At 39.5% G+C, this 64,798-nt stretch overlaps 4 protein-coding genes across 6 annotated transcripts; 2 read left to right on the top strand and 2 right to left on the bottom strand.

Moving 5' to 3' along the window:
* Positions 1–9,914: 9,914 nt before the first annotated feature.
* On the bottom strand, positions 9,915–13,713 carry mibp (muscle-specific beta 1 integrin binding protein). 2 transcript variants are annotated; one of them, XM_083940740.1, is made up of 8 exons: positions 13,585–13,713; positions 12,425–12,515; positions 11,777–11,825; positions 11,361–11,535; positions 10,956–11,027; positions 10,679–10,785; positions 10,438–10,523; positions 9,915–10,194 (listed from the first exon to the last, which is right to left on the bottom strand). In XM_083940740.1, the coding sequence occupies exons 1-7, from the start codon at positions 13,608–13,610 to the stop codon at positions 10,438–10,440; spliced, it is 606 nt and encodes a 201-aa protein (XP_083796866.1). In that variant the 5' UTR covers positions 13,611–13,713; the 3' UTR covers positions 9,915–10,194. The 2 variants fall into 2 exon arrangements, with proteins under 2 accessions (XP_083796866.1, XP_083796867.1); XM_083940741.1 differs by lacking the exons at positions 11,777–11,825; positions 13,585–13,713 and having other exon boundaries at positions 12,425–12,501.
* A 6,490-nt stretch (positions 13,714–20,203) lies between these two features.
* atcaya (ATCAY kinesin light chain interacting caytaxin a) lies at positions 20,204–29,142 on the bottom strand. The gene is made up of 13 exons (XM_083911218.1): positions 29,004–29,142; positions 27,017–27,116; positions 24,523–24,581; positions 24,155–24,415; positions 23,686–23,859; positions 23,447–23,549; positions 23,116–23,247; positions 22,672–22,758; positions 21,767–21,865; positions 21,579–21,614; positions 21,252–21,320; positions 21,062–21,120; positions 20,204–20,310 (listed from the first exon to the last, which is right to left on the bottom strand). Exons 2-12 carry the CDS (start codon positions 27,091–27,093, stop codon positions 21,087–21,089), a joined length of 1,131 nt encoding a protein of 376 aa, XP_083767344.1. The 5' UTR covers positions 27,094–27,116; positions 29,004–29,142; the 3' UTR covers positions 20,204–20,310; positions 21,062–21,086.
* Positions 29,143–31,343: 2,201 nt separating this feature from the next.
* Positions 31,344–52,361, top strand: zfr2 (zinc finger RNA binding protein 2). Of its 2 annotated transcripts, none has more exons than XM_083939775.1 (19): positions 31,344–31,476; positions 34,110–34,365; positions 34,688–34,802; positions 35,937–36,158; positions 36,830–37,146; positions 37,681–37,869; positions 38,173–38,413; positions 39,238–39,419; positions 39,864–39,983; positions 40,998–41,143; positions 41,753–41,879; positions 41,990–42,195; positions 43,001–43,169; positions 44,317–44,491; positions 48,546–48,634; positions 49,046–49,141; positions 49,546–49,657; positions 49,827–49,924; positions 50,778–52,361. In XM_083939775.1, the coding sequence occupies exons 1-19, from the start codon at positions 31,424–31,426 to the stop codon at positions 50,949–50,951; spliced, it is 3,087 nt and encodes a 1,028-aa protein (XP_083795901.1). In that variant the 5' UTR covers positions 31,344–31,423; the 3' UTR covers positions 50,952–52,361. The 2 variants fall into 2 exon arrangements, with proteins under 2 accessions (XP_083795901.1, XP_083795900.1); XM_083939774.1 differs by having other exon boundaries at positions 40,998–41,161.
* A 2,973-nt stretch (positions 52,362–55,334) lies between these two features.
* matk (megakaryocyte-associated tyrosine kinase) lies at positions 55,335–63,612 on the top strand (the record flags this gene model as incomplete). The annotated part of the gene is made up of 11 exons (XM_083910995.1): positions 55,335–55,448; positions 55,545–55,660; positions 56,002–56,221; positions 57,585–57,678; positions 57,784–57,849; positions 58,316–58,415; positions 58,600–58,684; positions 59,492–59,565; positions 59,698–59,893; positions 60,448–60,534; positions 63,385–63,612. The coding sequence occupies 11 exons, from the start codon at positions 55,335–55,337 to the stop codon at positions 63,610–63,612; spliced, it is 1,380 nt and encodes a 459-aa protein (XP_083767121.1).
* Between the last annotated feature and the right edge of the window lie 1,186 nt (positions 63,613–64,798).

The raw sequence follows: 64,798 nt of genomic DNA, 5'->3' as shown, positions 1-64,798 counted from the left end.
CCTTCCAGCAGTAAGAAAGGATATGGGCTACAGGCGATTTGCAGACACCAGCGACGGAGTCTTGTGGTCTGTTTTAAGCAGCCGAAAACCACAGGGGCCAAGGTTGGGTACTGCAGCTGCTCCTCCTCCGTGGAGACGCATTGTGGGTTGTGATCTCCTCCTTCTGGTATCCTGAGGACCACCTCCCGCCGCTGCTCCACCTTCTGTCCCTCAAAGTCCGTCATGCTGAAGTTCAAGCACCACAGTGTACTGTAGATACGCTGGAGGGAGATCAAAAGGAAAGCGGTGAAGAGAGGAGGCACAAAGGCACAAATAAAACATACAATATAAGAGACAGCACAAAAGACAGTTATCTGCATGGCTAGACATCAGGGTTAGCTTATGTGAGAAAAATATTTCATTTTATTTTAATATCTATTTATTGACATGTGGAGGAAGCATTCCGGTCCAATATAAGAACTTAATTACAAGTATGAACCATGCATTGATTGTCACATAATGCCCTTTATAAATTAGATATTTAGATTATAATTATTTGTGTATTAATGTGTAAATAGTTCATTACATGTTTTGCAAGCAAATCTCAATCTGTAAGGGGATGTTACGTATAATTTGAACAAAAATGTCACAAAAATGTAGTGAAGTAAAAAGTACAGTATTTCCTACTGCAATGTAGCCTGCCAGCAAATTTCTACAGAGGAACATACTTCGAACGGCCCTGTGTTTTGGAGAAAAGTAAGTTAGCTGCTGTAATGCTAGTTAAAGCGCTAACGCTACTCAAAACATATAGGCTAACATTAGACTACTGTAAGCTATCCTGTTTGATGGTAACGTCATGCTAATACTTCAGGGGGAAGTCACAGGTTCAAATATTTATCTCCTTAAGTAAGTTTGTTCAGGTTCATCTGTAAGTTAGTTAACTGAACATGTTGAAATGAGTTTAGCATCAGCTAGCTAAGTAGCAGTTTAAAGCATAATGTAATAACTGTAACCAGAGATGCTGCTTGCCAGCAGGCGAGGCAGGGTTGGGGCCCCAGGCCTGTAGGGGCCCCGAGTACTGACTATGTTCAAAGTTTGTAATGACAGTAGGAGACCTGACCTCCCTAAGGGGGCCCCCCTGACTCCACCCACTCCCATTGCAAGTTATTTTTCTTCTCTTATTCATATAAATATGTTTGAATTGTTTTTAATGTTTATATATTAAAAATATTTAAAGGGTGAATATGGAGAATGAGCACAACACCACCATCTCGTGTCTCAAGATCGTAGTCGCAACAACAGAAAATAATTCCACCTCTCAGGTTGCCATGTTCATCAGACCCGGTCCAGCAGCCTACAGGAGACCGGAGTCTGTTTGAGCCTGTTTAAACCCATCCCCTCCGGCAAATCGCACCATAAAAAACAGGTATTAGAGGAGTTTGACTGAAAGTTACCTTTAGCCGTTACAGCTAAGAAAACATGAAAGTTAGCTTACCGATCATGGAGAAACGTAGCCATTTCGGCGTGCGTTTTAATGCCGTTGAACTCCTTTATCTCAGTCCATGGAGTGAATGCTTGTCCACTATTGACTTTGGTTTTTGCCCGTCTCCGGTCACTCAGCTGCTGGGACAAATAAGCAGCAGAAATGCCCAACTCTTAATGACTGGTACAATGTAAAAAGATGATAATTCAGACTAAATATATTTTTTATGGAAAAGCAATGCTTTCATTCTGAAACCCTCAAAACACCCCCGTGGGTGTATTATTATTATTATTTAAGTATAGCTTTTAATGAAGATTCTACCTATTCAACCTTTAACTTTGAAAATAATTAAAATATGGACCTTTGAAATAAAATACGTTTACATTACGCAATTTTTTTGTTGGTGTACTGATCATTTCTAACATAATGGTGATGAACGCTGGTAAACTGACTCTTGAATCGCCTCAGCTTTAGAATGTGGGATTCATATTTGACAGTACACAGCTGCTTGCATGGAAAGTTGTTTATATAATAACAAAAGTGTACAAGCAAAGTTTCACGCTAAAGTTTAAGGGTTGAATATGTAGAATCTTTATTAAAAGCTATATATTTTTTAAGATAATACACGCACAGGGCGTTTTGAGGGGTACAGAATGAAAGTATTGCTTTTGCATAAAATATATATATTTAGTCTTAATTAATATTTTATACGTTTTTGGACGGGTTTGACAATGACTTTCTGTCACCTTCTGTTTACATTGTACCAGCCAATAATGGCCACATTGCGGGTTGCCATGGTTATCTGTTGTTGCTACAGAAACAAGGAATCATTTTGAGTTGAGAGCTAGCTAGCTAATCGATTAAACACCTTTTAAAGAAAGACTTCCAGTTGAAGACTGGCTAATGTTAAATACTGTTATTAGTCGAATCACTTGACATGGCGCAGGTTGATCGCTGACACGGACCACGGACCTGGCAACCTGACTGCTGGAATTATTTTTTGTTGTTGTGACTACAATCTTGAAACACTAGATGGCGGTGTTCTGCTCATTCTACATAGTCAACCTATAAGTTAATGGTTCAGTAAAACTCACTGTAACTTTAATTAGCACTCGAGTAAGTTCAGTGAGTATAGGTCAGTCTATTTGCTGATGGTGATGGGATTTTAAGGTTACTTGCATGCTTATACTTGCATTATTGGGGTTGTAAACTTCCCACATGCACTTATTGTAAGGTGCTTTCGATAAAACAACCAGTTAGCGTCAATAGACTGGATGATTGTAATTCTAACGTTAGCTAGAGGATTAACGTTAGGTCAACGTAAGCTTACCAACACGGAAAAGACCAAAGGCTCGACCACATATTGACAGTTACCGTGTTAATGACTCTGTTAAGTTAACGTCAGGGCTCTCAACACAACAGTTTCACGGACAAAATGTCAATTGCGTGACAAAAGCACTTACCAGAGAAAAAAGTCGCCTCGGTTCAGTCGTTTAACGTACGCTGTAACGTTAATGTTTTTATACGGTTATTGGGTAGTTGCCAAGGTAACGAGTGAGTCGTATTCCATTTGACAGTTGTAAACATAAACTTTCTAAAAATGTCCCAGTTTCACAAACAGGCTCTTTTAACCTGGACATTAGTATATAAACACAACTTCAGTCCTCACAGACACGTTACAAATGATAATTTATGCTAAAATAAAGTACTGTATTATGATTTATGGTTTGACAGGGGCATTTTGTCAGTTGGTCAGTTGTTGTACAAAAATGGTGTCTATCATATTCAGAATTTCTTATGCCAAATGCATACAATGCTGTAATGTTTTAATATGCAATAGACAGACAGACAGATGTATAAAGGTGTGTATAAATAGTGATAAGGTATCTGCACAAGCTCAATCAAGTTTGTATTATTGTTATGATTTCTACACATTTATATTCTTACCAGGTGTCACACAAGGGATGCATATTATTTTTGATGCATATCCCACTGGTTCTCTTCGGTTTCTAAAGAACTGTAATCTCACAGCAATGAATATCATTAGCTAGAAGAATATTTCCATTGGAGATATTGCTATTGTGAATAAACCATCAGAAATGCTCCAGATTGCTCCATACCAAATTACATTTTCACTTTTAAATCATCATCTCTCTCCCTGCACCAAATACTGTTCTACAAATGCAATTTACTCAAGTTACTCAAGGTTGCGTACCTGATTTGAACGTGACATTTGTTTTGTTTCAGTTTGAAAAGAAATCAGGGGCACTAGTGAAATTTTATGCTTTCCATGGCTACACAATCATTTAAATGAATTAATTTTCAGGTTTTTTGATCGTGTGCACCTTTGATAATGGTTCAGTTATCTCTACAAATAAGTGAAATAATTATCAAGTCTATTAAAATTCCTCTAAATTTAGTAGAGAAATTAGTTTCTTTTTGTTGTTTTTACTGTCAATCTAGTGTTCCCCATCCAATCCAGTAGGTGGCGATAATAGTGCACCTTAGAAAACTGGCTCTCCAACCATGAGGAGGGGAAAAGGCTATTTTAATGATTTCTAATGAAAAAAATCATGATATATTTTTTTACAGCTTCCATGTAATGTAACCCAAGCCTCGTCTCAACGCTAACGTGCTCTTGACACTGTGTATCATGGAGCTCTGAGGTTCACCACTTTAAAGCACTTACTCATCACTGTTCACTGTAGGAACAGGTTGGATGGTGCTCCTTATCAACACGCAGACTGAGACACCTGCATATTCTCGTTTATCTCAGGTTTACTTCCTTCCTACCTTGTGTCTTACATCAACCAAAACAATTTTGGGACTTAAAATCTCCGGTCTCAGGATTTGTTCTTGCTGTTCCAAAAGTCAAAACTGAACTGGGAAAGAAAGGTTTTCTGCTCGCTCAGCCTGGAACAGTTTACAGAAAACTTTATAATAAAATGAGTTGATCTCATTGAACACTTTTAAGGGGAACTTGAATGACCTGGAGGCAGAAACACCCCGCTGTAGATGTTTTGCCTGAGGCTTTTATTATTGTAACTGAACTTGAATTGTTTTCTGTTTTGGATGCTTTGTGTTTTACTGTTTGTGTCCACTTTGTGTTTTGGGGTATGTAAGACTATGCTGCTGCCTGTCTTGGCCAGGACACCTTTGTAAAAGAGTTTAATCTCAATTAGTCTTTTTCCTGGTTAAAAAAAAAGGTTAAATAAAAATAAAATAAAAAATTCAAATATGCTGTGTGACACAATTCAAAGTCAGGTCTGTCTGTATTTACAGTCCTTAATCACTGTAGTGTTTTAAAGGGCTTGACATCCTAAATATATTAGGCAACCGACCATTTATAAAAATATATCACCAACTGTATAATTTGTGATAAATGAGGTATGTAAGGGAGCTCTGTACATTTGATTTTCCATGTGCTTCATAGTGTTTTTTTTTTTTTTGTTTTTTTGTCAGGAAGTAGGTGAGAGGCCCTCACCTTTGTCTTTATTTAGTCTCATTCATCTCCTGGCATAGCTATTTTGGCTGCTTGGATGTGTGGACAGACAGGTAGTCAGTAGCGTGGTGTCAGTCCCGAGTGCACAGTGACGAAAATCAGTCAGCACACTCGGGATTAGAGGAGGTCAGGATCTATAAAACCTCCTGTGTCTGCTCCTGCACCAGCACCACATGAACCCCCCTCTAAATATACCCACACACCCTGTCAAGCACTCAGTGTGACTATAAATCCATGTGTGAGTGTGAGAAACAAGAGCTGTGTGTGTGTGCGTGTGTGTGTGTGTGTGTGTGTGTGTGTGTGTGTGTGTGTGTGTGTGTGTGTGTGTGTGTGTGTGTGTGTGTGTGTGTGTGTGTGTGTGAGGAGGACGCGATCACAGGTCCAGGTCTAGTCAGGCTGTAACTGGATGAGTGTCATTCCTCGAGCATGTCGGGTGGTCTCTCACAGTGTAAGCTCTTAAGATCTCTCAACCATTGACACTCCTCCTCCGGGCTCTCCTGACGTCCAGCACGTGTGATCCGACACCATCAATGAGCTTCCGTTTCCGTCAAAGTTGCTTTGGAGGTTTAGGTTGCAGGATTTTTATTTTTGTTTGAAAAGTTCAGATATAACCTGGAAATCTGGTGAGGCAAGTGAAGAAAAGTCACTGTACTTACTTCAGAAGGACATTTTAAGAGCCAGGGTTACCATGAAAGATGTGAATATCTTAAACAGGCTCTTTCTCAAGGATACTTCAACAAGTGGAAAGGGGAAAACAAACCAACAGCAACTGTGCTAAAGTAAAAGTACAGAAGTATTAGTAACAAAATGCACTTGAAGTAAAAGTATCATAATGCAGCCCAATGGCACCTGTCAGGGCTAAATTACCATATGTCATATTATGTGATGGTTATCAATGATGCTTTAAGAGGAGCAGCACTTTTAGCTCAGTTAAACTTTATAAAAATGTATATAATTTAATATATATGATGCATATGCGTGGGTTTCCTCCCACAATCCAAAGACATGCACGTGTTAGGTTAATTGATGACTCTAAATTGCCCGTTGGTGTGAATGGTAGTCTGTCTCTGTCCAGGGTGTACCCCGCCTCACGCCCGATGTCAGCTGGGATCGGCTCCAGCCCCTCACGACCCCGACAGGGACAAGCGGTTAAAGATGAACGAATGAATATTTAATACATCATATTTCACATGACCTGACATACACTAGAGTAGAAGTATAAAGTAACATAAAATGGATAGTGCAACCTCAAAATTGTACTTAACCTTGAGAAAATGTACTTGTTGTTCTCTACAACAGGTTGACAGAACTAAAGGTTACATGCTACAACAACCAAGTGACAGTTTTTCCATGCAGGTGATAAACCTCCGTGTCCTATGACGCACATTGAGGATTGTGAATCCAAACAAAGGCCAGATTTATTCATTTGTCAGCCCTCTATTTCCAAAATTTTAAGCATTTAAGAGATATAAAAGGACGAATGGGATGAATTCTACACTGCAATGTTCTGTATGTGCGCACATGAGGTTTAGCTAAGAACTAACATCATAAAAACAGAAAATATTAATACAACCAGTGTGATATTATTGACACACAGGCCCACACTGCTAATGGATCCGTCACATGATTCAGACAGGCTGTGAGTATGAGGTCAGGTTTGTCTCAGGAAAATGTCTAGACTGGAATTGTTTCCACCGTAAAGCAGTTCGGCATAAACGTAGCCACTGTTTCACACTGAAATTTGCATTAGTCGCCCATGCAGCTGGCCCACGTATACTTTTGTAAACCTTTAGAGTATATATGTACAAGAATATTTGTAGAAAGGTATCCAGAACATGTGATCTTGTTGTCTGTTTTCTTAGGTCTATGTTTTGTACTTGATGAACAGATCCACCTGTGTGCATGCTTTTGACAGACATCACACACACACTGCTGTCATTTTTAGCACCGGGAGTCCAGGCCTGTGTGGTTTACTCCACGTCCTCCTGCGAGACCGTCACATTAAACACCTTGTAACTCCATTTCGCCAAACAAACACATGACAGATTAGAGGTCCGTACAGCTGATGTCATTAGGAACTGAAAGAATGGGCGTTACTGTAATAGTTGTCAATAAAATGAAGGGGACAAGAGCTCTGCAGCTTTATAACAAAGAGTTTCCTACGACTGGAACTCAAAATGACCCTAATCTTAGGCTACTCAACCAAGATTTCTAAAACATGGGGGCCCCTGCTCTCCTATGTAAATATAACTTGACTGAGACTATGTGCTCATATTTGTTGATTAAAGCCAACTTCACACGACTAATCAGTGTCTGGTATCTGTTCTGGGCGAATATTCTGCCATAGGTTATTTCTAATCTGCACCACTGCGTTCATTGTATTTTGTGTTCTATTTAAAGTTATTATCTATTTATATTTGTCTATGTCCTTATTGTACCCTTTATGTTGCAATATGTCCCTGTTTATTTTTAACATCCACAATGTTCTTGACTCTCCTTTTGTTCTGTTGGTTCAGGTAGATGTTTGTTACTCTACACTGTGTTATATACCATATGTTTTATGCTACCTTATTATATTACGCTCTCTATATATATTGTTATTCTATGTTATATTTCTGTACAATATGACATATTACATATATCTCACAATAAGTTATAGAATAAACTATGTTATACTGCTGCACAATACTCTACTAAGTATATACTGCTGTGCTATACTATATGTTATGTTATTGTTTACTATATTGCTACACTTCTGCACCTTGTATATCATAATGTGCCATATTACTGTGTAAATAAGTCACACAGACTCCTGCACTATATTCTATTATATTAATACAGACTAACACTGAGTTTAATTTTGAATCACATCATATATTAGTCTGCTGTGTACACTGTTTATATAGACCCTAAACACTGTCACTCTACCACTTTAACATGTAATTTTACCTGTCATTAGTAATGTCTGTTACTTCTTTACTTAATTGTAGCTTGTCAAGCTTTTCCAGCACTTTCAGCTTTGGTAATTTACATATTTCTACGAATACATAGATATTAAAATGTATTATTTGACTTTTTTTCAAAATAATTTCCCTTCAGGGATGAATAAAGTAATCATCTATCTCTTACCTATCTATCTATCTATCTTTCTATCTATCTATCTATCTTCATTAAAATCACATTAAAAGTTTTATGTTGTAAACAACTAAAATTGTTCCGTAATACCAAAAGGATACGAAATTAAATTATATTTCTATTCTATAGCTATTTGTTGTGAAAGAAATGTGGATACAATTTCAAGCATTTTCAAGGATTTCAAGCACCCGTACGAACCCTAATTATTTGTTTTTATTGCACTGCTGCTGTGTATCTTCTCTTACACCTTAACCATCTAACTGCAACTGAAACAGGTGTATCCAAGTGGATTTTCTGATTACCGGTATGTACATGCATTAAAACAAATAAACATATATGGAAGGAAAAATTCAAACTGACCCACATCATTTGTGCTTTCTGACTTATTTTGGCGCTCAAATGTTCCTTTATTCCTGTAAAGAAAGAAGCGTTGTTTTAGGTGTTTTCAGAATACATGCATCTACCTGACCTTCATTTAACTGATCACTGTGACAGGATAAGGTATTCCCTCAGGGGAAATGAGAAATTATTCTGGCCTATTTATGTGTGGGAACATATCGGCACGTGCCTCGGGCCTCGTGTGCTGTAAATCTGGTGTTAATAGTGTAAATCTTGTGGTTAGTCGGTGACCTACTCAGGCATCTACTTCCAGAGCTACAGTGGTGAAAAATGGACAGAAATAGAAGTTCAACAGAGCCTTTCCCGTTTCCAAAATAGATGCAAGCAAAATTAGCTTAACCTGGATGTACTTCATAAGGAGCCTTTGTATACTATAATTCAGGTATTCTGATAATTACATTAAAGCTATTAAATGTCTTACCAGATCATGTTTACTATGTTCAGCTGAAACTGAGCTACTGGAATCCTGAGTGGCCCACTTTCTTGATCAGTATGATAAGTCTTTCACAGAACCATCCTCCTCATCAGAGGTACCCAACAGTTTTGGCTTGTGGCCCTTTGAAGTTAGCAATGTTAATCTATGATCTCGCTTCAAAAGTTGAATACACCTGTGAGTTACGGTTTGACCAAATATTGATTATTTCTTTTTTAGGGCTTTATTCAAATAGCTTTCAGAGTCAGAGAACAGAAGATGATAAACTGTAGTATTTTGAAAAAAAAAAAAAATATATATATATATATATATATACAAAAACAAACAATTTGGGCTTCTTTTCGGATTTCATGTTCTCCTTATATCCTGTTCATTACCTTGAGGAGCAGGAACCATTGCTCCTGATCCCAGGGATCTAATGAGAATTAACAACGCACATTCAGGTCAACAGGTAGGTAGCCAGTTGTTACTCGTTTGAGGGAAGAATGGTAAATAAGGAAAGTCTCAAAGCTATATATTCTTTGAAAATGGTAATATAGTAATTTCTGCATATTATTTCTATACCTTAAATATACAAAAACACACCCCGTAAACAACAGACCCACAGCCAAGGAAAAGAGAAGGGAAAAAAAGCAAAAAGGTTACCAGAGTAGGAAATAAATGTCCATGCTTGCTGAAATTGTCCCTACGCCTACTGGGGATGAGTGAATTTACCTTCTGAGATCAATAAAATGACCCCAAAAACAAACTTTACAATAAGAGTCAGACGAGGAATACATGAGCTCTAAATTGGAGAATGGTGGAAAATTATTTGAATTTCATGACACAACTGCATCAGTCATGTTTATCAGTATTTACAATTTAAAGCCAATATGTAGTAGTTAGGTGAAATAAGGATTGGGTAGCTCATGAAGAAACAACACAAAGATAGAGATTTATATCAACTGCAAAATTTAATTGTGATGACAAGAAAATATACAAAGATTGTTGATGTAATGTTTATCAACAGAAACTAACATTTATTAGCAGAATGCCACAAATGGTCAAGTACAAGTCAGTAGTTAACATAACAGTAACAGAAATCTTCAACGATCAATTTAAAAAAGGAAAAAACGAAACGACCATCTAAAGATGATAAAAAAAAGATAAGTTAAACATTGCTTTGTTTTTACAGACAAAGAATAAAATTAGAAAAACTTCATACAAAAAAATTCCTTGGGTCTATTTACAAGATTTATACAGGGATGGAGAGGAGTCCTCCTGCTGCAATGAAGACAAAGAACTATTGTTAGATGAGATTGAACACTAAACATTCTTTTTATAAATTGTACCAATAGGGTTACCATGATATTATATTGTAAAATATGCACTTTCATAAACAAATGTTTTCTTCAAATATTTTGGCTGCAGAAAAGAAAACTGAATGAGGCAGATTTTACACGTAGAAGCCCCTTAATTAAGTCATTTCCATCCAATTGGAAACAGGGGCCCACTTTTTCTTTTTACCTATAAACGATTGAGCAGATTGTTCTGGATGCTCTCGTACACCTGGTTGTAGATCTCCTCTTTGGACTTCAAACCATCCAGGCACTCTGCAACAGATTAAAAGTCGACCAGTTAAAAAGATTTAATTGTCTATAATTGTCCTTAAAAAAATGTATTACATCAAAAACAGCTTGATTAGATTGCACTGAATTTCCCAAAGAAATAGCAAAAGTTAAAAAAACAGACACACGGTGCAACATACCGATATTCAAGCTGCTGCTCTCCATTTCTCTCCTGTGCTTCAGGTACATCGGCCACACATGGCCGTCAAACAGGCCGGGGGGGTCGGGGACAGTGTACTGTCTTGTACTGAAAGTAATGACACATCTTAAGAAAACGGGCTCTTGCCATGGTAAGATTTTGAGGAGAAACAGCTGAAGTTAATGACTTTAAAAGAGGTAAACTGTTAGAATGTGTTCATTTAATTGAAAATGGGAAACACACTAACTGGCCAACTATTAATATTTGTGTATGCTCACCTTCTCCTTCTCTTGCACTCCTCATAGGGGATCGTGATGTAAAAGCTCTTGTCGAAAGCATCCAGCAGCGGCCTGGAGAGGAGATGAACAAAGCCATTGATGAAGATGCATGGTTTAAACCAAACTAGAGGAAATGAACATAGTTATTCAACTCGTCATACCGTGTCTTATCTATACTGTATATCTGCAACGTGCCCTAGTACACAGAGGAACGACCACCCAGCTGACACCCTTATCTTTCGCTGCAGGACCTGCCCCCCAAGGGGCCCGTGTACATGCACAAATGGTACATGTGTACAGTACATCCAATCTGAGTTTAAAGGTGGTGCAGCCAAGATTGTAACTACCATGTGAGCACTTCCTCAAAGAGGGCACATAAATAATAAATAAGAAAAATCAACTCACGGATAGTTGTAAAGCAGGAAGCCCTCCACGATCAGAATGTGGATCTGCTCCTCTGGGTTGGCCACGTCAGATGCAGAAGACAGAGTGACGCCGTGGGAACGGGCAAACTTCACTGGGTTCTCCATCCAGCCCTTTACTGTGTTGGTCATGGCCTCCATATCCAAAGCTGTGATCACTGTAGAACAAGATCGACAGAAAAGAAAGACGAAGGAAGGGATAGATCGTGAACTAAATTAGACATTTAGAATATAAAAAAATAGAAATGTGTTTTTTGCATTTTGCTCCAAGTTACTGGAGGTAAACATCAGTAATGAGGTTGTGCATGTTAAATGGCTATAATGTATGTAATGTTGGAGGGTAGTGACGTGAAAAAAGGGTAAACAATGAGTCATTGGCAGTCTTCAGTGAAGTCTTACCATCCCATTGTCTAAAGCCGTCCTTCCCGACTTCTATCTGATCAGGTTTCTGAAATAACAGTCACCAATAAAACATTGCTGCAACCTCACAGCTCTGAACACTTGCAGATCCCACTCACATGCCAGAGTACTAAAGAGTGCACGCACAAACACACGGGAAGGGTAGATGGCAGAGGGCATGCACAAAGTTAAGCAAGTAATTTACAAAATAACACAGCTTTAATGAAATTGGAAAAAGATGGAAATGCTTCACACTATATAATAAAAAAGGTGCTAATGGAGAAGGAGAAAATGGATGCATTTGGCCATGTTAGAAAAGTTTTTATAAAAGTGAAGTAAAGAAAGTTGATTGATTAAAGGTGTGTTATATGGCAGGAATCTGAAGAAATACCAAGAGAATAAAAGGACACAAGGGAGGAAAATCGAAGCACTAAGAAGAGACAAAGGGGTAAAGAAACTAGGCTGCATAGACATCAAGGCCATTTCCATATCCATCCATGTGGGGAACAAAGCACGGGGGGGGGGATTACTTGGCAGCACCTTAGTACTTAGTAGCACTACTTTGCTTACATGCAATGCTCATGCAGAGTTCAGAAAAGTAAGCCAACAATAACAAAACACTCGTATTATACATCCGCTCAAACTCACCTTGAAAAAGTCATCCTGGTGCACAACACAGCAGTTAGGCAACGTCTTTATCAACTTATTCGTCAGGGTGGTTTTTCCACCATTAGTGACTCTGTAAACAAAAAAGGAATAAAAAGGTATATAATAAGAGACATTAACGAATGTGTTCCCATATTTACCGTTATTGTTTAAAATCTAATAATTTTTATTAGAAAAAAAGCAGCCATAGCTTTCTGCCGGAAGACACGTGGGGTGTCCTTGTGTTTACATTGTATAGTCACTTAGAAAGTAAAGTAAATTTGATTGGTGCACAGGACAAAAAGCCACATTTAACTAAAACACAGGTCGATGAACGTAGAGCTGGGTCTGTTTGACCTTCCTGTCTGTTAATAGGGAAGTTTTTGTTGCAACTGTGTGCACATGATTGCTGGATAAATACTGTATATAGATATTATTGTTCTAATAGACATTGCGATTTGCTGCTGCTCATGCCGCATAAATCATAAATCAGTCATAGCCCTACTCTATGTGTAAAATGTCTGGAGATACCTTTTGTAATGTTTTTTTTGGTATTTATAAAATTAAACTTAAAGATTTAATAAAAGTTATGTGTGATTTAAAGGTGCCCTGCTTTAGTAAACACATGGAGCTGGAAAGAAGCAGTTTATACAAAGTGGCTGAGATAACTACATTTAAATAGTGCCATTACCTAATTAAAGTGGATGAGTGGTGAACATTACATTAAGCTATCGTTGGTTTGGGACAATACTGATGTAAATCTCCCTCCACTTCTGATCTGAAGTCTCGCGGTGAATTTTCAAATGTCCCGCTCGATTTTATGACAACAAACCGGCAGCCTCACCGGACGTGACTTTAGACCGGCTTAACCGTGCCACTTTCTGGCGGGCTGCTGATAAAACATGTGGTCAAAAGGATAATGTCTACCACCAAGAAGCTAGCGCCATTCATGACAAATAAATACAACACACAACCACTTGTTTAACTTCAGATACCTCCGAGAACAATAACATAATTACACAAGATCGTTTTAGTCATTTTACTCCACTCAACTGACAGTTATTGCTAAGTTAACATTAGAATATTTTAGATATAAATACATGGTAACTACGTGCAAATTGAGAGCAAATAAAAGGCTGTTTGATACAAATATAAAAACTTACCCGCCAATTCCTATGATGTATTTCATATTTTCGTCTCTTCTCGGCAGTCCTGCTCAACGTCAGCTGAAGAAACACTCAAGAGTAGTTTTTACTAAAGTCGAGGATGAAAATCTGACAAATTAAACGCTTCAAAAAGTCGTAAATTTAAAGTTGTAGCTCAGATAACGTTTCTCTCTACTGTTCAGTTGACGCTGCTCGCGAGGCACTGCCATTTATATCTAGCTCTCGGCCTATTGCGTCATCACGCACGCCGGCATGGACGTGCTCCGTGCCTCTTCGCGGCAGCCAATCAGAGAGCAAAGAGTTCCTGCCACCAGCCAATCACAGCCCGCGAACTTTCACACATTTACATATTTCCCAGCACCTGTTCTTTTCCAGCACAGTGCGTCCACCTGATGATGACCAGCTGTGGAAAACTACCATTAATGGTGTTATTGATACATTAATATAACAGCTATCTGGTTTGTACTGCTTTTTACCTGTCAACTGATTAAATAAAAAATAAATATCTCACAGTGTCAAGAGTCAAGAGTCAAGACAAGAGGTTTTTATGGTCCCTGAGGGGCAATTTGCAGTACAGCCAGCAGCAACAAACAGTACATGCACAATAATGACACACACGATGACCTGAAGCCAATAATTAAAAAAGATGGAATACACAACAACATGGATGACATGGGACAACAATAAACAATCAACAATCCAACAAACAAAGTGCAACAGTGCCACACTGGATAAAAACAAAGAGTTAAAGTGACCACAGTGTTATCAAATGTTGAGAAGGCCAATAGTCACTGGAACCCCATTTTTTAAATGTGTGAGTATTGCATCTCGGCACATGAACTCTGCGTCCAGATTGAAGCAGTTTAAAATCAGGTGCCAGAGGGTGGCTGGGGTCAGACATGACACGTTTGTTCAGGGCCCTAGTTTTGTACACGAGAGAAATGTCTGTCAGAGGAGTGCCAACAATTTTACTGCACACTAACTGTTTCTGTCTTTTGCGTTTTTTTCAGGTTAATTGACCCAAACCAGCAGATAAAAGCAAATGTCAGGAGAGATTCAGTAAAACATGGGCTGTATTAGTCAGTAAAATATAAATGCAATTGTAATTGCCAGCTGTTATATAAGCCAACTATGCATTAATAAAGTTATTAAGGTAATAAAATACTTTAAGTCAATAAATAAATACATGTATGAATGTATAAATAAATAGATAAATACAGGAATGAATAAAGAAATGCATAAATAAATAAATACACGAGTAAATGAATAAATTAATGCAGAAAAAAAATGACACAGAAATACAGAAATAAATACATTTAGGTGAACAAAAATGTAGACATGAATGTAAAACATTGATTTATTCATTTATACAATTATGTCAGCACTTATTAAGTGAAACACTCCTAAAAGTAAAATTAGTGATAGCTTACCACACTATAGAAATATATAAACAAGTAAAAGCCCTTATTTAAAAAGTAAAATCACAAACTATTATCAGCCAAATGCAACCTACTCAAAGTACCAAACGTAAAAGTATTTGTCAAAATAGGCCCTATTAGTGTTATATAATTCTATAACCACAATCAACAGTGGTATTCGATTGTAAATTAAGTCATACATTATACACAATGTTAAATGTTGTCAAAATACTACATTGAAAGTACATATTATCTGCATATCTGCATATTATTCTGTATAAAAAGAAGATATACACAATTCCCCATTTTAAGGAGTTATACTATATACTATAAATATATACTATAAATTTGATGTAGTTGAATTTATATCATATATTCAGTTTCAGTTTTATTGAAATTGTTAGACATGGAGCTAATTTTGATTTTTTTAAACAGTATAATGCTCTTGTAATCTATACCAATATTTTATAAACTGATCATATATTTTGAGAGAAAATGTTCATCTACAAAGTAACTTGTATCTATAGCTGTCAAATAAATACGAAGACGAATAGATACAGGTACAATATTTCCCTCTGAAATGTAGTGAAGCAAAAGTATACCATTAATGTAATGTACTTTGTTACTTTTCAGCACATGAGATCGTTTTCACATTAATATACAGAGGATCACTTTTAGAGAAACCCGCCACATGTTATGAAACAAAATACAGAAACCAAACATGGACGACTGCTATATCCTAACACAAGCTGATGCAACTGAACAGCCCCATGTCCATCTTTCCATCAAAGTGGCTCCATTACACTGGGAGCAAAGTTGGCTTTAACAAGATTATATTTGAGTCCTTCCTGAAGATACTCCTTTAAAACGTCATACTGACAAGCAAACTGTATGTGAATACACTCACATCCCAGATAAACTTTCATGTTTTACCTGAAGTGTGTCAGTTGTGTGAGGGTAGTGTGAGCCAGCCAGCAAGCGCCTACCATTAAAGGGAAACTACCTAATGAGATGTGCACCAGAGCAAACAGAATGACTATAACAAAGCATTCATTTTTGGGTTATATAATATGAGTTATATTACTGCCTCGATGTAAATCACCTCCTGTTTAGTGTCTTGCCCCCTTTACCCTGCAGTGTGTGTGACATTCATGTCTATTTGTGTGCATGTGTGCGTGTGTGTGTGTGTGTGTGTGTGTTTGTGTGTGTGTGTGTGTGTGTACGTCAATGCTGTCACAGCCGGGGGGGGGGGGGGGGGGGGGGGGGGGTCAGCAGTCAAGGGTTAACAGCCGGGGTCTCTCACTGTCAGTATTAGTGTGTAAGGGAGAAGGGTGTGAAGGGTGACTCATGTGATTATCTTATGGTTACTGTGACGTCGCAGGACTACTTTGATCCAAAAAAAGACAGAAGGGACAATTCTCCGGAGTCTAAAGTCAAACCTGATCACAGTCCCGTCCAGACATGTAGGACATTAACCTGAAGCCTTAACCTTTCTGACAACTGAACCAAAGATCCCATTCAGGCATAAAAGGATATGTTAGAAACGTGAAAACAGAATTGACCAGCTCCTATAGTTCAGGATAGCTGTACACAGTTTAGATATACTGTATGTGGGAAAACAACATTATTTGATTACGAATGACTGTACTCATAACGGTCACTTTATAAGGTGCACCGGTACAATCTAATACAGCATCTCTGCCATATATTCTGCCTTCACAAAGATTGCAATGCTCAGTTTTTGTTGACACTGACGATGTGTGAAGTCGATTATGTATTTGTCATTGAGGTACTATGGTAAAATGCATTGCAACTACGCCCCTTAGCTGTGATATAATCCCAACATACCACTGCCTGTCGTGAGCTACCTCTTAAATATACCACACCAGTTCACTCGAGAGTAATGTACAAAATGTTTCATTGGTATTGTCTATGTGTTTTTATATTATATATTATATATTTTATTTTACATGTACTGAAGTACTTTATGCACTGAACTGATTTAGCTCCAGCTTTGAGGCACTTTAAGTTATGTTAGCCTAGTATTCAAGTCACTTTTCTAAAGTTGTTGAGGCACTTCATGTTATTAACCGAGAGTTGGATAAAAATCAGATGTTTGCACAGTTAAATTGAAGTGAGACTGTGTCTGAAGTTTAAGTTCATTGTGTCTTTGTTAAATCAAACCCAAACTGAATATTCCAAATTAATTTAATACAGCTCTCCGCTTTAAAGAGTTGTTAGAAAGATCCCTAAATATACTTTTGTGTCTGGTGTCATTCAAATTTCATATGCCTACAATTATTTTAACGCATACGTTTTTTTTTGTGCACTGCCAGAGAGACACAGGACTCACCTGCCGCCCTGACCTTCAACAATATCAAATTTGCTACTTAAACCTTAAGCAATTACTTTTTTTTGGGGCTCTTGGGTGCAGCAGAAACAAGATGGAAACCCAGCACTGACTTAAGAACTGCTTTTGAATTTATGTGACAAACTTATCAGCAAACCGTTGCCCATTTACACATCCAGGTAAAATGCAATATGAGGCTCTAAACCTAGACTTTGTTTCTATAATATAGACCCTTTCAATGGAATTGTATTGCTAGGCAACAGCCTTGGTCCTTGTTAACTTCCTGTCAGCTTTGAAAAGGTCGACACAATGATCTAACATGGAGGAAAAAAGTAATCTCAAGAGTTTTTACAGGCCAAACTCTGTATCTGGAGACTCCCCTGTATGAGTAGAGAGAAAGTATGAAAACAGAAGACAAAACAGATTTTGGGAGGAACAGTTTATTCAGTTATATTTACAAGGAAGACCCGATCATATCTTCTTCAGAACCATGAGTAACGGAGCATCTTTCCCCTTTAAATCTGAGCAAATATTTGACAGCAGACAAATGAAAGGCAAATCATTTGTAACAATATGAATATTGTGCTTTTATAGTCAAAATGAACATCAGGATTTTTGGAAATGTCATTTTAATGCCAACCTTATTGGGTGTTACTTCATATAGTAAACATAGAAACCACAATAACTAAGGGAACAGCAACTTTTCCGGGATTTCTTTTAATCATTTGGTTCAAAAGTAGGCACACAAACAAACTTCAAACACAAAGAATGATGAGCTGTGGTAACTGAGCTGTGACCATAACTATTTGATGAAAATACCTAGGTTTTGTTTATGATATAATCGGCATAAAAAGGACTAAATTCCTGTAATAATAATAATAATAATAATAATAATATTCCTGTACCAGAAAGGTAAAAGAACAGAATTGAAATGGCACTTTAAAAACAGACTATTCTTGAGTCCTACGTTTCTGTATTGAAGAAGCATAAACATGTACATGCTTTACTAACAGCTACACAACTGCATGATATCAGTAACGCTAACACAAAAAAATGCTCTAGGAGAACTTTTCTCCTCCTAAACATAACAAAATCAAATAGTGCAAAAAGAGAAAAAGACAGGCAGGCACTACAAGTATATAGTTCTTTACAAAAATAAAAAATCTTACTCGTCTGCCCTCCTGCTACAATAAGCTGAACCGATGGAAGACACGAGAGAGAATCAGTGTAAACCCAGAAAATGCCCAATTCATAATGCATTAGGATGTTCTATGTTTAAGCTTCGGTTAATATGAGAATGTGCTGACATTGTCCTAAACGTTCATCAGAAACGACACTTTACTAGTATGAAGGCAGCTATATGTCAATAGCATTTGCACAAATTTCCCTACGGGGATAAAAAGTTTATCGTACGGCATCGCATCAGATGCTAGGGTATGGTATTGTACTGTATCGCATTGCATAATATTGTACAGTAAAAAACATAAGGTGTGTCGTTCTGCTAAACGTCTGACATTACAAACTAAATCTCCACATAAGCTACAAACACTATAAACTTCATGATTCTGAAATAAGAACAACATTTCCTTTCAGAGGCTGCACTATACTTCATAAAGTTAGTGGTCAGAACATGTTTTTACAATCTGAGCTGGCAGAAAATGTTCCCATATGATGCAGATCAATAGGAATTATAGATATGCACAATTTATAAAAAGTTTATAAGCAATCATATGTGCAACATTTGTGTATTTTGTCTTGATTATGGCCACTTTGATACAAAACAAAACGATTGCAGATGTTTGGCATTTGCTGGGTTCGTAGTATATTTATTTTATACTTGACACAGTATGTATTATGTGCAATACAGAGTCTAAAAATGAATATAAAGCATATTTGTTGAATGTTGTATGACATCTGTTGTTGTGGCCATAACGACGTTTCACAAAATAAACAAGCATTGTATTTCACAACATATATAGGATTCTTAAAGATTTTCTCATATGGGATTTCTAGGCCACAAAATGCAGAAGATCGTTGTTTGTGTATTTTTTAAGATGACTGAGGCACATTATAAACACAAGGTACGTTTGGACATTTTAAAAATGTCCCTACAGCAAAGGAGAGAGCTTGAAAAGGCCTTTCATGATACAGCAAAAAAACAAAGATGAAGGCATCTGATGCATTGTTATTTACATCTAACACACATTTTATTCACACAAACCAGCATGAATATAAATGTGTGTTTTGTCTGGTGGCCATACACCAACCCGAGTTCAGCATATGTTACATATCTGGTCTTTCCGAGTGTTAAATCTTTCATGGCACCATTGACTACATACCACTAGTGTTGGGCAAAAAGCTTATATCTCCACATTTCAGCAAAATTCAGCCTTTAGCAGTTAATTTAGTAGATTTAATATTAACAAAAAAGTAGAATTGTAACATTGTAAAGGTGTAATCCTTCAAATGAAGTTACAACATGAGTATCCACAATTGGAGTTACAATTGTTTCAACAGACATTGCCAAAGTCAGTTGTCTTTCTTTAGTGTCCCAGTTACTTTTGTGCTGCATTATAGAGCGTGTATTTCTGCAACAATATGCTCTTCCAGAGCCTCACGATGATTTAATATTACAATGTGAGCTACACAACAGGTCTGACCACACAGCAGGCTAGTGAATCGATTAACCCAACAGTAGTTTCCAATGTTAAACACTTACTGTTACAAAGCTGCGACTTCCTTCGTACATTTTTTATGGTACAATACGAAACCCTCTTGCAGAGAGGAAGAAGGAGTTTGATACAGAGGGTTAATGAGACGGAGCGTTCACCATTTTGAGAGAACAAATCATCAGCTGGATGTTGGTGAAACAAGGAAGCATATATAGACTTGTTGGACCCCCTGCTTCATACGGGTCTAAATCGAAAGGTGCATGCTCCATACGTCTGTCACCCACTGCATAAAGAGGAGGAAATGTTTGTGGAAGATGAAAGCATAACAGGACAATAAAGACATTTTGCTGCTTGTATCATGACATTAAAACATATAATTCAAAGAAATGTGCATGTACTTTGTCTCTGTTTGATCCCTTTAAAAGATAAAATCAGAGATAGAATGAGAGCAGAATGGAAATTCCCATCAACCTCAAATCAACCTAACAGGATGGTCACAGCCTTTTTTATGTGTATTGTTGCCATTGCAAGACCGTTGTAGAGGACTAAAAGCTGCATAAACTTCTGTATAAAGTGGCAAGTTGTGGACTCACTGAGGTGAGAATTTATGACAAACAAGCAATGGAGAACTACGAAGCATTAAGAGGCATCTTTCCTGTCCATTGCCTTGCTGCTGGAGAAGAATTGAAGATTTCTGGATTGAACTGCTTCATATTTTTATTGTTTAGTCAGTATTTATTTCTGTTTAAGAAAGAGTTCACACAATATACTGTTTGGAAATAGCTAAACACCGGATTGCTTAAAAATGCATGTAATGAATACAATCCGACATAATAAAGAACCTATTTTGTTTTCTTGTTAGACAGTAAAAAGTACTGAAATATTTGAAACTATTCTTAATCTGATCTTTGCACTGAAATCTATCAAAACAGTGAACTGGAAGATGCAATTATTGATCACTGATTAGACATCGGTGTGGTGAATCTATTACGCATCGGGGCTCCGACAATAAATACAACAGTGGTTTCTATTACCTTCACCTGCGGAGCTCTGTCCTTTTCACAATCCTTGACCTACAATCATCGACTTCGGCCTGAAAAGTCGGAGAAAAAATGCAGTAAGAACTTTGAGAAAGTTGGAGGGATGGCAACATACTAAAGGGAATGAGTGTCTCTTCTAGATATATGTGAAAATATGATTTTAAAATCCAGGGTGGACCAGTACCTCTCAGACTTTTTAACTGTCTCCTGTGGGACTGGCTTCTGCTCCTGTTGTCTGTGATCCTGCTCCATCCTACACACACACACACACACACACACACACACACACACACACACACACACACACACACACACACACACACACACACACACACACACACACACACACACACACACACACACACACACACACACACACACACACACACACACACACACACACACACACACACACACACACGCCAAAAAAATTCAGGTTAAGTGCTTAAACTGTGTTAATTTCGAGTGCAATATATATGTATGAGTCGATATCTCATCAAATGTATTTTACCTTTCCCTCCGTGCTTTAATCCTCTCCTCATCAAATCTGAAAATAAATAATAGTTATATCCAACTTCTTTTATTCAAACACATTAGACTTTATCTCTGTCAGTTTTACATGAATGAACGTTTTAATGAAGGACAGCAGGAGAAGCTGTTACGGCTCTTTTTCTCTATCTAGTGGTCAGAGATACTTACTGCACCACACACTCTGGAACGTGGACATGCTCCATGGGGACGATCTCAGCCAGTTCATCCAGGCTGTGGACATACTGGATCTTATTCATGAACTTCACACTGCAGAGGGCCACAGGACAACAACAACAACAACAACAACATGAGCACCATTACAGTTGACGTATCACTGATGTCACAGTTACAAAATATTTAAATGTAGGGCTGCCTCTCCTAAGTTGATTAGTCAACTAATCAATCGTTTTGGTCTTAATGGATTAGGAATTGTAGTGGTTGGCACTGTCGCCTCACAGCGAGAAGGTTCCAGGTTCGCATCCCGGCTGGGGCCTTTCTGTGTGGAGTTTGCATGTTCTCCCCGTGTCTGCGTGGGTTTTCCTCCCACAATCCAAAGACATGCACATGTTAGGTTAATTGATGTCTCTAAAATCGCCGGTAGGTGTGAATGGTTATCTGTCTCTGTTCGTCTCTATGTGCCCTGCGATAGACTGGCGTCCTGTCCAGGGTGTACCTCGCCTCACGCCTGATGTCAGCTGGGATCGGCTCCAGCCCCCCGCGACACCGACAGGGACAAGCGGTTGAAGATGAATGAATGAATAAATGAAGGATTAAGGATTTTTTAATCATTTTTTAAAAATTAATATCAAAGAAACTTGCTTTTGCATGATTCTTTGTGGATAAACTTGGTTTTACATATCTGCCAATTAAATCTAAACAAATCAATTAGAAAACAAATTGGATGCAAATGTTTTCTTTGATCGGGCCCTAATTAAAAGCATGGTCGTATCCTCACTGGTTCACTGTGATCGGTACTACAAAAAGTATTTTAACTTATGCACCAAGTTTTGTGCATTCCCAGTTGTGTGTGTGTTTGTGCGTGTGTGTGTGTGTGTGTGTGTGTGTGGTATTACCTGATAAAGGGCCTGGATATAGCCAGAACGGTGCGTATGAACCAGGTGGGATGAGCAATGACCAAAGACTTCAGGTTCTTCCTCAGTCTTCCATCACAAGACAAATAAACCCCCCCAAAACATAAATAACAAGTCAATTCAGTTGGGTTAGTGGTTACAAAAATATAGAAATCATTCAGCTGAGAATCAGAAGTCCAGCTGTAAATGTAGCTTGTGAGTCAACAAGTGACAACTTCCATTAACCTCCCATCTGTATCTGTCAGTGTCAGTGTGTCATGCATTTCTGTATACTGACATGAACAGTCAGTGGCTAAATATAGCAGGGTGGGCCCAACTCACATTTCAGTGTAGAACAGTACTCTTTTAAATAGTATAAAGTATTAAACATGTTTAATACAATGCATATCACAAATATGCTGGAGTAGTTTCTCCATAGTTTCCCACCTTCTGTCAATCATTTGGTAACACTTCTTGAGCCAACTGATCCCAGGCATCTTATTCCGAGGAGTGGCTCCATTCATGTAGATGATCAGGTAATCTTCAGCCACAAGCATCTCCAGACTGCTCACCACATACCTGGAGGAGAGGGAGGATGTTTTGTGTTAATGCGTTGCTATAGGCAACACTGGATAACCTAAAAACAGTTGTATGAAAGGGTACAGCATCATGGATGGATTCATTCCTAAAGTCACGATCAAGACAGGCCTACTTCCGACCAAGCCCTTCAGTAATCCCTCCATGACCAGCCTGAAGTTGAAAAGTAAAAGTCACTCACAGGAAGAGGTTCTCCATGATGTAGTGGTAGTCTGGACAGCTGCTGTCAGGCAGGTAACAGGCAGAGAAAACAATGATGGCGTTCAGGCCCTCGCCGTAATAACCTGATGAGAGAGAGTTTCAGTTAATAGTGAATAATGCTTCTCTGAATAAAGGTTGCAGATTGTGTATAATAATGGAAACCATCTTTCAAAGTCTTTCATGACATTTATTTGATTGATTGATTGTCCTTCCACTGACCTCCGTGTGTGATGACCCGAAGGTAGGGCCTGATGACCTGCATGTCAATACGATGCTCCTGTTCTCCGATGATCACCGTCCTCCAGAGGCGTCCGTTGTTGGCGTTCCCCTGCTCGTCCACTTCTCCTGAACCGCCAGCAGGACCTGCTTTGGCCGAGGCCACCGGCGTGTCATCTGGAAAGACACAGAGGCAGATTTTTCTTCTTAATTGAGTGAGGTTTAGGTTGAACATTTGAATCAGGATTATTTTTACTCTACCAAAACTGCAGTTACTTTTGTTGGATTCCAACACGATGAGGACACGGTTATCCTCGATTAGGATTAGGTTTGTGGTGAAATTTTGAATTAGGATTAGGTTGAAGAAGAGTGACTCTTCAGTTGTGGACAGTGGTGGATTTAGTGTTGTAGTTTGTCAATGAGGAGACAATTTTAGACACTTTGTACACTGCTGGGTAGATTAATCGCTGACCTTCCCACTCCAGCTCGTTGCCATTGGTGATGAACTCCAGTGAGTCTGTCTCGTCCGGCGTATCGATGTCATCAATGTTGATGTCCAGGTCGTCCGGTGTATCCAGGAAGTCATCTGACAGCAAAGAGCCTTCACTTTGGTCCAGTGAAAGGTTCATCTCCGGGGCAACCAACGTACGCCGTTTACGGTGGGACGAGGACACACCGCCTCCGCTGCCTCCTCCTCCTCTGGGTGGGCTCACATTCAAGGAGTTAGGGGGAGCTGCAGCAAGAGAGGAGAAGAGAGGCAGATCAAGAAACCGCTGTCATAAAGCAAGGTTATTATTGACTTTACATTATTGATCAATCAGTGTCCCCAGTTTTACTTACAGGCTCTGTCGTCTGTGAGACCACAAGAGGGATCCATGTCTCCGTACTCTGGTAGTGGTCTGGAGGGAAACAGACACAGGTGAGCAACCAGTACTGAGCTTGTTGAGTATGAACTAAAATATAACGCCAGTCATGATGCTACAGAGATCTGAGCTTCAGCAGTGCAAATGTAACATGGTGATTAGGACGGTGTTCAAAGGACCAGTCAAGGATTGGGTGTTGTCACTGATCTTGCTAAGAGGAGCAAGCAGAAGAGGACAGAGATGGTAATTAACTTCTCTCTGGGGAGAGCTGAAGATTACAGGATTGCCAGGCAGGGCATGAGTGGGGAGGAGACAGGGATGGGATGAGAAATGGGGAGGGATAAAATATACAGGATGGGTGGAAGAGAGAGAGTTGTGTCTCTGCATACGGGCAAAGTGGTGCAGCCCCCCCCCCCCCCCCCCCCAACACTGTTATTTACTGTTGACACCCTGTGCAGGAGGAGGAGCAGACAGGGGGTTAAAATCCTGCTCCGCATAGGTTTGTTTGTGTGTGTTTGTGTAGCATTTGCCATCCGTGTGTTCATTTGAGAGTAAGCAAAACTATTCACATTAGGGCAGGAGGGATTTTGCAAGCAGTACAAAAACTGGAAACAGGGTTGAAGGAGAAGTACGTAGAAGAGAAAAGAGATGCAGTGTCCTTCAGCAAACAATTCCTGTTAAAAACCAACTGCTTCCTCCTCCTATCTAGTGGAGGACTGTGTGCGACACACTGGCTTCAGCCCAGAGAAACAGGCACTGATGAACGGTCCGACCCTTTCCCCCCGGAGACCCCTGCAGTGATTAACTAGTCCAACGCTTCCTTTGTCAGAAATGAAGCCATTTCTATAAACACATTTTGGGGGATTTCTTCTTTTAACAAAAGCAAGATAATCTCTTTTGTTCCCGACTGCAGTGTCCTTCAGCCACAAACAAATAATCAGGGTGAATCGATGATGCTTACCGTCTGGAAATAGCACAGGGCTGCTGTTGTCAAAGCCAATTCAAATGAGCTTTTTCAACCTCACACAGCTTTAGATTTGGTTTGCTCACTCATCCCCTGTCTTCTCAGATGATAACAGACAGCGTAGAGCAGAGCATCTCTCAGAGGCTGCCTCAATAATCCATGTGCTGCCGGCTATTCCTGCGTCTGGCTGCCTGTCTTTAACCAAAACCTGCCACCATTTTCCTGGCGATGCTGTGTTGTTGATCTGTGACTGCTGTTGCGTCACATGACGTAGCCTGAGACAGAGCTGCACCTGCTCCCTGGCTTCCTGCCTCCCAATCTGACGGAGGAGGAAGGAGGAGGGAGGAGGGAGGAAGCCTAGCAATGAGTGTCTTCTTTTTCCTTCATTCATCTTTCTCTCTGTTTTCTTACCGTGAACATTAAATTAAAGGCCACACTGGGGTCAAACCTTGTTGTATGTTTAACTTCAACACAATAATTATGAAACCCTACAGTTACATTAGTGCCTTAATTAGGGATGCATAATATATATCAATACCAATAAATGATCTTCCAATAATGGGAAACGTATGTGAATAAATGTATTAGTCTGATAAAGAAAATATAGACAATGAATGAAGCCAAACTGCTTTGATTGACTTAACAAGTGCAGCATCTACACACTCATACTCATACTTGATACACAGGTGGTGGTATGCACATTTAACGATTGACATTGACTGATTATGTCAAAGCATGCGCGTTGAATTCTTAGACAAACTGCTTCATAAAAGTCAAAGCACGTTTGTAAAGTTTTTTTTTAAAGTATTTTATGAGAAAAAAATAATTTGAAGAGTCTTGTCTTAACAATAGCGATGTCAAATTCGTTTTGGTGAGAGCTTAAATCATTTATCTTCATCACTCCATCTTAGCCTTTCACATCATCAGGGGTGCATAAACCTCGGGTTATGAACTCCTTTTTGAAACACAAAAATGTAAAAGTATCAGAGGAAGCAAAAGGTAATTATCGGTTATCAGTATCGATTGAAAAATGTCCATATCGTGCATCCATAACATAAATAGCTCCAGTGGAACCCAAACATGATAAGGCTATCATTAAGAGAAGTGAGCTTTTATAAAATAAACAAATAATAATATTACAAAAGGCAGATTATTACAAACAGCACTTAAAGTCACCTAGACTAAACTGAAATGGAAATAATACGGTGCAGCTGGCCCATAAAGAAACACTGTTTGGCAATTAAGCCATAATTAACTGCATGATTAATCCTTTCATGAGCTATTCATCCATAAATTAAAATGTGCTGCATATTCATCAACACACACAAACACAAGAATTTGCCATAGAGCTAAAGGCAAACACGCAAAACCACACACAGCTTTTTTTTGCTCAGCTGTCTCATCATTTTCAGCCTTTAACTTCGATCTATGGGCTGCATAGCCATGCACTGACATGCATTTGACATCAGTTTAATAGATGACAAACAGATGAAATCAAAAGGATCACCTGGGGAAGTCTTCATCCTGCCACTCGTCTTTCACTTCCAAGTTCTCCATGCGTAGAGTTGCCTCTGTGGTGCCCATCCCTCAGAGAGGAGAGCAGGGGCCTGGAGGTGTGAAAAAAGTGTTTATCAGTGAACCTCATCTATAATAACGAGAGAAAACTGTCACATTAAATTAGTGTGCAAACTACAGTCAGCTTCTGCACTGCAGGAACACGTGTTTGACACACAACAAAGGGAAAAGTCAGCATTGTTGAAGGATTTCATCCGAATCATTTTTCATTACACTTTGGGGGCTGTAGTCACATGTTTTTTTATCCCCCTGCCCAGAGGAGCACATGTGAGAGGCATGTGACAGAGCCCACTTTCTGAGCTCAGCTCTCCTCAAAGTCAAATATCACGTACAAATTTCTTCCTGGTTGGAATTTAAGAGGCCATTGAAGAGTACGACAAGTGCACCTAATCCTCCCTCCCTGCTCCTGCCGCACTGATGTGACTGCTCAGGCTTTGTGTCACTTCTCTTCAGATCTAATATTCATTTGTTTGCGCTCAAGAGAAGAGAATTCACATCTTGATGAATACAGTGATTGCACTGACTGCAAATGTAATGGTGGCACTCGAGTGCACTTCACTCTTCTATATTAAAGGATCGAAATGCTGCAATCCAGACGCATCACCACAACAGTGACAGATTAATAACAGAAGCACAGATCTGCTCTGGCTGGTAAACTGCATGAGAGGAGACCTGTGGATATTTAATTGTGTTTTCTTTGTAGTTCTCCACTCAAGTATGAAATCCACAATGTCTGAGCAGGTTCTGCTGAGTGAGGGAGGATTTCTGGGTTTGTGTTAGAGTTTATACTTTCACATTTTAATGCAGTTCAGAGCGTGTTAGGTGACTACAGCACGACAAAAATGCATTCATGGGAAAATAAAATACAACAAACCTTGTGTGCTCATGACATTCTCAGCAGTGCATAGTGTTAATAATGCAACATGGTAACTGTGATAATTACTAGAAGGAGCGGAGTGGTTTTGGTGGTTTTGGCAGCAACACTCGTGGTTAAACTGGAAGACATCCAAGACTCACAGAGAGGAAATAATTCATTTCTACAGGCTTTACATTACACATGAGGAGCAAAGCAAAGATAGATTACACCATGAAGCAAAACTCACTAACACTTTATCCACTGTGACAACACCCCAAAAAAGAGAGCGGGAGTGAGGCAATGAGGTTTAATCTTTTCCACACCACATTTGACAGGTTAAAAAAATCATGAATGTAATAAGATAAGATATTCTTTTATTAGTCCCACAAAGGGGAAATTCCTTATTACAGCAGCAAAGTGGAGCAAACATAGAAGAAGCATCAATAAGAAACAATAAATTGTAACAATCAATAGAAACAAGTAAATATTGAAAACTATAAACAATATAAACACAGGGAAATATAAATATAAGAATAATAGAAACAATGTATACATTATTTTTAAATTTACACCATGGCACAGAGATAAATATTGGTATTGCACTGAGATTGAAATTTGCCTGGGCTAAATATTTCACAGTATGAAGTGAACACAGTAAACATTATAGTGCAGTTATTGTAAGTTTTGGTGTGTGTGGTTTACTGGGATGGGTCTAATATAACTGTAATTGCAAATGTTTCAATAGCCTTTTCTGCAAAATTGTGTATGGAGATGTAACCCATTAAAATACCCTGTTTCTGCAAGTGTTGTGCTGCCCATACAGGCTGCAAAAATACATGTCTATCCTAAATGAATAACCACCAACTGTGCGGCACATAACAGAGTAAAATGGCCCCACAGATTTTCTAGGTCATCCAGAATCAGCAGCCAAACGGGGGGGAAACTAAATTAATTGCATGTGTTAGTGGACACATGAATGCGCATGCAGTCACTCTCAAGGTGTCTCCCGTGTGCAGCGAGCAGAACAGAGAAGCAGGCACGTTGAGTCTGTGATTATACTCACATGAGCGGTGTAAGATCCCCTCAAAACCTCTCGCTGGTCTGTGTCCTTCCTCCTCCTCAGTAACAGATAAAAAGATCCGAGGGGAGAAAATCCTGATCCTCCAACCTCACAGAGAAGCAGGGGAAAGGCAAAAATTTCTCCTCTCACGCTCAGTGTCTTCTTCACTCATTCACAGGCACAAACACACACACACATACACATTCTCATGCACACACAGTCATACAGTGTCCTCGATGTCAGCCACTAGCCAGCAGCAGGTGTCTGAAGACAGGGGGCACCTCTGTGCTGGACTACCCCCCTCTTCTCCTCCGCCTCTGGCCACCTTTGTCGGGGAAAGGCTGGTTGTGAAGAAAGGAGCCGACAGCCAGCCTCTCAGCTCCTAAGTCCACACCACCAAGACACAAAATTCCTTTAACCAGAATGCATCTGCTCTGGCATCATGATCTCTCTCTCTATCTCCCTTTTTTCTCTGCTTCTAACTCTAAATACCATCAGAGTATCTTTTTTTCCACCCCTAAATATCAATTCTAACCCTTCTGTGGGGAAAATTGAGCACCAGTCTATACATGCCCCTTCACTCCATCAGATAATCCTCCTGTTGTTTCCATTGGTCCTCTGCTGTTCCCTGGCAACAGCATCTCTCTCTCTCTCTCCATCCATAGCTTCTCCCCTCCTTTCTGTCTCCTCATCCCTCTGGTTCATACTATACCCCAACTCTGCCCACACATGAATTATTCAGTCTCTTACTTCACTTGGACCCAACCAATCACATCACCCCTGCCCAGTTTCCCTGCAAAGTAGTATTTGCTGCTGGCTGCACATTCCTGTAACTGGCCTCTTTCTATAATCTGTGCTTCTCTGTTTTTAAAACTAATCATGCGTATATGCTAGGTTTTTAATCTGACATTTGCATCCCTATACTCAGTTTTGTGGCGCTCCTGAGGTGATGCCTTTAAAACCCAAGGTCGGAAATACCGTTTTAGCTGGAAGATTATGATTTCAGTGCTGTTAAATCAAAATCTAAATATGATATTCTGTTGCTTTTTTGTCTGGTAGTTAGATGTAGAGCATCGTTATCATCGGAGAATGAATGACTGACACGCGACATTCAGCAGAATCGGTTACAGGTGAATTAACGTGCAAAGCAGGATGAGTCACTTCAACGTACTTCCGGCTTCGTGTGAACCCGTTCAGACAGTCAAGGGGGGAACATCTGCCTTTTAGCGTTGAAGTTTTTATTTTTTTTTATTATTTAAACCAGGCCCAAATAATTGATTAGAGTATTTTTGTTGTTATTAACCATTTAGTTTTATGAAAGCCTTTTCTTTACAACAGGAATGACATAGACTACAATAACAAAGACTGATGATACATTTTTATCTTTCTTTTTTCTATTATTCGTTCCTTCGTTCTTCAAATCATATTTCTATATCGGCTCACAAACAAAAAAAACTTCCATTCCAAAAGATCATTGGTAGAATTTTTGGTGTACATGTGACAAGAACATATTGTGAATATCAATCGATTCTCAAAATGTTATTATATTTTATAAAAATTATATATTTAGAGACATTTCTCCCTGGGTTTTCATTTTAAAAATGTATTTATTTTTATTGAACAATATCATGGCATAGAAAACATGACAATAATACCTCTCAACCTATATACAAGGTACACTGGATACAAAGGATAACTTATATAAAAAAATGTAACAAATGGAAGTGAATAGAAAAAATATATCTATAAATAAATAATATTAGTGATACAAATAATAGTGAATCTTAATTATTTTGTAGTAGCTAGGGGTTCCTCAAACACCTTCATCTCCTTATGAGCATCATGGAAAGATCTCGCATGTTTCCCTATCATTAGTTTTAAAGCATCTAGACGATTGGCCACAATGTCCCGCTTAAAAACAGAAAAAAGAGGCATGGCTGAGAAACCCTGCCACCAGTATCATAGTGTCCAAAACAAAGTCACCGTTAATGTCGTTATAAGTCTTCGTAATAACACCAAACACAATATTTTCTCTTGTGAGAGGAGTGAGCAGTTGGATTGTGGTTGAAACACCGTCCTGTAAATCTACCCAAGAGGCTTCATAATAATAATAATAATAATAATAATAATAATGATAATAATGATAATAATGATAGTAGATCAATCGTATATTATGTACAATTTTTCATATATCCAATGGAAAAACAGGTGATCAGTAGTTTCAGTTTCGCAAAAATTGCAATTGTCATGATCAGCGCCCAATCTCTCACTCGCAGTGACGTGGGACGTGTACTTCCGTCGCAGTTCCGTGTGGCAGTGACGTGTTTCCCGTCGGCTGCGGGAGAGGGGGTGAACTATCTTGACGCTCAGTTTTTAGGTTTCCTCTGCTGCCTGTCTGCCAGAACTGTACTGGAGATGGCAAGATGGCTGCAAGCAATTATTTCGGCTTCACACATGCTGCCGCTCCGCAATACAGGTAATTCAAGTGATCCAGGTCGGTGTCAGCGTGTGTTTTGGGGCCGCATGTATCGGCCGTTGGTGTCTAACGGTCGGCGGTGTTGTTTCGGTGCGCGGCGGTGCTCAGGAGCTACAAGCTAACGGTTAGCTTAGCTGAGTTCTTAGGCCAGCTCTTCACCGACACGCTGCCTGACACAAGTGAAGCCCAGTACGGCCATAATTACGGCTGTCGACGGGTCAACATCTTACCACTTAAACATACTTTAAAGTCAAACCAAAAGCGTCAGTTAAAACGAGCAACTCGATTAACGTTAGTTGCTCGAGCTCGCTCCGGCTGTGACGGGTGTTATTTTGGCCGGTGTTTCAGGATTAAGAGGGTTAACTCCGGCGTAGCTGCACCGAAGGTCTCACTAACAATGCACTTTCTACCTTTAATCCCGACACACTGCTACAATGTAACGGTTAAATAGATAATGTTATTTATATTACGGTAGAAATGAAACACCGGGCATCAGCAGTGGTGGAAAGTAACGAAGTACATTTACTCAGGTACAGTTTAGAGTCATTGAGTACTTGAGTCATTTAATTTCATGCTACTTTATGCTTCAACTCCTCCACATTTATTTGGTAACTTCAGGTACTTTACATGAAACAATATATATGCATTGTCATAGATGAAGCTATACAGCAGTTTATAAAGTAATTCAAATTATGAGCTGCAACATTAAAGTGATATTTACATGAATCCATCAATAATTATAATGGTAATACAATATTCGGAAATGAGCCATTCTGTATTATGAGTATTCCCACCACTGGTCCCAAGTCTTTATGAATGGATTAGTGTTTAGCAAGTTTGTGTGACTGGTATGTTGTCTTTAATAATATTAACTTGATTAATCCCAAGGAGGGGGATCAGTTGTTTCACTCTTGTTATTCATGTTACACACACAGGCCAGAAATACACACACATGCACAAACAGGACCTATACATGCAATAAATAGAGATGTCAGAGCGAGGGGGCTGTCATGGACAGGTGCCCAGAGCAGTTGGGGGTGAGGTTGGTGCCTTGCTCAAGCGAACTCACCTCGGCAGTGCACAGGAGATGAATTGGCACCTCTCCAGCCACCAGTTCACCTCCAGACGTTGACTTTACAGGGACACAAATGTGTAACCCTACGGTTCCTGCGATTATCCTGTCAGGTTGATATATTTAACATATATTGTAATTATCATTCACTGCGATTACGGGGGGGTTTCCTGTTTTGTTTGGTGATTTTTATTTGTTTTTGACTCCTCAAGCCAACAAATCTGACAAACAAGAATGGACTTTTCTCTCTGCACCACATCGTGCACGTTTTCATTCTCTCTGTACACGTGTCCCTTTTAGTTTATTCACCAAAGTCTGTATGTCTCCTGATTTGAAGTCATCAGTCAGTAATCAAATTGTGATAAGTTATCCTGATTCTTTAATTCATTAAACATTTAAAGCCACAAACATGTCACAGTGTTGGAGATGCAGTAAGGTTTTAGTCTTTGAGATGCACAGTCTGTGTGTGGTAACAGTATCCTTTAGGTGTGGGCTACATGGATGAAATCCTCTATCTGGATACCTTATAGGTAATTTGATAATTCAAAAATCAATAGAAATAGCAATACAGTATTTTTTCCTGTGAAGAAAGATATATATATATATATATATGGTTATAACAGGGCTCCACAGTACATAATTCTTGCCCACAGTGTGAGATAATGAAATCAAAGGCATTTATATAGAGGAACTATTAAGATACTCAATGCACAGACTTGTCAACCAGAGAAGCATGTTTTTCCAAATCCCTTCTTGGTATTCTGTATTTGTATTCGGCCGATTCCTGGATACATTTCAATGTGCAACTGTTTCTTTTAAATTTGCACCAAATTCAGTGTACCTTTGTAATTTTTTTTGTTGCGAATACTCCAACAGCATTTTGAGTCCATGCTCTTTTATGACTTAAAGGCGGTTCACATTTGATTTTAGCCTCCTCGTGTTTTTGTTAATCCCAACACTTATAGCTTAATAAAGATGCTGATATCATCAGTTACTGACCTCTTTGCCGTCCCATCCCAAACCAGGCCAATGCAGGTCTGCCTCGTTCAATCACACATATAATACTAGTGATCACAATTTTGTTCTTCACGATTAATGAATCTTGAGTGGTGGTTTGTCGGTCAGTCGGTCGGTTGGTCCACCACTTAAGTCCAGAGTAAAATATATCAACATTTATCAAACAGATTTTCATAAAATTTGATACTCAGGGTGACTGACTTTGCCTTTAGTGCCACCAAATGGTTCACATTTGTGTTCCTTGGTAAAATATGTCAACAACTATTGAATTGATTGCCATAAAATATAGTACAGAGCACCAACATTGTTGCCCATTATATCCTGTGTAAGTCTGTGTAGCAGACTGTAACAAAACACTGCACCCCCCTCCGTACGCTGCACATCTGTTCCCTGTGTATCTTGGCTGTGAGAATTAGTGGTGATCACTTTGGGGATTCTGACTTTTCGCTTGCAAACATTAGCGTTGAGTTCATAAAGATGTCCTCTGAAAGTTGTTTTAAAATGTTTGCCTTGTTTTAACTGATGCCCCTCTTCTCCCCTTCAGTACCCAGCCTCCCCCGGCCTACTCTCATCCCTCTACGGCCAGTTACAGTGTCCAGCAGGCTCCAGCTGTGGCTCATGCAGTGACTGCGTCCTACTCTCCAGCTCCAGTCCAGGCAGCCCGGCCTGTTGTCACTGCCCCTTACCCTGCCTATCAGACCCACCAGGCTCCCCCTGACTACGCCTACAGGCAGCCAGACCCCCCGGCACCTCCGCAGCCCACCACCACTCCACAGACGTACCAGGTGTACTCGGACACGGTCAGTCACTTTCTGCTTCCTTTATCATCTCTGTTTCCTATAGCATGATGTCTTCATATTGGATGATGTGTAAAGGCTTATCTTTTGGATTATATAATGTGACTTTTATCATCTGGGACAAACAGCAATGGATACCCCTTTTGTAAATGTCTCCTTTTTCCAGAAGAAACATTTCTGCCTTCAGAATTTAAAGGATGCTTTATTTTTACACACAGTAGCTTTAATGCAGTGATTTATCTGTTTTTGTGGTTCTTCTGCGGTTATCTTCTCAAATATGCTGCTTTCCCATTGGATTAAATGTCTCCTCTGTAAACACTTGCAGGACAACTACAGCTACGGGCGTCCTGCAGCTGTGACTACCTATGACAATAAACAGTACTACCAGACGAGTATAGCTCCGGCTCAGAGGACACCCGCAGAGACTTACTACCAGACTGGTGAGTATATTTATTTTTACTCTCATCCTGCGTCCAAAGTTTCAGTAATTGTTAGGGCTGAGCGAAGAAGAAGAAGATTATTCAGAGAATTAAGATTATTAGAAGAGCGATTATTCAAAAGAAGGAATCGTTTTTAGACAATCTGTTTACAGCTGTTGAGTACTACTGCATATGTGAAGAAAAATTGTATACACCCTTTGTGACTCCAGAGGGAGCTGCGCAAAGTCTAATAAAATTGCCTTGATTGATGACACCTGAGTCAGCATCAGTTGGGCCTGAACACAAGTTTCAAACTTGTCTCAGACAAGTGAAAAACCTCTGGAGGTGTGGAGTAGTGATCTTCCCAGACCGCTCCTCATCTCTGCTTGAATTCAGCGGCTCGAGGCTACTTTAGCCACCAACACACCTAAATCACCTTGCAAATGGTTGTTTAAGTTGCATTGTAGTAAAACAGATAATATTTTTGGTTCTGTTACATCGATTTTGATGTTTTTTTTGTTGTTTTTTTTAACTGTCCATTGTGAGTCTGACAATATTGTTATTATTACGAAGATAAACTACTCTCTTAAAGTCTTGAATTCATTTGAATTAAAATGTTTATCTTGAATATGTAAAAAAAAAAGAAAATCATACAAAAAATACATAAAAATAAAATGTAATGTAGTATAAATAACATGTTATGTACAGCATACATTGATTTATACAATATACTTTCATATGTCTTAACAACAGAGCCAGACTGATAAATCAGCATGGCAGGTATTGTTGGTTGACTTAAGCTTATCAAGGATAATAACGGTACCAGGTTATACACTGGTTGAAAAGATTCTTTCACATCTAAAGTGTTAAACACCAACATTCATACCTCAGTCTTGCTGGGGTTCATACTGTAAGTCCTCGTGTTATTTACTCACTTTTAAAGATGTGATTTGATGTTCGGGGAATGTGTCTGCTGCTCATTTGCTTGTGAAATGAGGATCCTCTCTGTGCTGCCAAAAACTCTGCCAGGCAGTCCCAGAGGAGTCGATGGACGTTTCAAATCTCTTTTGCTGTCCGCTCTCCTCCCTCTAATACCCTTCCTCTCCACTTCTACTCCCCTCTCTCCTCTTTGACCCCCACAATTTCCTGTATCAGTAGGAGTAAAGAGCGCATACAGTCCAGCCCCCACCACTGTGTACAATCAGCCTCCTCCTCCCCAGAGGCAGGTAACGGCCCTGAAGCCTCTGGCTCCCTCTGTGTCCACGAGCTACAACATTTACCCAGTCTCCACCAGTGTCCAGCAGCCGCCCACACCTATTTCATCCTACACCCTCGGCTCTTCCTTCGGCTCCACTGTTTCCGCCACCACCTACTCAGGTAATATGAGATAAGAAAGAACTAATTCACCCCAAGGAAATTAGTGCCCAGTATACTGGATATACATTTTCACATATATCAGTGTAAATATAGTGTGTGTACATGCATAATGAAAACGAAAAAAGAAGCAAAATATAAATGAAAAGAGATGCAAAGCGTTCCAGTAATAAATAAACTCACAAACTGTAAGGATATATTCTTACTTATTGATTCTTATTACACAGGAAAACTGTACACCTGAGTGTTACACCCCTAGGTTTTCAGCTTTTTTTGGGGAGGGTTTCTTTCAAAAACGCAGATGTTTGTCTGCATCAGGGTGGAACTCCGTTGTGCACGATACAGAGAGAAGAGGAGAATTGTAAACGTGCGTCCATATGAAGACGGAAAGCACATGCTGTCATAAATAAGAGGCTATTTGTTTAAGGACAAGATGTAGAGCTGTTCTATAGGAAAGACATCCTTTATAGACATCCTTTATCCTGCTTCAATGACTCAATGCAATTTTGGGATTGTCTTCTCCTTATTGGTTTGGATGCTGGTGCAGTAGCAAAGCAGCTTATTGCTAAGATAGATGCTCATTTATGAACAGTCACCCATGTATGCTTTTTTCCCCCTCTTGATAACCCTCTGTTCCCACTTCCCTTCATTTCCTCTTGCTGTGTTTCCCTCAGGCATTAGTTACCCCAGTTATGAATCAACTGGCTACACCTCCACATCCACCCCCTCCTATTACCAGCCGGCCCAGCAGACTCTCACCCAGCCGCAGCCTCCACCGCAACAGCCCCAGCCCCCCATCAAGCCGCCACCTAAGCAGCTGACAAGCTCTTCCTGGAGCAACTCGGGCAGCAACATGGTGACAGCTCCGACTGTAAACACCTACAAGAAGCCAACGTTTCACCAGAGCAAGCTACAGAAGCCCAAAGGGCCTCCCAAGCAGCCCCAGCTCCATTACTGTGACATTTGTAAGATCAGCTGTGCGGGCCCTCAGGTAAGAGTTTATAATGACATGGTTTTGATTAACAATATTTTATTATTCAAAGCTCTTAACTTGGAAGTTTTGTTGTGTTGTGCAGTAAATAGCTTTAAATAACACAAACAAATACAAGAAAGGAAAACAAACACTTTATAATATTTGTTTGTTTTTATTAGGATCCGCATGAGCATTGGCTCTTCTTCCTGGGGTTCACACACACATATGCACTTAGACATTAACACAAACACAACAAACAAGCCTTTTAACAAACCTTCAGCGAAACACAAAATTATAAATCAGATCTTAAGAATTCATAGAAAAATAGATTTCTCTTTTTTGTTCAAATAAATAGTAATTCTTAAAAAACATAAATCCTCGTCTGCGACATGAGTATGAAATCATGTTATATAGTTTCATAGCTGGTAACCTTAATTGTGTATCAACAGAATAAAAAACAATTAAAAGTTACAAATGTATACAGATTATACATATTCCTATGTGAACATTTGAAAGCTTCATCTTACCAACCGGTTTGATTTTCTGCATCAGACGTACCGGGAGCACCTTGAGGGCCAGAAGCATAAGAAAAAGGAGGCAGCCCTTAAATCTGGGGGACAGACGGGAGCCAGCAACGGGCCCAGAGGGGTCCAGACTCAGTTACGCTGTGAGCTATGTGACGTCTCCTGCACCGGAGTGGACGCCTACGCCGCCCATATCCGTGGAGCCAAACACCAGAAGGTTCGCACAGCTTAGTGATGCTTTTGTCTTTATCTTTAAGTGTTTCCGTGTCATTTTCTTAAGAAAATAAAGGAAGCGGTAGAAGATATTGCTACATTACATATATATGTAATGATACATGATACAATAAAAAGCATGATACATGCTTTCATTAATAGCCATGTCTGCGGTGCGCATGTGATGTTCCATCTGAGCTGCCAAGACTTGGAACAAAACCCGCCTCAGGGATTTGGGATGGAATTAGCTATCAGCAGCCTTAAATGGTTGTATCTCTCATCGTCTTTTTTTGTCAATCTTTGAAAGGTGGTGAAACTTCACACCAAGCTGGGCAAACCTATACCTTCCACTCAGCCAGTGTTGGTGAATTCGGCTCCAGTCGTCACAACCTCGACAGCTGGGAAAAATCCAGTCTCCACATCCACTTCTGCCTCTGTCTCAACCATTTCAACTCCCACTGTGACGCCCAAACAGGTGGCCGTTAACGCCACAGTCAAAACAACAGCACCAGTCAAGAAACCAGCTCCTTCCAAAATAACTGTCATTTGTAAGTTTGTTTATGTTTCGTAGCTGATTATAGCATATTTTCTCACACTTTGCACACTTACCCTAATGTACAGTACGTCGTCTACATTAAACTCACTAAGGGACATCATTTTGCTGCTGCCTGCATCACTTCTTCACTTTAATTGTGAACATTATACAAAACACTATAAAAAACAGAGAGAGGAGTGTTGGGGCCAGGAATATACTCCATCAGGACTTGTTGTCTGACCATGCCGGAAATGTTTATAGTTTTTTTAATATAGTTTCAGACCGTTTCTATTGGTTTCACACACAAAGTGACAGACATAGTTGTCAAGAATGGATGGGTGTGAATATTGTTTATATTTAGTATTTCCAAAGCAACTTAACTATCTATACTAAACTAGTGCATTACATTTGAACATTTGAGTTTAACTGGCCTAAGTTTGTGCACCTGTAAAATATGATAAAATGAGTCAAAGCAATTTTTTTTCTCCCAACCAAAAAACGTTACTTAAAAAAAGTGTGTGTTTTCTTGCTGTGTCATCAAACATATTTTATTGCGTTGCATGTGGAAGCTTCAACTTTGCACTTGAGTTTTATGATCTGTTCTGTTAGTGTCGAAGCAAGGTAACACAAAATGTTAACAAATCAAATTACTGTTGGTCAACAAGAATTCTGGTACAAATGTTTTCTGTAACCATAAGATCTTGAAAAATGATTTACCAGCCTTTGGAATAGAACAAGAGATAGAAATTAGAGATCATTATTGGATGTCTTTAAACAAAGAGCCATATAGCATTTCTTAAATTAACTCTAATTTGTAATATTTTTCCTGCTGCATAGCCAACAAGCCTGTGAGCGCTCCAGTAGCTGCAGTGGCATCAGCGGCGGTGGTGGCTGCCAAGGTCGAGGAGCCCATGCAACAGTCTGTTCAGAGGAGGGACCCTCAGAGTGACGATGAGGACTGTGACAGAGGTGGAAGCCAGGGAGACATCCAGCCAGTCGGACACGACTACGTAGAGGAGGTAAGGAGATGAGAAGAAAAATAGCCAACAGCCAATCAGTATATGATTTATGTTGGATAATTTGCAATTAAAAAAGCACCAGTTAAAGTCAAAAATATTTGGATGCAATGAGAACAGTCATTTTTATAGACTTTGTTCAAAGGTCTTAACTGTTTACAGTAGTCAAGAACATGTGAGTTAAAAGTGGAAAGTGTTTCTGCAGGTTGTCTTGTGGTCATTAGAGTACTCTACTTACTGCAAAGTTTTGTCATGAATTTTTAAAACCACATTTGTACTTCAGTTTTTGCATCAGAACCTGAAATCAGTGATTATCCTAATACGAGTTTATTGTACTTGTGTATCAAATCTTATGTGTCCTTTTCTTTATAAATACTTAGTTGAAGGTAATATATGTGTCGTTCGTTGTCCCGCAATATGTGTATTTACCCAAACTGTCTGTTTCAGGTCCGCAACATTGACGGCAAAGTGATTCGATTCCACTGTAAACTGTGTGAGTGCAGCTTCAACGACCCCAACGCTAAAGACATGCACCTGAAAGGAAGAAGACACAGGCTTCAATACAAGGTAAGAAAGTTGGAGCATCAAAGATCTGTCTGACTGGTTATCCAGAGACGTAATGAACAGGAGTGAGATGCATACTTGGTATTTTAAACTACAGGGACTGTCAAGCAGGCTTCTGTTCACAGCAGATAGTTTGCTGTGTTTGCACTTGTATTTGTAGCCAGCCTCTCATTTTGTCATGAAAGCTGAGACACTGAAAACCGTGGCAAGTGACCATTCTGCTACATTGATTTGAATGGGAATGTCCTTGCTTTTCAATTACATTTCTATGATGTAAACATACTCTTTGTTTGTTTAAAAGAAACTTCCACCGGACAACTTTACAGTAGCTGAGGAGAGGAAGACTATCATCTCTGAAGGTTGCTTTTAAAAAAAAAAAAAGATCAGTTTTTAGGGGTCAAAATGTGAGCTTGCAGCAGAAGTAAGCCTAAATATAAAGAAAAATATTTTTTGGCAAGCCTTCATTAGATAGGACGGACAGGAAATCAGGTGAGAGAGGGGGGGGGGGGGGGTGAGACATGCAGCAAAGGTCCGCAGGTCGGAGACGGACCTTCAGCCTCTTTACATGGGGCGACTGCTCTAAACACTCAGCCAACGGCCGCCCCAAAAGAAAAAAAAATATGATTTTAAAGCTGCAGTAGGTCAAAAGCAAAAACAAAATCAGACTTGAAGCAGAGTGAGACCTCTTCCTGCACCCCTCCCTCTGCCGAGCTAATAAAAGTCTCTCTCTCTGAAAGGACCTGTGATTGGCCAAAGTCTTCTGATACAAGCCGTATTTATTTTTTCTAAAGCCCTAAAACAGAGCTAAGAGGAGGTGCAGAAGTCTAGTTTTTTTTAAAAGATTATTATGTACTTTTTTGCGCAGCAATCACCAAAAATAAACTACCTACCCAAGGTTTAAATTGTTTCTGCACAGGCGTGGGCATGGTCTGAAAATGTGCAGGATCTCACGTGCATTGACTTGCATTACATAATTGTTTCATTCCCTTTACATTTGTTCTGTCGTCGTCTCTGTAGAAGAAAGTGAACCCAGAGCTTCCTGTGGAGATCAAGCCCAGTAATCGGGCCAGGAAGCTACAAGAGAGCAAGCTGAAGAAGCAGAAGCAGAAGGCAGTGCTGAAGAGACAGAGAGACGATGAGCAGCGCTGGCACATGGAGATGAGGTCAGACTCGTGGCCAAAGTTAGTAACTTTAACTTCTTTCCATTCTGATGTTGAATTTGCAAAGTTTACTTGGTTGGCACGGAGGAGTCTAAAAAGTAAAATATGGGGGAGATGCATTCATACAGGTGATATCAGGAAAGGAGAGTTCCTAAAGCTAAGTGCTAGTCTGATGCATGTACACATTCATAGACTTGTTTCCTGTTTTCTTGTAAATCACATCACCTCTTTTGCATGTAGCCTATCGTAAAGTGTCATCAGCCAGAGGAAGTCATATTAATTAAATCAGTTGTGAAGATTTTATCGTGTACAGCCAGAGGCTCTGATTGAGTGAGTTTTCTTTTATGCACAATGAAATGTTTCTTGTACCAGGCCTGTGCTTTAATTGTTGCATTACAGGAGGGGGCTCCAGGTTTGTAGCTGGAGCTGTGAACACAATGCTTTTGACACAAAACCTTTGTATAATAATTATCAGCGGTAGTTCAGAGTAAATGTTTTGGTAAAGTGCTTTTTTATGGACTACTGTGTACCATTAATGGAAGCCATGAGATATCCCTGTGGGAGTAAATGACTTCTAATATCTGACATTAAAAACCTCCCCCTCTCCTGCAGGCGATATGAGGAGGACGTGTACTGGAGGAGGATGGAGGAGGAGCAGATGTACTGGGGGGACCAGCGACGCAGGATGGCTCCTCCACCGTTGATGAGCCGCCCTGGTATGCCAGTACCCCCTCTACTGGTGAGCCCCACAATGGCAGTTCTTTTTCTTTTTGTGTTTTATGAGAAAAAAATTTACTGAGACTTGATTCCAAGTGTGATCAATCATTTTATTCCCTCCTCCCCCATAAGACGTGTGTGCGTCGGCCAGACTCTCCAGACGACCGTCACATCATGGCTAAGCACTCAACCATTTACCCGGTAGAGGAGGAGCTGCAGGCGGTTCAGAGGATTGTCTCCCACTCTGAGAGAGCTCTAAAACTGGTGTCAGACTCCCTGCTGGAGAAGGAGGCACCAGCTGTTGATACTGGTGCTACTGAAGCAGGCGATGAAAAAGGGTAAAGACTTCTGGATGATAATTCAAATTTTTCTTTGGGCAGGTTGATGAAAAACAGGGTTTAAGGTAGTCGGAAGTTCTCTTTTTTCTTCGCATAATCAAAGATGCCCTTTGTCTGTGATAGACACTTTTAAAACAGTAGTACATAGACGCTACATTTAAAAACTGTATTTTAATACAATGAATCAATTAATTAAAAGACATAAAACCGCCCATAAGTGATAAACCTAAAACAGGACTAATAATTCAGGCAATAAATATAAAGTATGACTTTTAGGGACAGGAATCTGTAGGCACCTCACGATTCGATGGCTGAGGTCTATGATGCAATTATAAAACGATTAACAATGAAAAAAAGGCTGATAAGCAGGAAACCAGGCACTCCAAAATGACATGGAGGAAGGAAATAACTAAAATGCCTTTTACCATAGTGACTAAATCATTAAAACAGTCAATGTGCGGCTTTGCATACTGATGCATCAACTTCTTTTACGTTTATTATTTTTATTTAATTCTTTATATTTGTGAAATGACTTGCTACTTTTGATAGCACATGTGTAATAAACCATAATTAAAATAGAGAGATGGATTTACTTCTGTCATCTTTTAGTTTAGTCAGACACAACTTGCATTAGGTGCGTCATTCAGAATATACACACGTTATATATTAGAGCTAAAAATGTGTGTTCAAGTTAAAAATAGATAAGTGTGTATATATAGATGATAAATTCAGTCGGTATGACTCCCGTCTCCATATGTGATCGTTGTGAATACGCTTCACGTGAACTGTTTGTTTTTCTTGACAGTACTGAGAACTCAGGACGGCTGCTAAAAGGTGTGATGAGGGTGGGCATCCTGGCCAAAGGCCTGCTGCTTCGTGGGGACAGGAATGTTGAGCTCATCCTGCTGACTGCTAAGAAACCCACCATCACTTTACTGAAGAACATCGCCAAGCATTTGCCCAAAGAACTGGAGGTAAAAAAAACACCACCAGTTAATTTAGGACATTGTTTGAGGTGGAGGGAGGGAAGAATTGTGTTAAACTTGGAATTCACAACACTGACATCCTTACATTTTACGTTTTATACTGAATAATTATATGGTTTGTGACACAAACCTTGGTAAACTGTAAATCCTGACAAAATGGCAGCAAAAAACTCCCTTTTTTATCATTAGTTTGTTAAATATATTACCAAAAAGAGGAAATGTCATCCACTGCCTTATGACTTGGGTCATAAGAGCTGGACACTAGGGACTGAAAGGTTTATAGTCATGTAACAAATAGAATGGGAACAAGAAGGTTTCACTCACTATGTATAAAAAACAAAGAAATTAAACAATATGGTGAAGTAATTGCAGTTATACACATGTTAACAAACATAATACAAACTCAGAAATTCCACTGCCGAATCACTTCATCCTAGATGTGTTTCTCTTGAATGCTAGAGCAGCTCATTTATCATGAGTGAACCTGTGCAGCTCTGAAACAACACAGCAGTTTGAGATGAGTCCGTGAATACAGTCTTGGTGCTTCAGAACTTCAACTTTGTAAAGTAAATTGTGTAAATATATTGATTCTGTTTCTTATTGTTGTTAGAAGACCTCCAGTTTCTTGCTTTGGGAGAGAATTTTCCATGTTTGCAAATGACTGAACTGCCTCTAGCTTAAAGAGGTTTACTGGCATTTCTGTTTAAGCTTCACAAGACAGAGGATTGGCACCAAATACAAGGTTGTGATGTGTTGTAATTCCTCACTCTTCCTCCCTCCTGCTTCAGTTGTAATGAGTGTTTCATTAAAGGTGCTTTTGACTGATCTTTAGATTCACTGCCTGGTTATGACACCTGAATCCTACAGAGTGAGATGGGGCTTTTTCTCCTTAAACTAACCCCATCCCTTTCCTAAATATTACAATTACAAAGATTTTATGGATTGTTGAGAAATATATTCATGGTAACGTCACAGACCCTGCTTAAATAAGGGAACTACCTTGAGAGAAAAAAGCACAACCCAGGGTTAAAACATAGCAGTATTGCCCTGTAACCTCGCCAAACAAGGCTATTCTCTGCCCCAACACCCCGCCTCCTCTGTAGTGAGTAATCCCAAGTGTCCTTTTAACCGGCAGACATTTTCTGAAGATCAGTATGAGGTGCAGGCTCACCCCGAGGAGGCGAACATCGTGATATATACAAGCAAGGAGCCCAAAATGCAGGTGACCATTTCTCTCACCTCGCCGCTGATGAGGGAGGACCCTGCTACTGAGAAGGACAAGCAGGCAGGAGGAAAAGCGGCTGAGAAAGGTTAGAGAAGCCAAAGCTTTCAGTACCAGGCAAACAAATGTAAGCGATGTGTGTAATACACTTTTCTATATAGAGATATATACATATATACCCCTTGCTCCACTTTTCCACCCATAAGCAGCCTAAAGTTTTGGGCTGAAAGGCTCTTAAATAACACAAAATGAGAGGTGGGACTTTTAATCAAACCCACGTTCAAGTAGATTTTTTTCTTTAACCCCTAAAATAAGATTTAACTCACATTCATTTGTCCCACTTTTTTTCATTTCCCCCATTTTTTGCAGTTACACTAGTCCCGAAGTTCTTTATTTCTTTTCCACAACATGGGAATCAAAAGCCGGGCTCTCCGACCTTTCTGTGCCACTAGGGTGTGTGTTTCTCATGTGAACACATGCTCAGATAAAACCTTTTAATGATCGACTGAGGATGATGTGATGATCAGTGTTCAGATAATGCCCAGGGATGAACATGCTTCAAATTGTAATACCGTATTCAGAAATATCTTTATTTTTAGACCCGAAAAACATTTTGCTTCTTGTTCCATTTTGTTCTCGATACCTACGAGGGTATTTTGAGGTCCAGCGACTTCCCATTTCCTCGTCTCTCATCCCTGCATCATGCTGTGGCATTATCCATGAAGAGGTGTTGGAGTGTCATTTTATCACCTCACAATGATCAATATAGAAATAGTAAGATGGCATTAGTGAGTCCATTGTCATTTCTTCCCTCCCACTCATTCAACAATAAAGGTAATTGCCAAGATCATTGTGTTGCAAACACTCCTGCGCCTGCTGCAATAACTGTATTTTAACATGTTTTTTCCCATTTGGAAAACATGGTAGAAATGTTTTCTGTGGCCGTTGTCTTTTATTTTTAAACTTTTGTTTGGGTTTGTTGATCAGTGCCCCTACTTCTGTATCAGCAGACCTAGGCAAGACCTTGGCTGATCTGAAGACCACACTTGTTCACATACCACTGAGAATAGAAACATTAAAGGAACCAGGTTGCCCATATTTATAAAGCTTTTCAGAGGTGGAAACCCCTCTTGTTCATCAGAGGGACTGCTACTAAATAAAAAGCCCCTCTCTCTGAGGCATGATAAATATGGGTCCTTGATTCTGAGTGGTATGGTAGTGTAGACTTCAAAAACTGGCTTTGTTTTTGTTATGTACACTGGAGATCAAAATTGGAAAACAAATTATTAGTACTTGATTTATTCTGAAATGTGGTTATTTTTTATTGTTCAGAATTTGATAGAATATCTACTGTGGCTATACCGCTGCTTTACTGGCATGATTTTTAAATAACCGAGACAATTCAACAAAAACCTTTATTTTGTGATAAAAACAGTGAGCAAAATTATAGAACAGTAACCCCTGTGTCAGAAGAGAAGATTTAAACAATGTTTTCTTCGGGCTATAGGATTAAAAAATGAATAGGAAGTGTAGAGGCCCTTGCTTTAAATGACTTCAGCACATCTGCGCCCACAGGACATCACTATCTGCTCTGGTTTGATCTTGGTCCGTTCTTCTTCTTACACAGTTTGGTAACTGTAGTGGGTTTCTTAGCCATTACTTTGTTGCCAATGATTTTCCAGAGATTCTCTATGGGGTTTAGATCTGGACTCTGGGCTGGCCATTTCATTGTTTCAATATTCTTAGCTTTAAGGAACTGCTTAACCCGTTTCGCAGTGAGACGGGGCATTGTCCTGCATGAAAATTGCAGCTGGTATTGTATGTTGCCAAAGGAGGTTCAAATAAACATTTGCATTCACCCTAATATGTAGCTGTACGAGAGGCCCAACTCCCGCTGCAGAGCTCATCCCCCAAACTTTTTATTATTTCTGCTGATGAGAGGTTTGGTCACTGCAGAGCGGGCTTTCAGTCGAAATTGTCTTAAATGACGAGAAACTGTGTTAGAAGACAGATCTTTGCCCTGTTCAACAATGAACGGGTTAAAAACTCCAGCTGCAGTGTTGGACTGATTCCCCATTGAGAGTTGCATAATCCTGTCCTCTCACGCACTTGTCTTTACGTGGGCAACCTTTTTGAGGGACTCAAGTGAATCTGTGTCCTTGTAAAGTTTCAATATTCTCGAAATCACAGACTTGGGATGTCCAACCTCTCTTGCAATGATTAAGAGGGTCCTCCCTTTCATCTGGACAACCTACTGTTGCAGGGTTTCAGTCACCTTTCAGCAGCTATTTAAAAAAACATGCTAGTACAGCAGTGGTATAGCCACAGCAGATATTCTATCAAATTCTGAACAATGAAGAATAACACCATTTCAGAAAAGTATTAATAATTTGTTCTCTAGTTTTGATCTCCAGTGTATTTCCCCCTGTTCGGAAGCTTATGTCCTGTTGTGGCTTCAGTTCTAGTGAACATAGAAGTGTGGAAAGCCCCAAGGTTGATCTTGTGAAATATCACTTCATTACAGTCATCAGGAACCACGTGTGTGTTTGGACAAATGTGTTGTCATTTGTTATTGTTAGGTGACTTTACAGTCTTGGAAATGTGTCTCATAGAAGTTATTAGAATTGATATTTAACTACTGTATATTACATCTATATCCAACACAGACACAAGCATTGTGTTTTAAACAAACTATGTATCCTCCAGTACTTCTGATTAAGTTAATCTTCTAACTTCTCTTTTTTGGTTTGCTTTTTGATGTTTATATCATCTTTTAAATATAGAGCCATGACATGAAAGAGGTATCCTTGCTCTTGTGCCTTTTATCTGCCTGAGAAGTTTCCTTTTAAACATAAAAAACATTGGATGTAGAATGAGGGCCTTTCCAAAGGGATGAAGTCCATGTTTCATGATCAAAAGTTAAAGTAGAAAATCCGTTGTTTGGATTTGAAGCACAGTTCAAGCGGCAAAAAAAGGAGGAAATGCACCACTCTCATTTTGAGTTTATTAAAGGAAAGTGCTACAAGTCTTAATCTGACCATCTTAAAAAAAAAACGATTACTTATTAATTACGAAAGCCCTACGTTCCCTTATGCTGCATTCACATGTATTCAGGCAGACGAAAGACACCTTCTGGACGGCACGGGGAAAACAAACAGTCCCATGAAAATGAAATACGCATGATGATATGTTGCTATGGTGACGTAATAATACAATATGTCAAATAAAATTCTTATATTTTATTTGATGTATTGATTGATCATATAATTTTGGTTGTTGTTTCAACAAAATTTTTAGCTTCTCTTTGTGCAGATCGCTCAGGTTTACTCTTTGAGTGAGGGAGCTACGTAAAAATTATATTGCGGAGGATGGGAGAAAGTTAAATATTTTATCTGTGGACGCCAAAGGCATTTACAGTTACTGGTATTCTCTCTTAATGTCCGCTCTTGTCCACTAAAAATATATCCGGTATACCGTCTACTCTTTGTCTGAATCCATGTGAAAGCAACGTAGTGGTGAGAACAAGGCAACGCTTAACATGAGTTGTATATTTTTTTGTTAATAATTGTGGGAAAATTGTCAAAAGATGGGACTCAATGATCAGTTGCTCAAGTGGAGAAACATCACAACATGTTAAAGAGAAGTTGAGTGATGAGACTTCATTGTAAGAAGGAAATATGTGTAGCTAGGAAACTCCTTTAATATGGCGTCATGATGAAATAGTCCTTAACGCAAATTTCTTGAAACAGCTGAAAAGTGATGAGTTAATGTAATATAAACTCATCACTTTTCTCTCTGAATGCCTTGGATTTCCTTCTTTTTTTCATGTTTCTGTAACCATCCTTTCCAGAGAATGTATCATAATAGAAACACGGCAGTCTTCCTTATTTGACGGTCAAATGGCTTTTCTTTTCTCTCTTAACTTCCCCTCACAGTTTATCTCACAAAACAAACTGAAACAAACCGAAGCGTCTTTAAGGCCTCAAGGAAATGCCCGGTCACATGAGATAAACGTGAACTTCCAGTATTTTTATCATTGCAGCGACTGTACATCAACAATAACACCTTGTGTTGCAGTCATCATTTTGGCTTCCCTTCAGCTTGACTGTAAGTCATGAGCTTGTGCATGTTCTCTCTACCAGGTGTGGCTGAAAAGGACCCGTCTGATCTTCTGAATAAGAGGAAATGTCTGGAATACCTGGCTTCTCTCCGTCACGCCAAATGGTTTCAGGTAAAGGCAAAACACGCATGTAAACATGCCCTACAAAGGTCTGTGATATTTTTTATATATTTATTTAAAAAAATACATTTTATTATTCTGCAGAAGTGGCTGAGTGGGAGAATTTAAGTGAACTGATTTCACTTCCTTTCCGGCTAAAAACACAATGGATTTTGTGTTAAAGCAATACACATGGGGTTGTCACTTGTAAGCAGACATTACGTAACAATTCTGTGGCTCTACAGAAGAAACCAATGTGGCAACATTTTCAGATTATTTCTCATTCATTGTCAGAAAAGCCACAAAATAATGATAATTGTTGATAAGGATTTCTAAAATCAGCAAGCAAATGCAGCCATCTTATCTTTAATTATTAATGTTTCTGCTTTGTTTACATAAATATATATTTTTTCATTTCTGAAGGCTCGTGCCAACGGGCTGCAGTCCTGTGTGATCGTCATTCGGGTGCTGAGAGATTTATGTCAGCGGGTTCCCACCTGGGGGAAGATGCCTGGCTGGGTAAGAGGCCTTGATTCCAATGTGTCTATTTTTCTTTTTGATGTGTAAACCTTCTACTAGTGGGGTTTTATAAAATATTGTGTCATGTCTCTGGTAAATGTGCATCGTTTGACTTAACTCATTTTTTTTGTATATTTCAGTCCCTTTTTCTCTGTCCGCTCTACTGGTGCTGTCTGAAAGAACAATAACATAAAAATGTTCAAACATTGATAGCTCCATCAGCACTGAATCAATGCTTTATCTGCATCTTGTGTGAGGAGATATCTTATACACCCCAAATGCCTTGACCAGGTGTTTTATGGCGGGTCAAGACAGATAGAGGAAAACCTTTTAAGGGCGCTTCAATCCACCGTCTGAAGTGTCTTCTTCTATTTATTCCATCTCCTGCGTTTTGCCCCCTCCAGGCGATGGAGCTGCTGGTGGAGAAAGTGATCAGCAGTGCTGCGGGCCCGCTCAGCCCAGGAGAGGCCATGCGCAGAGTCCTAGAGTGCATCTCCACAGGCATCCTGCTACCAGGTCAGACGAATATACCCGTTGATGACAATAAGTGGATTATTTCACATGACACAGTACTTTTTTATACCATGCCTCCCTCTGGTGCTCCAGAATCATCTTGCATCAAACTTGAACCTTTTTAAAAGACTGATTTGCTATTATCACATTTGTTTCTCCTCCCTTTACTCAGATGGACCAGGGTTGCTGGACCCCTGTGAGAAAGAGACAACAGATGCTTTGGAAAGCATGATGCTTCAGGCCAGAGAGGACATCACTGCTAGTGCACAGGTACACTCACACAGACACAGCAATTATTGTCATGGTCACTGGAAAGCCTGGATTGAGATTGGCTGGAAGGTGTGGAGTCACTTTTGTTCACTCTTAGTAACAGTATAACTGGACACCATGAGTGTAAATGTGGGCAGTCTTTCATTGTAGAATCGTCTACATCTGGCTACACAAGCCAGACTTAAACTGTGGGTAAATCCAGCAACAGTGTTGTTTAGCTAAAGGTGTGAGGGTTATTGGTGTAACCACCACCAGAAGCATGCACATTTAAGTTCAAACATTGTTTGATATTTGATGAATCTGGACGTCCACATCAACAAACTGACAGAGCAGGAAAGAGAGTCTGTTTTCAGACAAATTCAGAGACTGTGTTGTTTATATTGTTACCGAATTATGAACCAGCTAATGTTGCGTGGCTGCGATGTAATCTTCGTCATGTCCTGCCTCCTGCACGCGCTACAGAGACAGGTTAACAGTCTCCTAATGAAGTTCTATAGTATACAGGCTATGATTTTTTGTTTCTTTTTTTAATGTGTAGGTAACGATCTTTTAAAATGCATGCATGCTACCTTTACAAGTATTTATGTCTCCTTATGGTATTGGTTTGTCCCTATATGGATATAATGTGCAGAAATAGATATTTAAACCTATGTGTCTTTTTTTAGAAGTAATATTTGAACGTCATTTTTGGCAGCCCCTTATAGCTGTGAAGCTGGGTGGTCTGCGGGGAAAGTAGAGAGGACCACAGCGTTTTGTTGCATATCTTACGCCCCTCTCTCTCTCTCTGTCTTCGTTTCCTGTGTGCTTCTATAAGTCTACAAACATTTCTCTTTGCTCTTTTCTTTGGTTCCAGCATGCACTGCGGCTGCTTGCGTTCCGTCAGATCCACAAGGTTCTGGGCATGGAGTCTCTGCCGGCATCCAAGGCCAGCGCTCGCAACCGCAAACGCAGACGGGACGGCAGCGACACGGGCGAAGGGGAGGGAGAGGGCAAAAAAGACAAGAAGGAAGAAACGGAAAGTGTTTGACCTCTGCCTCCTGAGTGTTTGCTAGTTTAGAGACTAGTAGAATGTCACAACTTTCAACTTTTCTTATCTTGAAAACAATCTTAACACACAGCTATATACATATGAATATAACTGACTGTACATATTACATGTCTACCCTTAAATTAAGAGGAGGAGGAGACTGAAGCTTGAGAATCCGTACTGCAAATCCTTCTCTGGTATAGTATTTTCCTGCCAGATTAAGTGTGCAGAGAAAAATTGGCTCCGTAACAATTCCTGAAAATGGCTGATTGCATTTTTCCATTTCAGTATAATTGCACACTAACTACTGACCACCCCTCTCTGTTCATTCACAACAGTCAAACCACCACCGTCAACTATAGTTGTGTTGTTTCTATGATGTTAAAGTCTCCATTTAAATCATCAGCACCTTAAGAATTATTTTCAGCAGAGTCTGAACTCTGCTGCTCGAGTCAGAACTCGCTGAGCTAACGTTAGTGCATGACGTTCATACACTGAAATGTGTTTTTCAGTCTGTTAAACAAAAAAGAGAGAGATGGGGCTTCAAGTTAAGCTTTGAAACTGTGAGAAAGAGCGAAGAATGGTGATTTTTAGGATCTGCATACATACAGTACTGTGATGTTCATTGTGCCTAAGTTGACACATAAAGAATAAAATAATGTAACAGTCCTTCAAGTCCCCCGTTTCAGATTTCCTCCTCAGACATTTTGAAAACTTGGGGGAGATGAATCGAAATAGTTGTGAAATCTAAATGCCCTTCAACACACAGCTCAAAAGGCTACACTCAAATAACTTCCCCTTGAAAACACGTTAATAAGGAAAGACGGAGGCTCTGTGGAGGTCACACTGGAGAGTAGGTCAGTCTCTGAGAAGAGAGAAGTCTTATGTTGCACAGTCTGTAGCATGCTGAGGGAATGAAGCACTTACGAAATGACAATGTTACTGTATAGAGCCATAATTTTATCATTTGAATAATATGCCTAGTAATCTTTTTTCTTCCAGATCACAGTTAGCAGAAGAGAGAAGCTTTAGTCCGACTGAATATCTACTGTAATGATCAAGTAGTCCTTTGACTTTCTTCCTTGTGCCTGCATCATGTTGTGTATTACGGAGTAAGGGGAACATTATGAGTTGTGTTTTTTTTTTTTTGTCAAGTTAATATTGTGATGATATTATTTCCACCCAGATGTAGGACAGGGAAGAGACCGTTGCACAACTCGTTGGCTTAAAAGTTGATGTGAGGGAGTTCTTATTGTGCCGTTTTTAGTTTGATTTTCATTTATCGAGAGCTCCATATACTATATCTATTGCTTATTTTATTTGGAAGGATCTGTTTTGTATTGTTTTAAACGGGAAGTGTGACCGTTGCTGTCCTTATTATTTGAATGTCTGTAGTGTTGCCTAAACTTAATGGGGGATATTAAAACACTTTTAAGCCATTTTGTGTCTTGTGTTGTGTTGTTAACCAAATTAAACACTGCGGTGGAAAGTAACTAAGTACATTTTCTCAAGTACTGAAGTACAAGTTAGATCTAATTTTGCTTTACTTGAGTAATTTATGCTACAGAGTACTTCTACTGTACTATGGAGGACAGAGGGGCTGTAGTAGATCAGTCCATAGGTGACTGGGCTGGGAACCAGAGAGTTGCTGATTCGAGTCCCTGTGTGGCCCATGAATGGAGTGTGGACTGGTGGCTGGAGAGGTGCCAGTTCATCTCCTGGGCACTGCCAAGGTGCTGTTGAGCAAGGCAACGAACTCCCAACTGCTCGATCTAACATCTCTCCTAACATCGCTGCATGTATATAGGTCCTTTGTGTGTATTTCGGGCCTGTGTGTGTAAAATGAAAAATAATAGAGTGAAAATTGAATTTCCCCATTCGCAGAACTAATAAAGGAATTCTTCTTAGATGCTGCCAAAATCAAGTAAATTAATATAAATGTATTTATTTGCGCTAAATATACCTATATAGATGGATCGATAATATATATTCTTGATTTTGGTACTTGGTATATTTTGAATGCATGACTTTTACATGTAACAGTACTTTTGCACTGGTTTTACTACTTGTAAATGTAAAGTACTTTTAAGTAAACAGACCTGAGTGCTTCTTCCACCACTGTATAATAAACTCGATATTCAGGAGACACTATTTTTAACAGGAGAAGAAGTCAAGTCACACACACAGCGTCACTTCTTGCGTCGCCTCATGAAATATGAAGCACATTTTCCTAAATATTGAGGAAGTGACAGACTGGTATCAGCGCTGGCTCCACAGCTGCAGTACGTGTCGGTCTGCGATGTGAATAAGGCGACAGCATCGGCTCCTGTGCGCTGTTTCTAATCGAGAATACTTGACGGATCTGAATGAGACGAGGAGGATTTTGAAGTTGCTGTCCTGAAGAAGAAGGAGTCCGTCAGCAGCGCTCCAGAGAACCGCAGGTACTAAAACATTCATGAGAGGGAACCAGCCCGAGACCAGACCTGTCCGGGCGCATTAAGCTGTCAACATCCTGCTACCATCTTAATCTGGACCCCCATTACCTCTACAACATCTACTCTAGTTAAGCATCCATTGACATCATTTAATTTAATTGTTTGTTATTGTTCAGAGACATGTTTTACTTCTTATCCAACCTCCAGCCCTGCTCTTGGCAAAGGTATGTGATGTATTATGTATATTTAGTGCTTTAAATATCGACCAGTATATAAGGAGGTGCACAAGTCCCCTTTGACCTGTCAGGTGTTCTGGTGAAACACCGGGCTCTTTATTTTTATATCCTTGAATATAAATGTACATCTTTCTTGTTGTGCAGCAGCATTTCTCTCCCCATGAGTTCATTTCTAATTCTCTTTAAATGTGTCAAATATTTACATCAAAATAAACAATATGTTCCTTTAAACATTTTTTTTTTTTTTACCTTTACTGAGCTTATTTTTGGTACAGGTGTTGAACTTTACCAGCACAACTTGAATATTTTATAAACTGTCTCTAATTACACAGTATATATATATATATATATATTTTTTTTTACCATTTTCATGATTTACGATGTGTCCTCTAAGTAATTCTTAAACTTTTCTTTATTGATCCTTTGGGATGAACTCCCGCAAGGAAATTTACTTTCCAGCAGCTCACAAAAACACAAGGGAGGTATAAAAAAATACAGTGTGTGATAGTAACTGCAGTACCTTTGTATTGTGTGAGCTTCCCCCTCGCTTCTTTCAAATATTTGCCACGTCCGGCCATAATGTTTGACCATCGATCACACTCAGTTTCTTCTCCAAGCTCTCTCTGTCATACCGTTTTCACATGTACAGACACCAGAGGGAAATTACATTGTCAAAGCAGCCAATTACATTAAAATACAACAGCAACAACAGCTACATAAACACTGCCAAAGATGACATTAAAACAAGAATAAAAACGCAATAAAAACGATCAGGACGCAGGGAACGGCTGCCACAAGCACGACGCCATTATTCTTAAAAACTGAAGTCTGAAGTCAATCAAAAAAGTTGAATAATGTTTGCATAACATGTGACTGAAGGTTTAAGGTGTTTCGGAGTTTGTGAAGTTTTCATTGGTCTACGTGTGAGTTCTGCATGAACACTATCACGGATTAAAGAGTATATGACAAAGGAATTTAGGGTCATTTTTGATAATTTCTGAAGAAAATCTCTAAAAAGTCTCATGTAGTTTGGCAGTGAATAGTAAACAGTCAGTAAGGCAGTACACCCCCAACCTAACCTAGTGTTTTACTCTTGGGTTTTCGGTTTCAGCCTCTTCTGCATTAAAACTAGTATTGGTATACATGCTTATAATTGTTTGACTGCCTTCTCCTACGTCACATCCAGTTGGTCGTTTTTTGATGCAGAAGTAAAATTTCTCAACAAAAACGACTCCAGTTGTCGTCATGATGTCTATTTATTCAATTCAATTCAATTCAATTCAAAAAACTTTATTTGTCCCCGGGGGGCAATTCAGGGCACACAGAGCAGCAAATAACGACAGTGCAACTATACAAAAACATTTTAACCCGTGTATAATTTGTTTGAATTATAGTTTCTACATCATTTCCCCACACATTGATTAACAGTGGTCTCTAACCTGCACGTTGCTCTTTAAATGTAACAGTTCTTCAAAGATAATACCTGATAACTATCAATGACTAAAATTACTTCCATCTCTCTATTTCCCCTATCGTTAAATATACCTAATTACACAATTCTTTGAAGGAAACTTCCAGACATTATTAGGTAATAACGGTCTCGTAAAATACGACGATAATATCCATTATGTTTTATATGTTGTTTGATGAGGCCAGCCAGTTCTTTGAGTCAGAGTTGATGTTGTGTTATTATTATTCCTCTGCTCCTGCAGATGAGCTGGGCTGCAGGTACACAGTGTGTCGCCAAGGGGGACCACAGGAAACCAAAACCTGGAGAACTGGCCTACCAGAAAGGAGACATCCTCACTATTGTTGACACAAGCACGGTAAAAAAAAGAGAGCTGCAGACGGTGTTTGTTCAGTCGTTGCATTTATTTTTTCCCACAATGTGATAAGAGACGTTGCTCTTTTTTTGTTTTTAGAAGAAGGGATGTTACACGGCCAGGCACAACACCACAGGAGAGGAAGGACTCATAAACTCCACCAACGTGCGTAAAAGAGAGGCTCTGCGCGTCGACCCCAGCCTCAGCTTCATGCCGTAGGTCTCCTCTTTCTCCCAGGTTTACAGGTGTTTTTCCCTTTGAGCTGCTCACATGAGAGTGTCATTACTGTCAGTAGGACGCAGTATGGTTACACAAAGTAAACACCAGCAGTGTGACTGTGACGTGGACGCATGTTGTTTCTAACTTTAGCTGCTGTCTTGGTCAATCTTGAAGACACATCTTGTGACCACACGGTGTGGGTTGGACGTCCAAACAAACATTGTCTCGGGATTAATCACCCCAACTTCCTTTTTTGGTTTGTGAACTACTGACATGTTTCTAATACATTTGAGATGTTTTTTTATGTGTATGTGGCTCCTGTGCTGTCTTTCCCTAGTTGGTTTCATGGGAAGATCTCGGGTCCAGAGGCAGTTTGTAAGCTGCAGCCGGCTGAGGACGGCCTGTTCCTGGTTCGAGAGTCCATCCGTCATCCCGGTGACTACGTCCTGTGTGTCAGCGTCTCCGGAGAAGTCGTTCACTACCGGGTGATTTATCAGGACAGCAAGCTGACCATCGACAACATAAAATACTTCTACAACCTCATTGACATGATAGAGGTAAGAGGTTCCTCGTTTTAATCCAAGTTGTGTATTTCTGCGTACCCAGGACAAATCCAGCTGCAGCATGCACAAAACCCCTGAGCATCTATCATGTCATTGCTCCTATTTAACAGATCCACTGGTACCTTTTTTACTCAGACTTGCAGTGCATGGACAAGAGAAAACATCTAAAGAGGTCAAAACTCCTGCAGCACTTGAAGTGTAAAAAAACAGATAATGAATTGGTAGAACTAATCTTGTCGATCTTCTTTGCTGCCGTGTTGAAGATGTGTGTGAAGCCTCAATGTTTCACCAAAAAATACAAATTTAAAAAAAAATCCCCTCAAAGTCACTTCATATATTATCTTAGTCTGGACGGTTCGAATGTAAACTGCAACTTGATTGTTTGGCGGAGACACACAACCTTAAGCTCTTCCAGTTTACGTTGATATTTTTAAACACATTTTTTCCCTTCTATGTAGCTTAATACACCACACAGGTATTCAGGTTCGTATAACCAGTGACAAGTGGTGACAAATACACATTTCCTCTTGTTGGGGGTTGGGAACCACAGCGCTCTGATGCCCGATGTATTTTTGACCAAAACACATCAGCATAACTGACACCAGTGTAAAAATACATGGCACTTGTCAAAGTGAAGCAAAGACAGGAAAACACATGAAGCACAGCCCTTTTATGGTTTATCTGTATTTGGCCTGTTTCTGTGTGAAGGTGCATTGAAAGCGTCGCTGCAGTCAGTGGGGTTTGGAGATAGACTCGACAGAGATGGCCAGCTCGCTTTCAGCTCCGTCTTATCAGCGAGCCGCAGATGGCTTCAGGCCTGAGTCAGACCGGCTGACTTACTCCTGCGAGAACACAGCCAGATGAATATTTGGGCTGAATCATGTTATAAATGCTCTTTTGTTTCAGTGCTGGCAGAGACAATATAAAACCCAGCATCTGATATGTCACTGCATCATACTGGTGTTATTAAAGTCAGCTGCTGCCCCTTGAAGCTTTGTGCTCTGTCGTCAGGAAACAGAGACTTGAAGAGTATCTATACACACAGCATGAGGTGCAGTTTTTATAATGACTTCTAAAGCTAACTATAGGTCTTACTCATTGTTTTTTTATTGTTAAACCACAGCCTTTACAAGTGTTCAACTGACTTCCTGAGTTCTGTGGAGGTGTTGATGTGTCAAAGTGTCAATAAACTTATTATTCTCTGTACAGATACAGAAAATAATGAACTATACATTCATAAACCTTATGTATGTGTGAACCTTTACACGGCACTTCACACAGTGTTGAGAATGAACAAACCAAATGAAATACATTATAAATAAGTGAATATCTGTTGCTGATGTTTACATCTTTGCAGTTCTACTCAAAGAACAAAGGCTCCATCGCTACAACTCTTCTGAAGCCCAAACAAAAACAAGGAACCAAGTCAGCTGAGTTGGAGCTGTCTAAAAGTGAGTCTCATGTCAAAATATCTAATAATAATAATAATAATAATAATATTAACGGTTGTGAAAGCCTGTAGTGTCAGGTTTACAGTTCACATCTCTCTTCTCCAGCTGGATGGCTGCTGGACATTACGAAGCTCAAACTGGGAGAGAATATTGGAGAGGGGGAATTTGGTGGTGAGCTTTTAACTACTCTTCTTATCTCACATTTAGATATTTTCATTTCAATTAACCTTTTATATAAGCAGGAGAGAATCTCATTGATAGAACATTTTTTTTAAATCTACCCGGCCAAGACAGGCGGACACGATGTTGCAGATACAAAAACAAAACGCATCATTTAAACTGAAAAACAATGACTGCATCATAAATTATCCAAAACATGCAAAAACATGTAAAACATGAACAGTGCAGCTAATGTTGGTAGCAGAACAACAAGTTAGTGACTGTCCTTCAGCGGCTCGATGTTGCTCACAGCAACAGAGAGCGTGAGGAGAGGTAAAGAAGAGGAAACTGTAAATGCGAAACATAGTAAAGACCCTCACACTGAGTTGAAATCTCTTCTTCTTCTTCTTCTTCTTCTTCTTCTTCTTCTTCTTCTTCTTCTTCTTCTTCTTCAATACCGTGTGACTCTCCCCCGCAGCTGTTTATGAAGGAGAGTACATGGGCCAGAGGGTGGCAGTGAAGACCATTAAATGTGATGTGACAGCTCAGGCCTTCCTGCAGGAGACCACTGTCATGACGTGAGCCTAAAGATTTTTAACACTTTCACATTTTGTCCCAAACACTTAAATAATAAAATCATTTTGGATTGTTGTGCTATCGTGTGTTGTAGTGCTTGTTGTGTTGTCATAACATCATTTTGAATTCAGTGTAACTACTTCTGTTCCTGCTGTCAGTGTTTTTAATGTGGATTCAATCCTTCAGGAAGCTCCAGCATAAAAACCTGGTGCGATTGTTGGGGGTCATTCTCCACAAAGGGCTTCATATTGTCACCGAACTCATGGCTAAGGTACAGCAACACACCCTATATCAGCTCTCAGTCATAAAACAAAACATGATCATTATAACAACCAGAAGCAAGACATTATATAAATAACAGTTAGGTAACATAGTGAATAAATATTCAGCGTAGAGTGACAACACCTTTTTACGTCACAGTCAAGCAGACATACAATCACATGTGAATTGTGTGTACATGTGTATTATTGTATTGTATTTCACTAACTATATGTATATACTAAGTGAAAAACACACACAGGTTTGTCCTATTTGACCAAAATCATTTCAGATGTCAAGAACAGAAAGCCGAGTTTATCGACTATCAGGACACTTTTTCTGCAAATTCACCACCAACAGAAAAAATATGGTTTCCCCCTACTGCGCGTTTGCTTGTAATTTATGTACCGATGTGTCTATAAGATGTGCAGTATTCCCTTAAACGTTTATAGTTTTTAACAGTAAATGACTTTGTGATAAATCTGCTTGGTTGTGTTAACTCAGGTGAACGTTTGCATGCATGTGTTTATTCATTGTGCAAAAGCAAAAAAACAAAAACAAACACTCGTTCCAGTTACTAAAGAAAAAAAAGAAATCCAAAACTTGTAGTCTGACTTAATATGTTTTATTGTGATGTTTGTTTTGATGATTAGCCATATTACAACTTTAAGTGACATTTTAAAGTGCTAAATAACTTGTTCAGCACTAACTCAACACATTTGCAAACCAAAAGGTATCCTCTGCTTGTAGTAGTTCTGTCTATGTGCAGTTTATCTCGTAATAGGAATGCTCATTCTGTTTGCATGTGTTTGTGTTGCAGGGAAACCTTGTAAACTTTCTCAGGACGAGAGGACGTTCAGTTGTAAACTCAGTCCAGCTGCTTCGCTTTGCTCTGTGAGTTCAAACTTCAATGATCTTAATGTTCTGTACAGCAGAGAACATAGTGTGTGCAGAGTGCGTTGTGTGACAGCAATGCAAAAACTGCTTGTAACTGTATATAACGTGTGTGTGTGTTTGTGTGGTCAGCGATGTGTGTGAGGGGATGGAGTACCTGGAGTCCAAGAAGTTTGTTCACAGAGATTTGGCAGCTCGTAACGTGTTGGTCTCTGACGACAGCGTGGCCAAGGTCAGCGACTTTGGCCTGACCAAGGTGGACACAAAGGTGTCAGATAACGCCAAACTGCCGGTCAAATGGACCGCCCCGGAAGCTCTGAAGAAAGAGGTCAGTTCGATGCGCTGCTGTGTCCCTTTTTTTGAACTGGGACTTGTTTTTATGCTTCTGTATCTGTTTCTGACTAAACATAACTATTTGTGTTATGAGGTAATTTCAACTAAATACCGCTGCAGCTAATTTAAACATCTCTTCTTCTCTGTCTGAGGATGTTCTACCTGGAAGGATCCAATCATTGTGCATGCATGTGCATAAAATAATGTCACTGAAATGACAGCAAAGTAATATCAAAGCAGCACTGCAGGGTTTTAAATTGTTTGACTCGCATTTTGAAAGTAAAATCAAACTTCTTTTTGATACTTACAATGTGGCAAATTTGATAAAGGGCAATAGGTTTTGCTCTATCAGTGGTTAACAAATCAGGGATAATCCATCAATAAGGACCAGGTTTGTGTAACAACCTTATGCATAGAACTTTCTCCAACATAAATTGCCTTTTTATCCTTAATTACCACTACGTATAACAACATTTAAAGTTAGAACAGGTTCTACATTTTTTTTTTATGTTCTTATTTTATGTTTATATATTTGCTACCATTGTCCAGAAATTCTCCACAAAGTCAGATGTTTGGAGCTACGGTGTTCTTCTTTGGGAGATCTTCTCTTACGGTCGTCAACCTTACCCTAAGATGGTATGTAGCGTCAGTAGATGTCACTATCATTGTGTGTGTGTGTGTATGTGTGTGAGTGTGTGTGTGTGTGTGTGTGTGTGTGTGTGTGTGTGTGTGTGTGTGTGTGTGTGTGTGTGTGTGTGTGTGTGTGTTATATCCTGGTGTATCACAAAGCACACAGGTGCATCACAGACATGTAGGGTACAGTAAAAATTGTGTCAAACCATATTGGGAAAGACGGCTATTCACTATTGAGACCACTCTCACGACGAGATGTGGTTTGATGGGAGGAGGTTACGTGCAGGACTTTTGCGGAGCCAGGACCAGCTGACTCCATCTTCTCATTTCACTCTAAGCAAAAAAGCAACAACAAAAAAGAATCAAACTATTGTTTTAAGTCATCATCAAAATCAGTCATGTAAATCCGTCTGTAAGTTATTTCTGCCAAATATTAAAGTTGATGTCTTACTCGTGAAATTGGACCACACAGTCTTTTTCAGCATGAATATACATCAAAAAAGCCGTTGAGACAAGTTCTTTGGTGGATCAACTATTAGCAGAGAAATTCTGGACAGTTGCTAGCAGCCAGAAATGGCTAAAACTGATTAGCTAGGGGCAAAATTCTAAACCATCCAAAACGGCTTTTTTAACCACTAATATTGCTCAAAATAACACCAAACTTCTGCAGTAGCATGATAACAGTCCCTACATATAGTAGGCTAACCCTGAGTTTATTAAAAAAGACTGTTTTACAATGCTACAAGCCTTAGCAGCCGGCCCTGTTCTCTGTTCATATTGAAACGCAGTCGATTGCCGACTTGTTTGGGCTATTTTGAGCAATATTAGTGGTTAAAAAAGCCATTTTGGATGGTTTCGCGCTCTGCCCCAAGCTTCTCGGTCAGTGTGTTTCCATGCAGTTTAACAGATTATTATCGTGTTTCTTGTGCATGCTCCACACTCAATTCAATTGAATTTTAATTCAATAAAATTTTATTTTCAACAAAGTGAAAAAAACAACAATAATAGAGCGTTACCTTTAAACCGAAGGAGGACTTTGCAAAGGAACAAGAAACATTACTACCAAGAGCTCCCATTTCGGTCGTAATTCTGTCCAAAAGTTGGCCGTTTGTGATTTTGACAAAAGGTGAACCGGGGAAAAAGCTGCATTTAGACCAGATGTATGTTGGCGGAGCGCCACCTACTGTACTGGAGTTACTCCGTCATTTTCCCATTCAACCGCTGCTCATGTATACGAGGAGAACTTCAATAATCAGATCATTCCCTTAATCGGGTAAAGACCATTTTCGGGTTACTGATGTGCAACGCACTGAGTGTTAGCCATGTCTGGCTGTTTGTGACTTTCCAGGATTTCTCTGTCAATAGGTGATCACCTAAAAAACTTGTCTCGATGGCTTATTTGATGTACTGTATATTCGTGTCAAAAGAGACTGTTGGATCCAAAACGCCAGAGTTATACTTTAATAGGCCTAACATAGATCTCTCGGATCGACCTACTGTGCTGCAGACAACCAGTTGACGTCACACATGATCTTTTGACCTGGATTTTACATCCATCCTAAGTGATCTGATCAAAAGCACAGCTCAGCGTGTTTGCTCAGACATGAACGAGGGATCTGGTAATGGTAGCTCATCGGTGAGGTTAGAGGTTTACTGCACATTGTGATGGGGCAACAAATAATCTTACTACTCTCAGCTTAACTCATCAAGCTTTGTGAACTACTTGAATTCGAAGGGAGATAAAGCTACTCTTTACCGGTGTCGTACACGTAGACGTCACAGTTGGAGAAAGGCTGCACAGGGACACAGGAAGTTGGACGTCACACAGGAGGATGGATCATGTGCATCTGGAAAGGAAGAAGCTTTGCTACTTAAACATAGCTCTGTTTGTCAGACTAGACGCTCTCAAGTAATCTGTGCTCTCTGACCGCTGAGGCCGGAGGTTCAATAAGGACAACAGGATCAGGCAGCATTAATCGAAGGCACAGTTAGCATGCCTCTGACGTCAAGTGGTGTCATTTTAAATGCAGGTGATTACCTCCAAATTACAGCCTGCTTGTAGATTTATAGGTTTAAAGTATGTTGATTTATGTGGGTCAAGTTTGTGTTCTTGTCAATTAAAATCTGCACCTGTTAATTTGTTTTGTGTTCACAGAGAAACCAGGAGAAACAGTGTGTGTGTTTGTGTGTTTGTGTGTTTGTGTGTTTGTGTGTGTGTGTGTGTGTGTGTGTGTGTGTGCGTGTGTCTGTGTGTATGTGTGTGTGTGTGTATGTGTGTGTGTGTAAGGTTGTAATCAGAATTGCAGGTGCATATTAAAAGGAAACTTTTCAAGCCCAAAAATTGTAAACATGAACTCTCCCAATAGTTGATCAAACTCAAATTTGTGATGTCATCAAGTATAAAGTGTGGAGCTGCTCCACAGACAATGAACTGATGAAGATGTTGTTGATGAGACTGAGAGCACGCAGAGGAATGATCTGAGTGTACAGGCATATTTTCTCTTTAAGAACACTACGAAAAAAAATAAAACTCATGCGGGTTAAAAAAGAAATGTGAGCGTTTGCAACCGTGCAAGATACAGTCATGAAACTTTAAAGGTCTGTAGTTGAGATCACAATGAAGGCTGTGTCATAAAATAGGTGTGAGCCAAGCACGGGGGCCTGAATTAGGGTGGGTAGGACCTTGGTTAGGACGAAAGAAAGGGGCCCTCGTCAAACCACTTTACACCCCTGGCCTGATTTGATGTTGCAGCTGGTGTGATCCCATCACAAGATCACAGCCAGTCTGGGGAAATCTATTTAAAATGTTTTATTCACATCCTGCATCCTTCCTTGTTGCTCCTGTTCGTGTAGTCTCTGAAGGAGGTGAAGGAGAGAGTGGAGGGGGGCTATCGTATGGAAGCTCCAGACGACTGTCCCCCCGGTGTTTACTCCCTGATAAGGATTTGCTGGGAGCAGGAGCCGCGCAGAAGACCAGCTTTCCACAAGCTGAGAGAGAAACTTGAGCGAGAGTTGGGTAAACCCAGCCCGAGCCCCGGGTCTGAGCGCAGGGATGGGATCAGGTCTGGATCTGGATGCTGAACGAGGTTGCGGTTGCGGCTGCGGCTGACGGACAGGTAACAGACACTGTGTTGGTGTGATGGCCTGGTGGAGTTCCAGCTGGAGGCTTTTAACCTGGGACGTGACAATCATTCTGTAACACTGGTCATCGTGTGATGCTGATGAGAACGGGTTTGACGGTTGGAGCAGAAACTACATTTTGCTTTAGTAGATCTGAGAAAAGCAAAACTGCCGACCGTGGCAGCATCTCTGGAGGCCAGTGTGGGTCCAATGCCATGAAACTTTGTACAGGCATTCATGGTCCCCAGAGGATCAATCCTAAAGACTTTGGTGAGCTCCTGAATTTTCCTCCAGCACAACCAACGGGATGACAAGTGGATTCAAACATGCACCTTCCTTTAAATGACACCAAACTAATAGTACATTTTAAATTACACATTTAGGGCTGCTTGGTTATGACACAAATCAGAATCACAATTATTTGGGTCAAAATTGAGATTTAAGAAAATTAACAATTACTCTCTGACTTTGGAAACATGCATTTACCAAACTATTTGTCCGTCTCTTTAACTGTGGATTTTCTTTAAATATGATTAAAGAGAAATAAATAATATTTTATATACATATATAGATAAAATATAATTTATTCTCTTATTTTATTTATATATATATATATATGATACATATACACACATATTTTAATAGATATTATAAACATAATAAAATATAATTTAAAAAAAAATTAGATCACAATAAAAAACTATGTTGTAACATTAGTGCACTTTAAACATATACTCTACTAAACATATTTTTTTAAATAATAAAAATAAATAAATTGGACCAAAATAAATCAGATCTGACGTTATTCCACATATTTCTGTCAGTAGCTCAGTGAAAACAGGTGAAACGGCTCCGCTGTATAGAAAAAGGGTGCACCGTATTTAAAACACAACACACAATGAATGAAACAGATTGCAGCACAATAATCGTTTAATTAATAAATTAATATGGTCCCCCAGCTCTACATTAACATTAGTTTGAAGAGGGAATGAATAAATGTGTACTCCAGAAACACTGAAGTTTAAATCATATGTTTGAATGTCAGTGCTGTCAGTCAGGTCGAAGCAGCTGGGTTTAGATTCTGTTTATTGGCGAATAAATAAAAAGACACCTGCACCATCAAAGATCTGCAGTTTTGCATGAAGAG

This window comes from Echiichthys vipera (assembly GCF_963691815.1).
Source record: "Echiichthys vipera genome assembly, chromosome: 3".
In the NCBI taxonomy this organism is placed as follows: Eukaryota; Metazoa; Chordata; class Actinopteri; order Perciformes; family Trachinidae; genus Echiichthys; species Echiichthys vipera.
Note: the sequence above shows the minus strand (reverse complement) of the source record. Positions and strands in the feature narration are given on the sequence as shown.

What these genes read in the sequence shown, in the direction of transcription:
- mibp (XM_083940740.1), bottom strand. Translation starts at nt 13,610, where the DNA reads ATGAAATACATCATAGGAATTGGCGG. An exon ending in CGGCTTTAGACAATGGGATG is followed by an intron (nt 11,536 to 11,776) that starts GTAAGACTTCAC and finishes CTTGTTCTACAG; the next exon opens with TGATCACAGCTTTGGATATG. An exon ending in TTCCTGCTTTACAACTATCC is followed by an intron (nt 11,028 to 11,360) that starts GTGAGTTGATTT and finishes TCTCCTCTCCAG; the next exon opens with GCCGCTGCTGGATGCTTTCG.
- atcaya (XM_083911218.1), bottom strand. Translation starts at nt 27,093, where the DNA reads ATGGGCACCACAGAGGCAACTCTACGCATGGAGAACTTGGAAGTGAAA. An exon ending in TCGGGTCATCACACACGGAG is followed by an intron (nt 23,550 to 23,685) that starts GTCAGTGGAAGG and finishes CTCTCTCATCAG; the next exon opens with GTTATTACGGCGAGGGCCTG. An exon ending in GTTCCAGAGTGTGTGGTGCA is followed by an intron (nt 21,615 to 21,766) that starts GTAAGTATCTCT and finishes ATTTATTTTCAG; the next exon opens with ATTTGATGAGGAGAGGATTA.
- zfr2 (XM_083939774.1), top strand. Translation starts at nt 31,424, where the DNA reads ATGGCTGCAAGCAATTATTTCGGCTTCACACATGCTGCCGCTCCGCAA. An exon ending in GTGGAGCCAAACACCAGAAG is followed by an intron (nt 37,870 to 38,172) that starts GTTCGCACAGCT and finishes AATCTTTGAAAG; the next exon opens with GTGGTGAAACTTCACACCAA. An exon ending in AGGAAAAGCGGCTGAGAAAG is followed by an intron (nt 44,492 to 48,545) that starts GTTAGAGAAGCC and finishes TCTCTCTACCAG; the next exon opens with GTGTGGCTGAAAAGGACCCG.